This window comes from Rosa chinensis, chromosome 3, assembly GCF_002994745.2.
Source record: "Rosa chinensis cultivar Old Blush chromosome 3, RchiOBHm-V2, whole genome shotgun sequence".
Classification (NCBI taxonomy): Eukaryota; Viridiplantae; Streptophyta; class Magnoliopsida; order Rosales; family Rosaceae; genus Rosa; species Rosa chinensis.
Window position 1 is genome coordinate 34,346,687 of NC_037090.1, and position 71,843 is coordinate 34,418,529.

Below are 71,843 nucleotides of genomic sequence, written 5' to 3' on the forward strand. Positions count from 1 at the left end.
CAACTCCAACAGTTTCCCTATTTTGTAACAATCTCTAAAATCTCCATAATTTTTCTTTAAAATTTTAGAGATTGCTGTAAATTTAGAGAATTTGGTTTTCTCTTTCCTCACTTTCCCTAAAATAGATATAGTTATAAGGAATCTATTGAAGCAAAAAAGGCTCATTTTTCCCTAAAATAGAAAAAAAAAAATCAAAATATAGGAAGCTGCATGTTGGAGTTGCTCTAAGCATCCATTTGTTTATTTAACGAAGGGGAAAAAACACATGACCCGGAACAAATGCAAAAGCTTATCAGCACCCACCCGGGTGCCAAGATCAATAGTAGGCACTCAGTATTTGGCAGCAACACAATGTCAACAGAAACATTCACAGCCATCCGCTTAAGTAAAGTCTATCTATGTAACCATAACTGAAAACATTACATCCAATCTCAGGACTAGCCAATGGAAATTATGTCCCACTTCTTTGAAAGAAGCCCTGAACAGAACTAAGCTATCATACTGCAAAACGGAGGACCTTACAACTGCCCCTGGTCTCTCCTCAATTCAGTCATAACCAACATACTTACCTAGATTTGGTGCTCCCCTGTGCATACTGCCACATCACTCAGACCTCAACCCTGAAAAATTTTCGCACTGAAATTTAAGCTACTAGCTAAATAGCAATCAATAATCTGCTACACCATATTCACAATTCCAACATCTACATTCCATACCAAGCCAAAAAAAAACCCAAAGATTTACAAGTTCCACATCCCAAGAACCATCATATATGGTGTCACTTACATGAACCTGAATAAGTATGGTATATTGTGCTATGAGGCCTACCCAGGAAGGTAACTATTCTAAATCCTTTTAACTTTCTTGAAGAGTAAGACTACTCACCATATGCAATCGCTGATTAACATTTAGTATCGATTGTAACCTCTCCCATAATCCTCATGTCTCTGACGCTGGAACTCACCAAAATTGTCATGAGGTCTTGAAGGATAATTTTCCATAGTGTGTGGGTACCTGCTCCTTGAATCCATTGCTAAAGTAGGCCCGGAATAATGAGGATTAGCTGCTGGACTGTCATATTCAGCGTAATTGTGTGATTTGTAACTACCAAAACCTGCAGTGGGCATTTGCTGATGAGCCTGTTGTTGACGTCTCTGGGCATCAAGCTGAAGAAAATTCTCCCACTGTTTTGCATGCATGCCCCTCAAGGTAGCCAGTTTCTTCATGTAGTTCTCTCGCATTTCCCTAATGGCCTTTTACCGTATAACAAAAAGTCAGACATCTTAAACTTGTATAGATTTCAAGTTAAGAAATAGGCATGGTAAACAATTTGTATAGTTTACCTGGTTTAGATCGAAATCGGATGGTTAAATACATGTAACATCACTTCATACATGAATACAATTAAAAGTTTATTTTCCGAGAGTTATAAGGTAATCCATACCTCACGATGTTTGTAATTTTCTTCATCTTCTTCTTTGTCACGAATTCTTCCAAGCTCCATCGCCTCTCTTTTGTACTCCAATTCTAATTCTTCTAATGTCTGTGGGACTGTTGGGTAATCAAACTGATGACCAGATTGCACTTCAGATCCCTTTTTATCAGATTCCCATCCATCATTTCTGTAAGTGGCCATGCTCTGATTATGACCATCATATGAATTATATGAGTTGCCCATGTAAGGGGCACGTGCTGGAGAATTTGAATGACTTGGCCGACCTCGAGCTCCATCATTACCATAAGCTTCATGAAATGAAGAGGATGTTAAGCACTCGATTCAAGATGCTAACACAGATGGAAGCTTTAATTCAACATACTATCTTATATTCACAGAAAGACCATCTGTGGTAATTTTCTGGATATGCTTTCAGTAAATGATTTCATGTCCGAGACAACCCCATCAATTCAGATCAAACCATGAGAGTTACTCCAGAACTGTACACACAATGCTGAAGATAAGAACTTACCTCTTGCTGCAAACAAATGATAAGAAACAAGCTGATTCTTTCATAAATGGGAAATTTTTACAGGTAGCAGGTAGGAAATTCTATAGGAACCTAACAAGCTACCAACATGAGTCAGCAGCTTCCTATATACACCGTAAACATATCCTATGCTGGCCCTACCTTGTGGAGAACCCCTGGAAAATTTTTGCATATTTTGACGTATACGATCTTCAACAAACTTATCCTGCCTGTGAAACCTTGGTTGAAAGTTTGATCCATTACGAGGACCAGAATGAGACCTCTGGGATTCAGAGCGGTGTAACCGTGAACCTACAGGGCTTCGCTCGGGTGACCTTGATCTAGTCACTTGAGAACTACCCCGTTGTTCACCTTCCTCTCTCATCATCTTGTGTACAGCATCCACGCCTTTCCTTAATATTAACCTATCTTTGCCACTGACAATGATGAATTTCTCGTCCATCTTAATATTGCAGCCAATATCCTTTTCAATCCTGTTTGTCACTTTCTCTGTGAAAAGCGCTCTTACATGCTTTTCTCTAGCAGGTACCCTTTCAAAGAAATCTTGAGACTTGCGATTTGCTCCAAGAGTAGATGGGCACCCCTAGAGATTGCAAAAGTAATTAACATGTTATCACCAACAGAATGAAATTTTACTGTTACCATATATCATCACCAAATTTAGCAACAGAAGAAACTTCAACAATTACGAAAGTGCTATGAGGATCTTTTAGTTTTATGGCCTTGTATTTATTTCTACCAAGAGTATGGCTTTGCAATGAAGTTCATAAACGATGCCAATTTGTTTGACAGAAAAAGGTGGCATTCATTTTGGTGAAAGTATTTAACAGAGCACCAAGTTAGCATGAAGCACTACAGAGTGCAGACATAAATCAAAATGGCCAAATAACCAGAACCTAAAGAGCATCAATTAGACTAGTCAGCATCAACAAATAATGCTCATTTTTTATACCTTGAGCACAGCCAATAAAGATGCATGGTTTCTGTTCTTGATAGAATATCATGGTTTGCCAGCCTATACGGTTATCGGTTGGGTGGCTGCGTGGTTGTGTGTGGATGCAGTTGCAGGCATTACCAACCTCTTTTCCAACAATAAAGCTTTAAAGTCAGAAAATGGGATCACACTAAACAAATCGGGATCATCTTCGGTGTGTATAAAAACACTAGAAAGCTAAATGCGATATCAATGCTAACCAACTAGAAAATATAGCAGACTGCAACAGTACATTTGCAAGCCAGTGTGCACTCCAATTATCAATTTAGTTACAAGTCGTCTTAGATATAAACATATTATCAACAGCATAAATTACAAAGAACCTACTAATTTCCTAAACAGTTGTGCCTAACAGAAGTACTGGACCTCAGCCCAAGAAAAAAGTGTTTTGTAGCTAAGCAATTGAAAAAAAATGCATGTGTGAGTATGTATACACATAACCAGATATGTAAAAAAAAAAAAAACTAATCCTAAATATACCTGAGTAAAGTGCCCCGATTCTCCGCATATTTTGCAAATCAGTTCCTCTTCCTTCCTCTTCTTCCAATTCCTCTCAGTAGCTTTTGACTTTGCCTCCCAAACCTTAGCTTCCCGGCTAGTGAAATCAGTCGGGACAGCATTCGGGTCGCGAGCTTCCTCTTCCTCATCAGACCCAGCAAGGGACCTCTTATTCGGTTTTGCTCTGTCTTGTGTGTTTGTGGCATTTGAGCCAGGAGGGCCAGTGTACTCCTTGTACAGCTCGCTAAAATCATCATCAATATCCGGGTCTGGTTTAGGTTCCATCTAACTCAAATATAAACCCTAACATTGCGAAACCACAAACCAAACCTTAAATCAATATGCTACTACCATCAAATTGCATACAAGAGAATCATCCAAGAACATAGCTTAAACACAGTCCCAAACAAAGGCCTATTGTTATTGCAGCAATCCCTAATTCGATTAAGCTCACTCACTAAGCAAAACAGTTGTATAAAATTTCCAAAACCAATAACAATGTCTGTGGTAAAAAAACAAAAATTGAATCGATTAAGGCTTCGATAAATTGCACAAGGGTTTGGATTAAATCTGGTTTCAGGAATAAAAGAAGAAGCGAAGAAAGAAATTACCTGCAAGAGTGAAAGAGAATGGAGCCGCACTGGAACTAGGGCTCGGTCTTTTTCACGCTTTCTACCCTCTGCTATCTGCTCTGGAGGTTTATCTTTCTTATTTCTTTTCTTTATTTGGTCACCCCTAATTCCTTTTAATTTTAAATCCACCCCGCCCCTGAGATTTGAGCTTATTCGGATCCGACCTTTCCTATTTTAGTTTATTTAACCAGCACCCGGTTCTACTTTTACAAGTTGGAACCAATTTTTTTTTTTTTTTTAATCCCGGAGGGGAGGTTAGCATTGTTAGCAACACAAACTCATAGAGTGTATCCCAGTAGAGTTGGACTATTCCCTCCAACGAGGGGCCCACCAACAAGCAACAAGCACAAAGGCCTCGGCCACCACTGGTCACTAGGGTTGTGTTTGTTACGTGGGACTATTATCCCCCACCTTATTTCCTATAATAGTCTAGGACTCTTCTAGTCTGGGATATGCTATGTTAATACTTAACTCATATTTGGTACTGCTTAGGATTAAAGAGCAGAATAGTCAAAATAGTCATATCCCATGTTTGTTTGTGTATTTGACTAAAAGTTGGTAATTTGTAGAAACATGAACGATTTTCTGAGTTTATGAGAAGAAAAGAAAATTGGAAGGTGAAAGTTGAAGACATCTCAAGATGGCAATCAGAAAATGCTGTAAGAAACTGTTGTAGCTTGTTTTTTTGGCAAAGTTCACATACAGCAAGAAGAAATCTAATAACCAAATAGCTTGAGAAGAGCAACCACAATTTGCATAGTACTTGTAGTTAGTTTTTACAAATTCACAAGTCCACCTATTAATTCAATACATGCTAATAAAGTTCCATACTTGCAGTTAGTTTATACATATTCACAAGTCCCTAATACACAATTTTAACATTCACAAGTTCCATCTAGCAATTACAAATATGAATGTTAATCTAGCAAAAGAAGGAGCTTGTCCAACCTAAGCTACTGCAGCAACTCTTGCAGTTTTCCAAGCCAAAAAAAAGAACATATCCTCATGCAGCAGTTAGGTAGATCCTCTAGCAGTGCCCGCAAGCAAGTTATCCACATACACTTTTCTCACTTCATCATCTAAGGACATGAACACAGAGATATTTTGGGGCTTATCCAAAATGATTTTCAATGCCTTAATTTGGTCTAGAACAGAAAGTCCCATTTTCTTAAGTTCCTTAGCAATATCAGATCGATCTTCATTACCTTTCATTATAGCATCAGTCACTGCTTGCATTCTTTTTCCAGATTCTTCAAACAATTTATCCAATGCAAGCATAATTTTATCTTCATCATTTCTTTTCATCTTTTTCTGACTAAGCTGAGATTGTCCCGTGCTCATTGACATGGGGCTTGTGTCATTCTCAACTTCAATGCCATCTTCATTGTTGCTCTGCTCCTCCATCATATCAGCAGGAACCTCAGCTCCAGTTCCAGTCGCATGGTCACTCCCAAAGATGGTAGCTAGTCTATCAAATAATGGATACTTCTTGTTTCTCCATCCCTTTGCCTTTTTGTTGTGCTATGACAAAAAAAAATAAATGAATCGATCAAAGTGCAGCAATGAAATCAGTTAGATTAAAAATGAAACTCAATGAAACTTCCTCATTACCTGCAAATATGTATCCCATACTTCATTACTATCAACTTCAATGCACTTTTTGATATCATTCCATGTAAATCCACTCTTGTTCATCATGTCATAGATTATGCTATAATCTTTCTTCAGTTTCTTCAACTTTGACTCAATATGTGGACTTGCCTTCAGATTGGAATTGGGACATAAAAGATTTAAAGCATTCTATATTTTCAGTAAAGTACCATATTTGAAACTTCCTGTGTCGCAGCGTTGTCCTCCAGCAATAATTCCGTCAAGAACATTCAACAAAGATTCTTCTTCAAAGCTGGTCCATACACGCCTTGACTTTCCTTGCTCTGTATTTTCATCACCACTTTCCATTTTCTGCAAAAAAAATCAACATCTCATGGTTAAAGAAGCATAAATATGATCAACCAAATGCAATTTTCTGGTTCCAGTTTAGTTTCCACTCACTATCAACTTTTCTTCTTTCCAAAACTAATCATAATCTCAACAAAATATTTTACTTTTTTTCTTTGGCAAACTGCACATTTTCTCTCCTACTTTGCAATGTTCCCAGTTTAACAAACTGCCACCCATAATTGATCAATTTTAAATGCATGCTATGTGACTATGTCCATGTTCAGTGTGAGCTTTCAATTGCAACAATAATTTGCAATGCAATGCCAAAGCAAACAGAAGAAACAATGCAAATAAACTAATAAAGTACCCAGAAAAAGTAAAAATTTCTCAAGTGATCGAAGAGAATCGAGTAATGCCTTGCATTACTCAACCTGAACCATTTAACCATTCAACCATTCAATCATTCATTCAATTCTCAACCTGAACCCTTTCCTATATCCTACAAGAACAAGGTTAATACCAAAATCTATTTCTTATCAAGATCCAAAATCTATTTCTTGTCTTCAACATTATATTTTCAGACAAGGCCAAAATTTATATAGTAGAGTGTTCATCACTGGGAGCTAGAAGCTTTGTATCAAAACATGTTATTTGATTATGTATCAAAACATCTATACATCATAATGAATCAATGAAGCCATAATACAATAGGACTGAATATGTATGCAATGTATCACAATTCACAAATAAACAAGGACCCTTACTATTAAACTTACTTTCTGAATATACCTAATTTATCTGCAATTTGTATTATTAGAGTAATGGAGAACAAATTCACCAAGAAGCCGAGTGTTTACATGAAATGTCTGACAAATCCATTATAGGTAATTCAGTATCAGTTGATTACCAAAATGAGAGAATAAGTGATCATTAGCATATTAATTATCAATGATCGAGAAAGAAAAAGGCCAGTTTACAAACTTTCTAGGTAACTCATTTTCATTGAAAGACTAAGAGAAGACCAATCAGTTTGAAAAAATGAAACCCACCAGCCGTGGCTATATATAAGAACATTTAAAAAAACTAAGAATATTGTTTAGTGAGAGAGCACAAACACATCAAATCTAGATTTTTCCAGTGAAAAGAAACCACACCACATAAATTAGGATAAGTATCAGACTTTGTGCACAGAGAAGAGCTAAGAATCAGAAAAATGGATTGGAAGCTAAGCAAACATAGGTATCAAGTAAAGCAAAGAATTAACAGTATTTTTCAAAGAGGAACAAGTCGAATCAGCCCTTGTCCCTAACAGCATTCTGAGATGGATAATTCCATTTCCATTTAAAGGAGGTTGCCTTTTTAATGTTTTTTTTTAAATTTTTATCAAAGGGTTGCCTTTAGGTTTTAGCTTTTAAATGTAGTTCCCAAAGGTTATGGGGAACTTGGTTCAGCAAGGAAAAGCCATCTTTCATACTCAATACATAAGAACATAATATCATAACAGAAAACTGCTGCATAAAAAGTACATACTTTAAACATAATTGTTCAGCCCACCAAAATCCAACAGAAAACTTGTAAACTAATCATCCAATGCAAGCAAACTAAACTCAAAAACTCACACTTTCTCACCCTCCAACTTGATTCTCATAACAAAAGAACACAAATTCACAAATCATGAAACCATAAAATCAATAAATTATATCCTAACCTACAAGAAGAGCACTAAACCACTTCAGCCAGGAAAAACAATAAGCACTAAACCAATTCAACCTGAATCCAAACCTGCAAGAACAACAGAACAAAGCAAGTTGAAAAGGTACCACCAAACACAGTCCACAACTTTCCCTCTTTTTCTCTCAACTTGTGTTTTTCTTTCTGGGATATTAACAAAACTAATAACCCAAACTGAAAATAATAAACCAATTACATCAACACAAGTAAAACACAAAAACTAATCATGAGAATAAGGAAAAAAATTTCATATTAAGCAATAGCTCCTAACAATGCAAGTAACTGATGTACATAATCAATTACCTATTGTCTCATCTAGTGTTCACAACAAATCAAAAGCTACATAAATTATGATCTTTCATACTAAAAGGCCTATAAAGCAGAAACTACATCATTTATTCTCTTCAAACTCTTGCATCCCTTGCGGCTCTTCCGTCCCTTGCATCCCTTGCAGCAGCACCTGAAACCCCTGTATCTCCAGCATCCCGGTAAGCCCTTCTTCCCGTCCATTCATTATGCATTTGTAAAGCTAATTCATTCCTCCAAGTAGTCCATTGATTAGACGCTTCCACCATGCCAACTATATCAGCTTCTTCCCCATTTTGTGCATCTAATTCACATACTGCATACTCCATCGGATCAATGGACATCTCTCTCCTAATAAAATTATGTAAAAGACAACAAACCGTAATTATGCGGCATTGTGTCTTTATTGGATAAAATGATGGACTCCTTAGTATTCTCCACCTTCCTTTTAGCATTCCAAAACACCGTTCTATGACATTCCTTGCCTTCAAATGCTTCATGTTAAAATATTCCACATGATCCCTAGGCATATTTCTTTCATCCTATTCCGACAAATGATACCTTGTTCCTCTATATGGTGCAAGAAATCCCTCACCATTTGTGTAACCACCATCTACAAGGTAATAATAACCTAATAGCCAAGATAAAAATTCTTGTTAGTGTGTGAAACGCACATAAACTGCATTAATCTAATCTACACAACTAATCCAATAGCCTTACCAGTGGGAACTCTTAATCCATTCGGCCTAGTCACTGCATCGTGAAGAACTCTAGAGTCCGATGCCGAACCCTCCCAACCCGGTAAGACAAATATGAACTGCATATCACGAGAACAAGCAACTAACACATTTGTAGCAACTTCACCCTTTCTTGTGCAGTATCTTGGCTTGTCAATTGCAGGTACACGCACTCTAATGTAAGTTCCATCTAGTGCCCCCAAGCAATTCTATTAAAAATATATATATATATATATATATTCATGAAGTCTATAAACTGCACATATAGATGAACCTTTTAACAATCAGAAAACGCATAACTGCAGTCCCTACAAACACTAACCTTAAAGCACTTCCATCTACGATCTGTGCAGTCAGCAAGTACCGGATCAGGTACCCTTAACAAACTACCTTACTATCGTAAAACACCTTGTAGTATGGAATGGAAATACCTACTAATAGTCTCTCCGGATCGAAAAAATCTACCTCTAATAGTACGATTCTTCACATGATGTGAAAGTATATGTAAAAACATACATACTTGCTCTTCCACAGACACCAAACCATCACTCTTTATCTTTCCATCTGTGCGAAGCAGTTCACACAAAAGGCCAAAAGTCCTTCTATCCATTCTTAATTCGTGTACACATTCGGTGTCACTATTGCCTATAATACTATCTAGATAACTCAAACGAGTCTCACGTCTAACGAATGAACGATTATTTAGAGCATGTCTTTCAGCACGTCTTCATCTCAAATTAAACATCAATAGCACAAGCACACATTGTCTCTAGGTGCCACAGCTCCACCAATAAGAGCAACATAATTTGCCTTCGATTCATATCTAAGATTTCACAATAATATCCAAAATCAATGAAAACAACTAACCAAAGAAAAAGATAAAAACACAGACGTTGTTAAAAGAAAAAAAAAACTCATAATTGATCAACATCCAAAATCAATGAAAACAAACAACCAAAGAAGAAGATAAAAACACAGACATTGTTAAAAGAAAAAAAAACCCATAATTGATCAACATCCAAAATCAATGAAAACAACCAACCAAAGAAGAAGATCAAAACACAGACGTTGTTAAAAGAAAAAAAACCCAGAATTGATCAACATCCAAAATCAATGAAAACAAACAACCAAAGAAGAAGATAAAAACACAGACATTGTTAAAAGAAAAAAAAAAACCCAAAATTGATCAACACCCAAAATCAATGAAAACAACCAACCAAAGAAAAAGATAAAAACACAGACGTTGTTAAAAGAAAAAAAAACTCATAATTGATCAACATCCAAAATCAATGAAAACAAACAACCAAAGAAGAAGATAAAAACACAGACATTGTTAAAAGAAAAAAAACCCATAATTGATCAACATCCAAAATCAATGAAAACAACCAACCAAAGAAGAAGATCAAAACACAGACGTTGTTAAAAGAAAAAAAACCCAGAATTGATCAACATCCAAAATCAATGAAAACAAACAACCAAAGAAGAAGATAAAAACACAGACATTGTTAAAAGAAAAAAAAAACCCAAAATTGATCAACACCCAAAATCAATGAAAACAACCAACCAAAGAAGAAGATCAAAACACAGACGTTAAAAGAAAAAAGAAAAAAAAACCCAGTCTTGAAATTGATCAATTCTTAGCAAATCAAGCTACCCAGACACCAATTGTTACAACCCATAAACAATTGTTAATAGAAAATCAATCCATAGTCTTTAATTTAACAAATCACAGTAGATACATGAGAAGAAGAAGCTAGACGGGGTCGAAGAAGAAGCTAGACGGGGTTGAAGGGAAGAGGGAATCAGAATCAAAGCAAAAGGAGCATGACAGAGAAAAGAAATTGAACCTGGAAGTTCAAGGAGGATGAAGCGCGATTGAGAGTGGAGAGACGAGGCTGAAGCGCGAAAGAGATGGAGATATGAGGCTGAAGCGCGCGAAAGGGATGGAGAGACTAATGCGTTGTTGAAGCCCTTGCTTCCACAGTCCGGGGAGATTTGGGGGTTCTATGTAAGAAGGTCAGGAGCTGATGCGGGGACTCTCTAATCTCATTTAATTGAGTCCTCATGTGTGCCAAACGTGGGATGAGTCTTATTTCATTACATAAGTTACTCCAATCCAGCCTAGTCCCACGTAACAAACATAGCCTAGGTGTAGAAGAGGGGGCTCGAACACGGATGTTGGGGTTCCACACCTGGAGGTTCTACCACCCCACCATAACCTTGGTAGTTTAAAAAGTTAGAAACTTGGGAGCTTCGTTACTGTTTTTGTATAAATTAAATTAAATGCAAATAATACATATGTTTAAGAATTAAAACAAAAACTTATGTGCATTATATTTTCTAAAATAACTCGTTAAATTTTTCGTACTTTTGTACACTTGGTTGGGTAATATTTTCTCAAGACATATCATTAATAGATACTTTTCTCATCTTTATCTCATAAGTGATATGCTCATGATTTGCAAATCGTTTTGTCAAATGAACGAGTCGGTGTTCATTTACAAACCAGGGATCTTTCTTTCAAACTGGCAATAAGGGTTTTTAAACCAATTGTTCTTCTCTAAAACTTTTATATATACTCACATTTCAAAAATTCGTAGCAATTTTTTCTTGTGCGGAATCTATTAAATCATAAATATTTTGTTGATGCTCAAGTTCTAGGGGTAGCTAGAACCTTGTTATAGCTGATCCGGGTGCAAATCGCTACTGATGGATGCGTAGCGCTAGTGTCACATGTCAAAAAATACAAAGGGTGTCAGACGAGAGACCGAGGTTGGCGGTCCTCTCTGCTCTGATGCTTACGTCAGTCAATGTATTTAAATTGACAGAGTAACGTTAGACAAGTATTTAATGCGTAATTAATGAAGAGAGAGGAATAGATCTTTTATAGGTGAAGAGGAGACTGATCTCTTTCTGATTTCTGATGTGGGACTAATGGGCATTAGTTAGCAGCTTCTGATATCTCAGCGAGGTGATCTTCACGCGACGCGTCAGAGGTGATATCGACCTAAGCCTGAGCTCAGGTGGTCTAGTGTTTCCAGAGGTTAGACCTTTAATGGCGCTAGTGCCTTTGGCGGCGATGTGGGACTGACCCAATATAGCTAATTATACTTAAACAAATGCTCATGTAAGTACATATTTCATGACGGGTCTCACTTATGAATCAACTTTTTGTAGAACACAAAAACATGGCATAACCACCTTGATGCAATTTTTTACATGCTCCCAAAAGTACCTATCATGAAGCACATATTCCTTTGCCTAAAGACCATCCCTATTTTTTTAATTTTTTTTTTGGTTTTCATCTTCACTCTCCTACTATTTATGGGATCAAAACATAGCAACAAAACCATACTTTTACTTTTGTGAGCTTGGAAGTATAAGATAAGCATTGATATCTTAATAGAAAGAACAGATGAGTGCCTGTAAATGAACTTGGTTATGTGCTTTGCTTTTTTAATTGTTGACTCAAAAACTTTCATCTTGCAAATATCTTCTAGCATCAAGTCAAGGCAATGTGCTGCTCAAGGAATTCAATAGAATTTCTTCCTTTCATCCATAAGTATCTTGCGTTACATAATTAGAACCATTATCAGTGACAATTTGAAACACATTCTCCTCCCCCATTTCATTCATAGCTTCTTCTAATAAAGTCTGTAGTTTTTTTTTTGGTATTGAAGACTTCAAATTACTTTAATGACTACCTTTAGGGGTATCTCTAGAAAATTTAGAATAATTTTGTCCATCTAACCGTCAGCCATAATGGTGCATCCAAAAATTTCCTAATTTTTTATGTTCGTTTGTCATGTTTTTCACCTCAGCAACTTCTTCTTTTAAAATCCAAGGTCTCAACTCATAAGGAATTGGGCTTCAAAATCAGGGCCATAATTAAAAACTGCCTCCTTTTTTCCTTGATAATAAGAAATACTTACCGCCTTTTCAAAAAAAAAAAAAAACTTACCGCATTGAATGGAATTCCATTAATATACTTATATAGTTATATACTACCACCACCCAATAACCCGACAAACATTTCACCTTTTTTTTTAATACAAAATCTCATGTTACTTGCCGACATCAACAGTAACATGCTTGTCAACAATAAAGTCCAAACACCATGGCGCCTCCAACAAATCATCAAAGACATAAGGGAGATTTCAAAAAAATTTTGCTCAATCACTTTCACTCATATCCTAAGAGAAGCGAACTTTGCAGCGGACGCGTGTGCAAACATTGGCCACTCAATCCAAGAAGAGAAATTCTGGGAGTTGCATATTCCTCCAAGAATCACAAGAGCTACTCTATTTGATAATCTAGGCTCTGGTTTCCCTAGAGGCACCAGCTTGTAACCTTTTCTTGTCACTCTAAGTTTCTTATAAAAAAAAAAAAACAACAACAACAACATGCTTGTCCATTTGTCGTCTAGGCCTAGCCAGTGGAACCATAGCACATGAACTTGAACCAGCCAAAGTTCGAATACTTCCATTTGCACAATTGTTAACTGCAAGAAGCCTATTATTTCCAGACTTTAGCTTCCATTAATTCTTCTCTACCTTTTTTCTTCTGTACCTTTTTGTATAAAGCTTTGATGCATTTCTTCTTTAAATTTGATGGGACTTTAAGACACTTATAAACATTCATTATTGTGCATGTCGATTGCTCTTTGAACCTAGCAACACCTCTAATGATCCAATATATGATCACAACATGAACATGAACATAAGAATTAGAATCTTTATTCTCCAAGGATTGGTTTGAGCCATTTTCAAGAAAAATCTTTTGTCTAATGCGCTGCAAAGAATCATATAGATATCTCAGTTATTCATTTTCTAAATAAAAATTTGGTGAACCACCTACAACCCACCTTATGTGACAGTAGATATAACATAACCATGTCATTTGATTCATAAATAGTTATGCCACATCTGTTGCCACATAAGGTAGACTCTGGATGGTACACCAAAAGATGATTCACTTAGAATTATTCTATTCACAATATAAAAGTTTGCTGTCATAATCCATATTCCTCACTCACTTGTTAAATTATCCTCAATTTCTAACGTATATCGGATCACATTTTTTTGTAAAATAAAAAAGAAATTGTACTGTGTTTAAGAAAAATTGAATTGGGAGAGAATTGAATCGTGCTTTCATTGATAATATGGGCCTCTTTATATAGAGGATTACAAGCATAGAGATAGAGTTGTACATGGAAACATAATTGTACATTGATTGGATATCTCCTAAGATTCTCCGAGAATATCTTTAATATAAACCCTATTTCAACTAGAGCAAGTAACCTCGAGTTTGGGTCAGACACATATTCTGGATTTACTTGAACACTCCCCCTTGTGTCGCCCAAGCGTGGTGCTCCTCTCGTTGCCTCATTAGGGCATCTCCAACCATTTAGTCAAAAGCCAAAGTCATTTGGAAAATTTGACACCCTAGTGTCATTACTATTCATTCATATATTTCATCTCCAACCCCCTTTAGTCAAAAGTCATAGCCATTTCATAATTTTAATTATTTTAGATAATTATTTAACTACAATATGAATTTATATATCATACATAATAATCTTATATAATATATCGTTGTTTAATTTTTTTTTAGCAAATTTTATTTTATTTTTTCAAGTTTTTCTCGTTTAAAACTACATTACTCTATTATTAGCCGTTGAATTTAATTCTTCGCATTTTTCTGACTGTCAGATTAGAAATTAAGTAATTATATATTTATTTTTTAATTTTTGGTATCAATTAATCTTGGCCTTCTATTTTAAATCGAATTCATGATGAGTGAATCAGAGCCGCTCATTTTGAATAGTGGAAGTGGGGCCCAGCCTTCTTCCCCTAAGCCATTTTGGCTTTCTACCTTCATTCCTTAGTCATTTTGACTCAACGTATGACTCAAAAGCTATTTTGACACCCTTTTGATTTGGGTTGGAGATGGTGAAAAAAAAACCCCTTAGTCATTTTGGCTTTTGACTCCATTGTTGGAGATGCCCTTAAAAACCTTGCTGAGTAATAAAAACTCTGTAGGACAAAAATAACCTCTGTCGAAGGGAAAAAGAGCACAACACACCCTTCAAGTTTCGAGACCATACATGTAGACATCTCCCCCTGATGACTACGGTCATGGGAGTTCGGATAACTTCCGCAAACGATGCTACCAACATGTTCCTCGAAAGTGGAATTTAGGCAATGACTTAGTGAGCAAGCTTGCCACACTGTCCTCAGATTGAACCTAGTTCACTTTGATCTTAAGGAGAGTTTGTTGTTGCTGATTATCCTTTGTATTGTCGCTTTTGATGTAACCTTACTTCATTTGTTCAAAACAAGCAGCATTATCCTAAATGCTCGTAGGCTCATTTGTGGTAGACTTCAAACCACAATTTTTCAAACATGCGTAATTATGGATCCAATCCATATACATTCACGAACCACTTCATGAAAAGCAATGATCTCTGCATTGTTCTAAGATATAGCGATTAGGGTTTGTTCTATAGACCTCCAAGATATCATGGTCTTTACCCATGGTAAACACTTAACCAGTTTGGGAATGACCTTTGTGTGGGTCAGAGAGATACCCAACATCAGCAAAACCTTCCAAAACACATGTCGTTTTGGGATGTGGATAGTGGACGCAGGCCAGTGTTGGCGGCGTTCCTAGTGTGTGATGGGTCCAAATCCATTGTCACTCTGTAGGGATAGAACAAGCCCATATCAATCATACATCTCAAGTATCGAAAGATATCTTTTACACCAATCCAATGGCGTCGCGTTGGCGCAAAACTATATCTAGCTAACAAGTTCATGGCAAATGAGATGTCCGGTCTTGTACATTGAGCTAAGTACAATAATGCGCCTATTGTACTTAAGTAAGACACTTTTGTCCCTAGCACATCTTCGTTATCATCCTTTGGACGAAGAGGATCATTTTCAGGATCAAGACTACGGACGATCATGGGGGTGCTTAAAGGTTTGACCTTGTTAAAATGCCTAAGCATCTATCAACACGATGCTCAAGTTCTAAACTGAGATATAATCGTGTTCTCCCAAAATCCTTCATCTCAAACTCGGATTTCAAGTGTTCAGCGGTTTCCCTTAACTCTTTAAGGGCTTCCAATGAAGATCATGTCCAACATGAACCGCGATGGAATCTGAAACTTGTTATGGAAACGCGTGGTCATATCCTTCCCAATCAAGTAGTCATTTTAGCGAGTGTTTCATCCTTATTGTAAACGCACTCCGTGGTCTAGAGCTGCTTAACTTGGGTAAATGAAATTCACCATGAACCTTCATGTATATTCCATATCTAGATCCCATATAGATACGTAGTGATCACTTTTGTAAGCTGCATGTTCAGTTATTAGGAAACTACCAAACTGACAAGGTAGGGAGTGCAATGACATCCATTACGAGAGAATACGTCTCATCGTAGTCGATTCCAGGGCGTTTTGTGAGAAGTCTTGCGGCATAAGGCAAGATTGCCATCTCTTTTTCTCACCACGCTTTCTAACGAAGACCCATTAGTCAATAGATTTTATGTTAGGAGGTGTTGACATCACTGGCTCAAAAACCTTCCTCTTCGTTAGAGAATCCAACTTAACATGGATCGCATCTTTCCATTTAGGCCAAATTTCTCTACGTTGGCATTCATTCATCAACGGAGCATGATTCGATATGATTCACTCAACAAACTCATGCGCAACGAAATGTGCAAATACATCATCAATTATGATGGAGTTTCTATCCCACGTCTCATGTACACTAGCGTAATTTTCATAGAGCTTTATATTCTCAGGAATAGGTTCTGACGTTGAAGAGTCCCCCAACGATAACCATAATCCAGAAGATACTCATGAGACGGATTTTGAGTGTCGATGATCCAAGGATTGAGTTGTGCCAAAGTATCATTCGAACCCACGGGCCTTCCAAGCATCCTAGCTGGGGCCATGGCCTATAACACCAGAGTGCCACTCTCTTTGGCTTCAGTGCCATGTCTGCCTCCATGTAGGGTGGCGCTACGTCCTCTCATAGGGACGCCCATCCTTGTAGGCATGTTTGCAGCATATTTGTGTGATCTCGTCACTTTAACGGGGATCGAGATGAGACATAGTGAGGACAGACTATGACAATTCCTGTCGTTCCTGCTGAACATTCGTATTCTTATCTCCCCCTAACGACGGGAAGACTGTCTCATCAAAGTGACATCCGCAAATAGCGGTAAGAAGATAGCCTAGCAAAGGCATTAAGTGGCGGACGATAGTTGGAATCTCAAATCCAATATAGTTGCCCATTCATCTGTAAGGACCCATCATAGGGTGCTGTGGCTGCGCAATTGGCACATAAATTGCACACTCAAATATGCGTAAGTACGATACTTATACCGAGTCACTAGCTGTAACGCAGAGGTAGATTGAGTGGCGGTGGGTTGTAGACGAATTAGCATAGCTGCATGTGATATTGCATCACCCCAGGAGAATATAAGGAGATTGGTGCGCATTACCAATGTCCGGACTACCATCGTAGTCGTTTCCGCGAGACCAATTGGGTGTGTTTATGGGAATATAATGTCCAACATTAGTCCCAATACAATAACCATCGAAAGTCTTCGATGTAAACTTTCTAGCATTGTCAAGTCCAATTGACGGAAGATGATGATCCGGGGAGTGAGCCCGTTGTCATATGATATGTGCTAGAAGTGTAGCATAAGCAGCATTTACAGGTGGACAATGGCACAACACGTGACCAGCGTATTTGCGTGTCAACCAATATCATGAGATATTTAAACGTCTGCAAGTTGGTTGAATCAGTCCATAGAATCCCGATGGGTTCTATGTAAGAATAAAATGAGTATTTTCATATCATTTGCATAGGATGGTCTCAGTCCTAATTTCCCTAAGGAACGAGTTTTGTAAAATGAGCGAGAGACTTTAGAAGCAACCAATGAGAATTTTGGTTAGGCCTGATAGTCTGAAACGCTATTTGAAGCAAGTTGGTGATTGCAGCATCACTTGGGGCGCCATCACCATGATGGCCGCCATCCATGGCGTCATGGATAGGGACTTCACCAGCCCTAGGTTGGTAGTGGACTGAGGCGGTGCCTTAGGCAGCAGCGTCAGTCACACTTAGTACAGGAATCAACTTTTGATTCATGCTTCATTTCGCTCGAGAGAAAGGATGTCCATGTGAAGTCTTTAGTGGATGGATCATCGTATTATGACCAGGATGACCTATCATGTCGTGACAAAGCCAATATGTGTCTAAATCCAAGAGATCTTCTCTCATAACTTCATTGGATTAATAGCTCGAATACTGACATAGAGTCCACTAGAGAGACACATAAACTTCTCTAAGATGCGCCTTTGTTCGCAATCATTAGAGGTGTTGCAAAGGAACTCATTTCTGTTCTCTACATGCGTTTTCGCATGAAATCCGTTGGCTACTCATAGGTGCGATTTGCCCTAGGAACATAGAGAGTTTTTGCGACAGTAATCAATGTACCTTTTGTCAAGGGGAACTTGGGTTATTCCATGTCCTTGAATTAATACTGATGGCCCAGCCATCGTAGTCACAAAGTCATATGCTCAGAATCAAAATGGAGTCATAATGAAAAGAACTTGAAATTTTATTCATAAGCCAACAGAGTTACATCATTGTCTCTTTGACTAAAGAAAATCTAATCCAAAATGCTAGCTAATGCAAAACAATGGTAGTCGTCTAACTTCTTTTGGTAATTCCAAAATAAATGTGACCAGGTGAGTAGAGAGATGTCGGTGGAGCAAGCACTATGCCAAAAAGGCCTTCAGACGACAGAACTGTTCTGTCATCTGAACGAACAAAAATATGTCGTCTAGTACGGTGTCGTCTCTTGGGGGCATCAGACGACATAAAAAAATAAAAGTCTTGTGTTGTCTGATGAGTTTTGCATTTTGGGAACATTGTGATATGTATCTTTAAAAGCATTCAAACAACAGTTTTGTATTGTATGATAAACAAAACAACCACAGTCTTTTTTAAATACTATTGTGTGAAGCATATTTACAAGACTTATTTGTGTGGTCTGAATGCCCTTAAATAAGAAATATGAAGACTCGTATGTAGTGTCTTCTCTCATACAACAACAATTAAAGGTTGTGCAAATTTACTTTAAACGATAATTATATGTGGTCGTAAAGAGCATCAGAGTACAATTAAGTGTCGTTCTAGGGTAGGTTTGTATGACATTTAAGTGTTGTGTGAAAGGTTTTGAAATTATACATATGTGATGTTGGAAAATGGTTTAGACAATAGATATCATATTCTTTATGTTATGTCAGTCTCATTACGACGACAATTTACTGTCGTTTGAGATTATTTAGACGACAAATATTTGTGGTCTGAATATAAAAAAGACCACTAATAGTACGTGTTTTATATTGTCTGTGATCACGTCCAACCACACTTATTTGTTGTTGTTATACGCTTTTAATTGGTTTTTATATTGTTTTTGTGCAGCTGCAACCACACATTTTGGTGTGCTTTTGTTGTAGCTCGCAATTTGAGATAACACATATTAGTAGTCCCCTGTTACAATTGGTATGCATGCATTCTGGAATTTAAAATTGCCCATTCATAAAACCATAAAATCCACATCCAAAATCATTCATTGCAATTTCCATTAATTCACCATTGTCTCACGTACACAAACCTAATCATGAGTATCAGTACAAAACAGACCATATCTACTAATCTGGATCTGCAGACAAGTCCAAATGCTTAATGAAGGAACTAGCTAGCTGTATTGCTATACCAGTTTCACAATCTGATCATGAATGGAATCACCCAAATCATAGAAGTGGTCATAGAAAACGGAAGGTATTCTAGGGTGCGTGAGTATATATGCATAACCCTGCAAATAAACATTTGTTTGTTCTTTTAGCACATTTACTAGAAATTTTACCCGCGCTTTGCTGCCGAATTTGTTGTTGTGAACAACTTACTCCAAATTCATCTGACATTAAACCACATTGTCATCATAATGTTCAAAGCGAGCAAAACAATGCAGATAACATACTCTAAATTCATTTGACCTTAAACCCAAAAGCACTTTCATTTCATGGACAATTCCCAAACACACACTTACTACCTCTGTGGTACAAAACAATTAAATCCATCTAAACCAATCTGAACACTGAGTTTAGAGCATAACTAGACTTAAAAGAATTTTAGGACCTTCTGTGTTCCAATACACCCCAAAGGTTGAAATAAAGAGAGTGAAACACAACAGGTTTGCGAACTTGCTTCATCCCTTTAAGGCTTTAAGTTTATAAATCTGTAACTGTCTAAAAAAAAAGAGGTTCGATCACTTACCGGATGTAAGAATGTTGGGTTAATAGGTGCAATAACTATCTTAGAAGGCAACATCCTCACAGTGTAGAATAGAAGAATTGTCCCGGCAAGACTCAAAGCAACACTTACACCTTATGCTTAAACAAAAACCATGAACCATATCAATGAACAGATAGCAATTAACAAATCATATCTGCAACATATATAACTCTTCAAATGTATGCATCCATATAATCTCAACATATGGCCAACCCACACTACCTTCAACAATGAACTCGATAAACGCAAAACGGAGTACAACCTTAACCCACCCAAAATGCCAATTGTTCAAAACCAGTAATTTTGATCAGGCAATGAAAACTCTTCAAAACAAAACTAGATTACCTGCCCAGAAGTAATGAATATGATTTTTAGTGCTTCCTACTCATGAGTCACTTCATAATTCGGTTAAAAGTTATATTTGTATTGTTTTAATTGTTGTTTAGCTGATAAACAAACTACTGCTCTTACTAAACGATTTGACCATTAAATGGCGGAAACTTTTTCTGTCACGATTTAATCCAGAGACATAATAAAATGATAAGGGCATATTTGCTTATTAGTATAATCAAAATCCATAAATCCAGGGACTCAAAAACCGAAGGTTGCAAATTCTTACACATCATTCTTTATTGAGAATATTTTCTAATTTAAATTCATTGGAAGATCATTCCAAACAGTAATTAACAGTATGACAAGCAAGAAAGTTGACTCCAAAATGTTGTAACAATTTATAAACTAGAAGGGGCTAGATGATGCACACATACTTCAGCCATGTTGAAGACAGAAATCCACGGAACACAAAATAAAAGGAACATATAGAAGTGCTTACCCAACAGAACAGTAACTTGTGCTTAGATATAATCAACCACTAGTTCCAAAATTTCCCTTCAAAGAGTTATTAGGCTTACTGTCAATAATTATTCTTAAACCAATTAAAGGACACAATTTGGATATAATTATAATACAGATAGAAGAGATAACATAAACAATTCTTTTAAATTTCAAATGATAAATCAAACTAAAACAAATAAAGAGCGGTCTATAGGTTACTTGGATCTTGAAGACCACACTCCTACTAATTGATATCCGGCTGTATCCTTTGAAAGCAAGTTCAAATCTTCTATTGTGATTTTATTAATAATTCTTATTGGTTACATACTTTGTATTTTTTTTATTTCCCTGAGCAGCCATTACATATGCCGAAGTGTATAGTTAAGGACAGAGGTGCATGATTAACCTATTTTCATGAGAGGTATACGTGGATTTGCTTATGAAAGTAGAAGTATACTAATCTATTCAATAATATTGCATCCAAATTAACAGCTAGCTACCATGTGCTTTATAGCTTTTTAGGTGGACAAATCAGGTTACAAATGCGCTTTAGGGGGGGGGGGGTCTCGATAATGCAGCACCTAAACTGATTCAATCTCTCTTTTCTTTCTACCTTTAACTTTTGATTCATTCATTCATGAGTTGTACACAATAGCAAAACATCACAGATCCCACAAACCAAAACCAAAACCAGGAGCAATTACTTTATGAACCTAGGAAGCAAGCAAAATAAAGCAAAAAAAATTGAGGAATTAGAGCAGTGATTTGAAAATTGAATTGAAAAGTAGCAAGATTGAGAATTTACTTCCCATAATTGCATGATTTGTTACTCAAAGATAGCAATACAGTTCAATCTAAAGTAACTTGCAATTACTGTGAAACAGAGAAATGCACAGAAAAAACCTAATTACAGGTAGCTACCTTGGGTAATGGCTAGATCAGAGAGAGAACCAACTGTAGCCACTTGAAAGGTTGCAGCCGCCATTAGTAGAGAAACCCTCTTTTTCTGTCCAACAAATAACAACCATCACAAAACACATGACTGCAGGAAGTTAACGAAAGAAGAACCAATAACTATACCTCTTCATGGGTGGGGGTGGAGAGTAACCAGATAGTACATCCCACTGTTATGTATAACCCAATTAAATAAAATTAGCAGAAATGAAAGAACAAAAGCAAAAATAGCCAATCTGTTAACAATCCATAGAGTTGTTAAGAATGTAAGTGAATTTTGCAAGTTCATTATAGCTACAAAGATCTGTTAAAGAGCAGAAAGCTTAAGATATGAGTTGCTAATGATGTTATGCTCTCAACCGCATTTTTCTGTAAGCATTCTCACTCTTCTTAGTTTCTAACTTGCAACAACATCATTCTGCCTTGCTAATGATGTTATGAGATATGACTCATATGAGTCTACTTGAATAAAAATAAAAACATCCTCATCCTCCAGTAAAAGGAAATGAAGAATCCCAGAGTACTTGTAAATACTATGTTCTTACCAAGTGAACTGGGTTAGAGACCTTCCATTATGCAACTCCAGTGCGAATATAACTATTCCTACTCACATACATACCTGAGATGTGAAAAATAGAAAAGAATTAAAAAATTTATAGAAGGGGGTTCACATACTGAGAGAAGTATCAAGCATACCAGGTCCAGACACAGATGAAAATCAAAATAAGCAGAAAGAAAAAACTAGGCAAAAAATTAAGTTTACCATCAGTGCGAACCCTTGGTCTTAGAAGCCACATTTTTCTCATGAACTCTCATGTTTTGCTTGTAAAATCTTAATAGTTTTCAACCACTCCAGAAAGCTTAAGAAATGGGAACTTAATATTAATATCCAATGTTACATGCAACAAAATTTAACTGGAGCAAACAAAAGATGCCCTTCCCATGTCATATGGAGTCATTTGTGGCATGACAATGAATAACACCTCTCTATCATAGGCATTTATATATTCTTATATGCTAACTCTATGAAGGTGAATATATGCACTTGTTATCTTTGCTGTGAAAGACACGGTGATTATCATATTCCAATTCCCAGTGCCAATGATCCAGAATCGACATAATATTAATTCTCAAGCACTCTCCTAATGCTCCAAAATCAAGGAGAATGGGCTGGTCCCTAGTCTCCTTTCTCTTCTTCCCCGGAAGAATGGGCAAAACGACATCATCATCGTGGGGGAAAAAAAAATCCGCAGCATCGCGCGGTGGGGAGTTACTAGTTTAGACTTTAGACCATGTCTGGATTGCAATTGATTGACCCTTGTATATAATAACTTATTTAACCAAGGCCAAGTCATACATACAGATTTCAGACCTTAATAAGGACACACATGTAACTGCATAACACTTATTAATTGAAGCTAAATAATTAATCGAAAGGAGTAATTTCCAAAATATATACCTGAATCTATAGATTATTGGACCCTTTCTAGACTTCCTCTGGCCCAATACATATAATTACACACACATATCGATAGAAAGATAAGAGCTGACTAATTAAAGATGCAAAAAAGGCAACTAAAACTAACTTTTACAAGCACGTAGGAACTAATACAGTTCCTGCTTCCACTTTCTAGAAGCCTTGGCAAGAATGTGGCAACTTTCTAACTAGCCTCCACCAGAAAATTCTATATTATATGTAAAAGAAAGTTCAATATTTTATGTAAGAAAGAAAGAAGCAATAAATTTGAAAACAAATAGCAGATTGGAATCCAAGGACTTCTACAGGCCTAGGCAAGATATATGGTAACCTATTTATAAGTATGCTTAAATGAAATTAGTTGAAACAAATTTGTCTGTTATTTCTTAGATGTTTCTAGGTTGACCACAATCCGGTTGGATCTAGGGTCAAAACCCACCTAGATACTTAATAGTTGTAGTTCCAAGAATAACCGGTCTCTATTTTGTGGTAATGCATAAAAGCAAACAATAAAACAGAGAATAAAATAATCATGAGAACAAAACTGCAAGTAGAAATATGTTTACAGAGAATTGAGCTCTTTTTATATATAAAGAGAATTAAGCTCTTCCTGGTTATCACAAGAGCACTCTCCTAATGCTCCAAAATCAGGAATACATACTTGCAAAAATATAAAAAAGGAAATATGACACCCATGGCTTGGGGGGAAATCTTTTGTGAAATTTATACCTGTAAGAATGATCAAGATAAATTTAACACTTCCTTTAGTTCCTTCTAAGAGATTATTAAAATTTCCATGTCTTTTGTTCATTCCTTTTTCTAACATTTTAATAGCAACCACACATGAGATAAAAGATTAAGAATGCAAATGAGCATTGCAAGTTCACTATAGCCACAAATGTCTGTTAAAGAGCAGCTAATTAATACCTCAAAGAGAAACTCATTCGGCAAGTACTGGTGTAACAGTGCTGGATCAATAAATGCTTTTCTACTCATACTTTCAAATGATGCTGTAATATCACTACATTCACTCCATAAAGATTTGAACAACAAGAAATCATAAACATTCTACACAAAACTGTTGTACTGAAGGACGAATGTTGACATCACAATAGCAAACACAAGAACTTACCAAGCCACGGCCTTTTCGTCACATAGTGATGAACTGAGTTCAACCTCAAAGCCGCTTCAAGTTTAGATCGAACTTTGAAAGTAAAATCTGCAACAAATACCATTACTTGGTCAAATCAAACTTTCACTTCTTTTGTAGGAATCAAACTCTTCAAAGTCAAACTCCAAAAACTCGTATTCATTTCATTCCCACCATAACCAAATGAGTACCACATGAGTTCTAGCTCAAATTCGGTCCAAAACAATGATACATATCAATCTATATCTGACTATTAATCACTACCCAGAACGCAAAACCTCCAAGTTCATAAACTTTTCATTAAACTAACAAAAGGGTGTCAACAAAATTCAAAAACTCATAAGTTCAGCACAATTCCACAAAGCTCTTCCAATCCAAGAACCACGTCCAGGAGCCCAATTCAAAATCAAAGATCAAAGCTTTAAGAGATTACCAAGTTACCTGAAGCCATTGAAATGATGAGTGATTCTTCCTCGTCGAAGCTTTTTTCCTCTTCGGTTATCTAGAGAAAGCGGCATGAGAGAGAATTAGAACTCCAAAGATGCCGACTAAGAATCCCAAACTAAAACCCATTTTAGCTCCGATCTCCGGCCAGCTAGAGCTCCCCGGTATCAGACTTGCCGATGTCGTTTAGGATATGCGCCCCAATTGACTATTTTACAAATTCTTACCGAGCTTCCTTTAGCTTTTGTAGGTGAGGGATCTAGATATGAAGGATACCCCCAAAAGATATTCCCAAGCGGGTACTAAATCTACTTACGGGAACAGCAAGACGTGAGGCCTATCGAAACTATAAAATCGAAGACTGAATCCAATTGAAACCCTAAAATGGAAGACTGAATCAAATTAATTGAATCCAATGCAAAGGATTCTCGGGGTTGAAAGAGAGACTAGGTTTGAGTAAGTATTATCAAGTGTGAGAGATTGAGATGGCTGAGATTGAGATTGCTATTCTGTTGAGTCTTTGGTTGCTGAGAGAGAAGATAGAGTTCTAGATAGTTTTTTCAAGGGTTTGAGTTTTAGACCGTGATATTGGGTGTTCTGTGTTATGTCTAGACTTGAAACAATTAAAGTCAAACTCATCATATTCAGACAACACAATTGTGTCGTCTGAATATCACCCATTAACTAGTCAGCTACAGAGTTTGGGCACTTGAGAGGGAAAGACTTAAATTTCTTGGGGGGAATCTTAAAATTTTTGCTAGGGTTCAATGTAGAAAATCTTGGTATTTTACAACAACATATAACTGTTGTCTGAATCAGACCATCTTTTCAAAAAATTCAAAGTATGGTTTTTCTGTGTATTCAGACAACACATTTAAAAATTATGTCGTCTGAAAAACTCAGACGACATAAAACAATACTTATGTCTTCTGAAGTGTGTCGTCTGAAGGCCTTTTTGGCATAATGAAGGCTCGCTTAAGTACCACTAATCTCAGAACCTTCCTAGACATCACACTTACTTTGGGTGAGCCTACTTTGAAGAAAGACTTAAACCATTGGCATTTACTACAAAGTATATGGCAATTGCCTATTACATCCCTTGGAAAAATAAAGACTCAAACAGAATTGGCGATCTATTGATCCCAGCCAGATTTGTAGTCTTCAACCCTTCACTCTAGATCATCTTCTTGATATTCTTGTTCCACATCGTGAGCATCTCTTGCTTCACAATATGTTTTGTAGGCGGTGACAATTTCTTCACGAGCTCTACAAATGTGTGCCCAATGACAAGATACTCCACATAGAGAACATACATCTCTTTGCTCAGACTCCATTGGTTAAGGCGCTTTGAAAGCGTCATTTAGATGGCTCTTTCCGTGTTCACCTATTTCAGCGGTTACCTTCCCAAGTAGAGCGATTATAAAGACCAGAACGTCCAGAAGTATCCCTAAGATTAGGGTTTCGCTCTTGGCGCCCTCTCTTAGGGGCGCGGCTATAATTGGATTCCGGCTGTTCCCACGGATCTCGAATTATAGTTCTTCACAAGGATGTTGTCATGCTTTTCAGCGACATTTATAGCTCCAATGAGCTCATGAAACCTTGTGATTCGTTCTACAGTAACATCGATTCGATAGTTCTTAGCAACCATCAATGCAGAGATGAGGAAGGTAGAGAGAGAGTCTTCTCAATCAACATCGCATCTGTGATCTCTTTACCACAAAATTCCATTAAGGATTTAATGCGAAGTGCTTTCGAGTTGTAGTTAAGAACTGACTTGAAATCACAGAAGCAGAGGCTATGCCATCTCACTTCTAGGTTAGGAAGTAGGGAGTCACGGATGTTGCCAAATCTTTCTTCGAGTGAGACCCACAGCCTTCTGGGGTCTTCTTCATTCATACACTCGTACTAAAGCGAATCATCCATATGACGATTCATTAGGATGACGACTTTTGCCTTATTTGCCTCTAAGGCTGCTCTATTTGCTTCCAAAGCTTGAGCTTGCTCAACAGTTAGCACGTTCTGGCTAGGCTCGAGAATCGTATCCAGGATTCCATCGACCTTGAGATGCTGGCTGACATCACCAACCCACCTGTGATATCCAGAGCCAGTTGTTCCCAATAGAGCAAAGTCCAATTTGTTCAGGTTACTCATCTTGAAAGAGAACAAGAAATTAGGGTTAGTTTCGGAGCGTATAAAGGCTACCACGAAAACATATAAAATTTTTTAGCGTAGTTGCTCCCAAGAAATTGTGAATTTCTGAGCGTAGTCGCTTCTAATAAATTAGGAATTTCTGAGCGTAATCGCTTCCAAGAAATTCAATTCCAAGAGGTATTGGATTAGATCGAAATAATGACGTAAGTGGTCGATCATAAATTCTCTACAAACTCTAAGTTTGGAGATCTCAATAAGATCTAAGCTTGGAGTGAGCACGAACCCCCACAGTTCAGCTTAATTTGGTCTCCCCTATGATGAAGAAATGGGGAGAAATTGAATTAAAAAAGGGGAACGTTTAGTAAAAAATACCTTAAAATAGGTCGCCAGAAAATTTGGCTGGAAAAAGTCGCTTGAAAAGTCCCCGGAAGTCGTTGACCGGGCAGCTGACGTGGTAGTGCGGCGCTGACGTGGCAGAACGTGTTGACGCGGCAGTGCAGGGATGACGTGGACGTTGACGTCAGCAGGCCTCTGGGCTTACGTCAGTGGGCTGCGGCTAGGGCGGCCTCCTCCCTTTTTTTTTTTTTTTTCTTTTCTTCTCTTTTCTGCCGGTTTTCTGTAGAAGGTTCAGTCGGCCGGTTCACTCACTTTTAGGCCTGTTTTTGTGCTTTTTCTTCCTGTTGTTCCTGAATCGTCAGATTGAGAGGTATCTGTTGACAAAATTTGGTTGAAATTGGATGTCCGGAAGATGGTGAACTGGTGGAATTATTGCTGCGGGTTGTATAGAGCTTCCGGTGGCCGGTTCGGTAGGTTTCCAGCCGGTTCTGGACTCCTGGGATCGAGTGCTTCAAGGTGTGAGGTGGAGGCAGAAAAGGCTTCAAGGTTTTGTATTCGGATTCAAGGTTTTTAGCTTCTTGAATCAAAGTTTGGCTATTTGTTTCAGGGTTAGGACGTCGTGCTGATAACGTGTTTAAGAAAAACTGAATTGAGAGATAATTGAATCGTGCTTTCATTGATATTAGGGGTCTCTTTATATAGAAGATTACAAGTATAGAGATAGGGTTGTACATAGAAACATAATCATATATTGATTGGATATCTCCTGAGATTCTCCGAGAATATCTCTAATATAAACCCTATTTCAACTAGAGCAAGTAACCTCGAGTTTGGGGCAGACACATATTCTGAATTTACTTGAACATACTGTTTTCTTTGAGAAAAAAGAAAAAGAAAAAGGAAAGAAAAGAAGAAAAAAAAATCGTACTCGTCGAGCCGCAGTCCCTAGACCGACTCCTATTTGGTAACACTGGTGAATCGGCAACTCCTCTCGTGCTTCTGATTATCGCTGCTTTCTTCTTCTTCTTCCATCGCACCCAACTCTGCAAATTCTAGGGTTCAGCGTTAGAGCCTGGGAAGCTGGATTGGCACGGAGACCCACAGCAGCAGTCCCAGCACCATGGGACTTGCTCTTCCTCTTCTGCTTGGCCACCCCTCGATCCCCACCACAACCCTCATAACATTCCCCACCATCCTATTCCTCCTCACCAGCTCGACTACCATCCCCACCACCACGATCCCAACCACGCCACTGGCTTCGCCAATCCGGTGCCGTTTTCTGTACGCAAAAGGGCTTGGCAACACTCTAATCAAGGACTTCCTAGAGGTGTCTACCCTAACCGTTTCTCTCTTTTAATTTACTTTACTCTGTTTGAACTTGAACTATGAATTGGTTGTGGCTGACTGTAATACTGTAATGTACATTTCTAGCTGAATTTCATTTTTTTTTTTTTTTTTAGTCATGGAATCCGAAATGGCAGCTTATCTTTCATGTTCAATTCGAAGCTGAAAACTTGTTTTGCAATTAACTCGGTTGTTTTTGTGTTTCAGATAGCTTTGAAAACCCCAATCATGCTAAGCTTTATGTTGCACAAATTTCAAGAACAGCCACGGAGGACGTTGTGAGTCTTTGTTTCCCTGGACCTGTTAAAATGTGTTTAATGTTCATGTCCTGTGAGATGTCTCGATAGTGGCTTGTGATTTGGTATCATGCATGGCTCTTGTTACTGTTGATTCTGCGTAACAAGGTGCTGTTCTTTTTCAATGCCAGATTCGCTCCTTGTTTGGACAATTTGGGGACATAGTCGAGGTTGTAATGTTGAAGGATAAGCGGACTGGCTTCCAACAAGGTACCTCAATTGCCATTGGGAAAGGGGTAGTTGTTAATGTGCAAAGTTCCTCAACGTTATATTTTTGGGGTTCTTTTTTGAACAGATGTGGAATTATAAAAGATAAGCTGTTAATTTAGGTTTTTGTTTCTGTCTTTGCTGGTTTTCTCGTTCGTTTTGCACCAACTTGTGCAATGTTGATATGTCTGTTACTTTCTTCTCATAAAAATGTCCGGTAATTGTAGTGTGTAAGATCAAGTAAGAAAGCATAAACAGATTTACTGTTTCTCCTGCAGGAAATTGTTTCGTGAAGTATTCAACATTAGATGCAGCAGAGAGGGCTATCAGAGCTTTAAATAGTCAGCATTATTTTCCTGGGGTGAGCTAATCTTCTGCTAGATTGATTAATTGGTCCCAGATGATGTCATCATATTAATGTAATTAATGATTTCTGTTTGTTGCATTGGATTTTTCCAGGAGGCAAACCCTATCATAGTCAAATTTGCTGACGGGGAAAGGGAACGCCTTGGTAAGTTTCTAATGCTTTTGACTTTTGTTATATTGTTTTGGAGAAAAAAAAAACATTCCTTCTTTTATGCTAAAGAAAAGAAAAATTGTCTTTCTCACATATATTTGGACTTGAATAGTAATAATATTATGTGGATTAAGTTTATTGCATGGTTGATGGATATAGGGTGTATTCAGGACTAAAAGCACTTTTGCAGCACTCATAACATGCCTTTAGTATCTGATGCGTTTTGTTTTCCATGTTCGTTTGGTAGGGGTACAAGACAGATTGTATGTTTGTGGCATTAACCTGGAAGCTTCAAATAAAGACATTGAGGAAGTACGGCCTATATTTGTTCTGTTTTGAAATTTGTTATTCCCCAGCTTAGCTAAATAGTTTATATATGTATGTATCACATATATGTATCATGTGTGTGCATATTGCTCGTTTATGTTTATACAACTTTCTTATTGATACTACCTGCATGGAATGAACAATCGTAACCCAATTTTAGTTATATACTTTGTCAACTCGTTCAAGGGTTTCTGATTCATATGGTGCTGTCCATGGCAGATATTTTCACCTTATGGTCTTGTTGAAGATATCTACATTTTGAAGCACAATCGTGGTACGTCCAAATTGTTGATACCTCTATCCTTAATAGTTTGAGTTCCATGTTATACAATGAGCACAGTGAAGAAATCTACGTTTTAGGTGCTTATCATACTTGTATTAGTGTTGGATTTTCGACCTAAAGTTGTCTAGGATATTGTTTGGCCTCATAAATACTGGAATTTATTACCGTGCTTAAAAATTCATAGAATAGATGTATAGAGGTGGATGGGTATATCCAGTAGTATTATCTGTGTCAGCACATCAGTTGATGTCTCAAAATTTCAGCTGTTGCTATCCATTTACGAACAATGGCAGCTCTTGTTCTGTTTTATTGTTGCAGTGTATTTTGCAAAAACTAATGAATGATTCGTTATACCACATATTGCTAAGAGCATGTTTTTATTTTCTTAATTTGATTCATTACTTTGGTTTTTTGAAGGATGCGGGTTTGTTAAATTTTCCAGTGGAGATATGGCTGTGCAAGCAATCAAAGCTTTAAATGGAACCTTTATTATGAGAGTAATGCTTTTCAATTGTTTTCTAATCTTTACCAATTATCTCATTGTACTTGGAAGATATGTGCATTTGATTCCTTTTTCAATATTACTTCAGGGTTGTGCTCAGCCATTGATTGTTCGTTTTGCGGATCCTAAGAAACCAAGGGAAATAGATCGAAGGTTGTTGTCACTGTAACTCTGGTGGACGTGGTTTGTGTATATAAAGGGAGCTTCTAATGTGAGATCCCTATATTAGGAAAGAATCTAATGCTTGTATGGCCCATCATGAATTGTTATCCAATGACCCGAACCGTTTAGGTTATAGGCCCCATTTAAGTATAATCCTTACTAGATCATCAGCTGAACTAGGATATCTTTAGTCATCAAACTGTGATCAGATACTATAAATATTGTTGTTAAATACTGAAATTTTATGATGACAATCAAAATGGCTTAGCAATTTGTGATTTAGTTTTTTTTTTTTCCTTCCCATGTGTGTGTGTGTGTTCATATTTATTTACAAACTGGAACATACACCCAAACAAATATGAATTCATAAACAGGCTTACCTGATAGTTTAATTCAGTGGTTGGGCTGTTGTGGTGACCATATAAACCTGATTCCCTAGTAACCCCTTTACATATATGGTTTTAAAGTAATAGAAACCCTGGCTGAAAAAGGCATGCAGTATTGATTAGCTGATAAAGTTTTAGAGGGAGTATGGGTAGTTAATTCCAGAAAAGGAAAGTTTAAGTCTATAATTCTCTTCCTCTTTTCAGGGGTAATTATGTATTTAGCAGTGCACCTGGTGGTCCGTACTCTCACGAACCAGTTAGGTACATTTCTGTCTTAGAAGATGCTACCCTTCTTCTCATGATTTTCATCTCTATATTTGATTGTTCATCGCTTTACTTGCTGCAGGGTAGTATCTGATCATAGTGATTCCATTGGAGGACAAAATTTTCTAAATGCATCTTATCCTGTCCAACAAATTTCACAACCCCCTATTCCCTATTTGGCAAACCAGGAACCACAGGCTTCTACAGTGATGCAACCAACGTTTCCTCCATTAAGACCACCTTTACAGTTGTGCAGGATGCCTATACAACAAACACAGAATACACAAAGAAGTTCTCAGTCTTCTCAAGTAGCAGTCACGGAGATGCAGAAACAGCATCTGACACAATCATCTGGGCAAATTCTGGGGCAGCAACAGAGTTCTCAGGTTAGTAGCAACACTGATAAATAATTTCTTGAATTTCCAAATGGTTGATTGGAGTTGAGTACTTGCAGGGCAGTATCATGAACTTGTTTTGACAATTTGCCATGTGGCCACTGCTTGTGACACCCTTTGTTTGGATGAATTGTTTTTATAAGAATTTTGTGAAACGATAAACTATTAAGCATGTTTGAGGGAGTAATAAAGGTGGCTTTGGCAAACCTTAAAACCTTATAATAGCGAAGCTCTTAGTCATCGCTGAAACATTTGCATTGGTGGATAGAAAATTGCTATGGATGTATGCTTGACTGTTCAGTGCAGACTGTGTAACTAACAGTGATGTTGTCACTTTGTGACATGTATAATTTATTTTCTGCTGTGCTGTGATATTGGCGTCTGCGCCATTACGTTGTCATTGGATGCTTTCTGTGGTCTCCTGAAACTGTGAGCAAACACCAGACATTTTCTAGCAATTCTACTTCAGCTGCGCTGCCTTCAAGTCATGAGATAACTGCTCCTCTAGAGTGTGACTGGAGTGAACATACCTGCCCTGATGGATACAAGTATTATTATAATTGTGAAACTTGTGAGAGCAGAGTATGTTTCAGCCTTTGACCATCTTTCTCATATGTTATATTGGTTTTTTAGTACTTAGAAGATGTGATTAATGTCTCACATAAGAGGCAATCTGGCTATTTTTCTGATCTGCAGTGGGACAAACCTGAGGAGTTTGCTTCATTTGAGCAACAATTGCAGATGCAAACACAGCCGAATAATCCTTCTCATCATCTTCAATCCGTGTCATTGGTTCCTTCTACGCAAATAGTTTGTCAAAATCAGCAGGTACATAGTCAGACACATGCCTTCCATCAGATACTCCAACTTCAGAAACCATACTTGTCTGCATTGTTTGCCTCATTTCAGCATATTATGATTTTATAAGGTGTTGGTTAAGGTGTCTGGCATTGTTGATGGACTAGTTTGGTGCATTGCCTATTCTATGTGACAGTTCACTCTTTACAATATACTGTCATGTCAAATTAGGTATTAAGAAAATTTAGCTCAAGTATCTTCCCCATACGAAGTAGTAGCTGCACTACTATTGCCCAAGTAGAACTTGTATTTCACACTTAACTAGCTTTGAGTATAAAAATTCAATGGCATATCTTTGCTGTGAGCAGTTTTATTGATTGCATTTACTAATATTGTAGGAATGGAGAATGCCTGATTAGCACTTTTGGAAGAACCCTTGATAATGCAAAATGTAAATAGGGTCGATAAAGATGCTGTGATTTTGTATTACTCGCATGAAATTGTGAATTAAATGTGATTTTGTAGGAACTGAATCAAGTACAATTGCAGTCTGAAACAAGTCCTGTTGTTGGCCCAACATGTGTTTGACAGGTATGATAATATAATTTACACAGTACAAATTACTGAGGCAATCACCAAAATGCATCTGCTTGGAAGTGACATTTTTAGTACTTCACCATGTTTAGTCATTCTTGTTTTGTTTTGTTTTGTTTTGTATGCAGAGTGGTCAACATAACACACCTGTTCCTGTCCTTAGGGGAAGACTGAGCCATCAGTTGGCTGTTGTTCTAATTGCAAAATCCCGACATTATTGGTTCACTCCTGTCTTTTTACCCCTGAATTCTACTTCAATTGAAGAAAACTGAATGAGCTCGAATTCTGTACAACAAATGCTATTCTGCAGGGAGATGGTGCCTTTTCACTATATATTCTTATTGTGTCTTGTTTGGGTGTAGCTTAGAATAGTGGGTGAAGCTTTTAGAAACGCTTGCAATCTATAGAAAGGTGACCATGAATGCTTTGAGATGGCCTCCATCCAATCAACTTGTTCCTGTAAGTCAGTTATATAATAAGTAGAGATGTATTAACTGCAGTATGCTGATCGAAATAATTCAGTAGTCGGACAAAACTTTATTGACATGTTCTGATGGAGTTCATATTCTGATACTTCTGTGAAGCAATAACCGTGAATATGCAGCCATTTAACAACCAGAGTTGAATCTTCCCAAACCTTAATTTTGACTTCCATATGTCGTTGTTCATGCGTCAAACCTCTTTGTTTTTTTTCCGTTGGATTTTCTTTCGTTTGAGTGCTTCTTTCATGATGGCTCTGTCACTGGGTGAGGGTACACTAATGTAGACACCACATGAATCCAAGTATATATTCCCGCATGTCGACCAAAGGACCACATGCCCAATGTGAAGGCGGTGCAACTTTGTTGCTAGTTATGTGCGGCAGATTCTAATCTATATATTCTGAAATCCTAACCGTTGTTCAAGTTCAGTGAATCAAAGGGGATGAATTCAATTCAATGGCGTGAAAAAGAAAACAAAGCATTTACTAAAGAGGCTCTAAATGGGTCGGCAGATATTTTTCTTGTAGCATACGCAAGCATACATGTTTGAGATAGGGCATTGGATTTGCCACCCAATATCATAATAGCCTCGGAAAATCATGACTGAGCCCAGTACTTGGTAGTTGGTACTCTCTCTCATACAAACACAATGAAATGTGAAATGAATGCCATATTCTTTCTACCACAAAACAAAGATATACGACAAACGAGGGGTCAGAAGAACTAAGGAACCTATTTTTGTATATCTACCGTTCCAGTCTCTAATTCCTTACATAGCCAACCCCCACTCACTTCATTTTTCCACCTAAAATGAATGCCAGAAAGAAAAAAGGCTAGGATTTTATATAGAAATAAGAAACTAGCTATCCGGTATAGTAATAGTAATATTTGCATTGGATTAAAAAGACCATCCATATCAAGCTCAACAACAAAATTATATATACCAGTACCATCTGCATCTCTTAAACAAAGTCAGCAAGCTAAATTAGTACATTAATAAAGTAGCAATAATGTGATGCGAATATCTGATCATAATAATATACATTTCTATCTATCTACTACCCTTGCTTCAACATATTGGAGGGGACTATGTCTTGAAGAAGGCCATGGTCTGTCATCAAAGCTGAACCTCCTGCCGGGCTGCAAAACCACCTTTCGTTAAGAAAACTCCAGTTTGTACCATTTGGTGTCGAGAAACCCAAATTGCAGCCTTGATTATCCGCAAACGGCCGTAGTCCTTGTTGCTGTTGATACTGGGAGAATAGGGTTCTTGGCATGATAATGCTATTCGGTGCAGTAGTTGGAGGAGGAGGAGGAGGAGGAGGCAACATAAGAGGACTTAGAAGAGGACTGAGGTGAGTATGTTGGCCTTCATAGGTCGTCACAACGATGCCTGGATCGCTGACGCATCGCTCGACACGCTTCTTCACATTACATGAGGCACTGGTGCACCGAAAGTAGCTCCTAATTTAACAGATTCGACCAGTTCCAAATTAATTAGTAATTGATGAAATCTTGCTTGAATGTTCATTATAGCAATAAAGTTGCAGTGTGAAAGGGTTTAAAACTTTAAATATACCTTGGGAAAGGGCTGTTTTTGACGGCTTTTTGGCCGTACTTTCTCCATCTGTATCCATCTTCCAGATGATCAACCTCACTCTTTGTCATGAAAGCGAATCTCGGCTCTCTTAGTTTCTTCTCAGTTGTCTTCTTCCTCTTCTGATTCGCTTTCAACCTTTCATATCATCAATCCCCATCAATAAACTTAAACACAACAAATCACCAGGCAACCTTTTATTTCATGAGCTAGTTTCCTTTGTATACAAAATCCTAATTTTCATCAATTTTGGAATCAGTGCTCTAAAACCCATCTTTTTCTTGATCTGTAATAGTCAAATGCAAACTAAAAGCAAGAAAAGAACTAAAAACTCACCCTTTCTTGGGCTTTGGTTGGTCATGACCATTATCTTCTTCTTGTTGGTCTGCAGCAGCTTTATTATCAGTATGTGGTTCCTCGTTCACAGCTTCACTTGAGGCGGATGAAATCGATGAGGAGTTTGGTGTTGAAGGATTGAAAGAGTACTCTTTCGCCATATCAATGGAAGTAGTCGGCAGTACTTGTGGTGTAGTGATCTGTGGCAAATCAAAGAGGGAATTAGCAGGACAAAAGTCCTGGGTACCCAAAAGCTCCATAAACCCTAACGAGTCCTTCTGATCGCCTTGAGAGAAATCAAACATGCCTGGAAATGGGTAGCTATAATCAGCTGTAGTTTCTGAAAATGATGAGGATCTAGTATTGCCCTCCATCTTTATCAAATGATCCTTCTTCTCCATAGCTCACTCTCATCAAAGTCTAGAGAGAGAAAGTGGGTATATTTTTCTTAGAGAGAGTGAGTGAGAGAGAGAGAGAGAGAGAAGGATGGACTAGGGTAGGGTTGATCTGGTTTATAAGGTTTGAGAAAGACTGAGACTATGAGAGGGGAATGGGTTGGGCCTCGCTCAAAGATTGACCGGCAATTGCAGGTCAAGGGTTTTCTATGGTTGTACGGCGTGGACTGAATTGAATGCATGGTTCCGACAAAGTGGTCGACGCTTTCACACTGTGCAAATTTGACCGGTTTAATACTTCAAAAGGATATCTATGTATGAAATTTAGGTATTTCTACATTTTGGTGTACCAACTTTCATAACTATCAGAATGGTGTATCAAGTTTGCTCAAATCTTTCATTTTGGTGTACGCCGTTAAATTTTCTGTTATCTTTGCAAAAAAAAAAAAATTTATGTTATCTTTCCTTTAGTTTTGTCAGTTTTTTTTTTTTTTGTAAAGATAACGGAAATTTTAACGGCGTACACCAAAATGAAAGATTGGAGCATACTTGATACACTATTCTGATAGTTATGAAAGTTGGTACACTAAAATGTAGAAATGCCTACAGTTCATACACTATTTGTGATGTTTTATCTACTTCAAACGATTTAAAATGTGAACGGAGCTGCATGAGTGACGTCCTTCTTACGCCTTCAAAATAAACCCTACTGATGATAAAACTTGTAGTGAAGTTGAATTCTCCACGAGATATTCCTCTTCTTCTTCCATCTTCAATCCTCTTTTTTTTTTTTTAAACAAATAGAAGGTTAGAGGGAAATGACGATTACAAATTGTGTGTGACTGAAGGTAGCACGTACTCAAATCATCAAGAAGAAACAATCTGTGCAGTTTTTCGATTCAAACTACTGAATTTTACAAGGCAATCAGCAAATATATTTATATTCTCTACTACATGTGCAAAATCATCAAAGACCAAGATGATGGAAATCACAGTTGAAACTCTAGATCATCTTCATCATTTTCCATATTAATATAATTGGTACGCTTAGCATATTTTTTTTATAGGTCAAAGAGACCCATATTAATATAATTGGTACGCTTAGCATGATCAAGGGTCTTGTATCCTTGATCATGGAGTTATAATTAACTAATTTAGAACGATGGTGATGGTGTTAATTATGTATTACTTTTCTTAAAGATAAGATAGGCTAAGATAGTTTCTTTCACACTTCACTCCAAGGATATCGATTTGGTTTAAACTTGAGAGATATTCCCACTAAACATATATATATTAGACGCTCTAGGGTCTCTAATATGATAGGGAAGTGTACTTTACCATAGCATGATGCAAACCCATTTTCCTACTTTTTTTTAATCTCTGGAAATTCCATCGCATAGTCTCCATGATTTTTAATTTCTTACTGTAGTCCAAAATTCAGACATGGAAACTGTTATGTTGTAAATTGTTTGCTATCTGTCTCATATAATGAGCTAATTCAATAGTTTTAAACTCCAGAATTTTAATGCTTCGAATAAAGTTACATTCATTAAAAAAAAAATTAATACTTCAGAGTACTATAAACAACTTCTTTCATCTTTACACATCAGTGCGCAATCCAATGATTTTTTTTTTTTTGGTATCTCCCATAATATACCTCAATGGACAAGACAAGAAACTTTAGGTAGAGATCTATGATGAGGGTTCTTCTTTTAGTTTGGTTCAATGAATTGGAACGTAACCATTATATGCATGATAAGACGATCAAACACTTTCAACGTGTGAAATCATAAAAAATGTGGACCGCCATATATAATGGCCGGGTTTGCTTTTTTTATCTTGCACGCACCGAATGAATCAAAATCAAAATCTCTATAGAAAAGGGATCAAAAGCCTCAAGCCACAATCGTCTTTAAACTTGTCTTTTATCTTTTGCTGAAATTGTGTGCATGGCAAAGTAGGGCAAAGGTGACACACGTGTGGGTGTCCAACACACGTGCATGACACAATTTCCGTGTAACCCTAACTCACTTTTGCATGCGCCCGATCGATTTGTAATCATGTTGTTTCCCGGCCAACTTCCTTTCTGCTTGTTTGGCAAACGCAATCGAGCACTTGTTCTTTGACGAATATATTTTGGGTAAAAAGTTCATGGTCGATCATATTTTCTGGTTATTATTGTAGTGAATGCTATTCATCCCGATGAAAAAAGGAAACAAAATCATTGAAGCTACTCGATCTTTTTTATTTATCATTTCATTCTGATACAGTCAACCATTTTATAGGTATGGAGATCGAGCTGAGGTGCTTTATGTGAGCATGGTTTTTGCAAGAAACCATGATTGCAGTGCCCAATAAGCTATACTACACCATGTCCTAGCTCACACCTAGCTAACTTCTTACCATTTTCGATCCTTTTTCACATTTTTGTTTGTTTTTAGGTTAAACTCATGCAAATATCTTATGTGTTGTGTACTTGTGATACCATAGTAGCACAAGCACCCGAGTACAACTAGCTTGTTGCATAATTCAATCATGGGTGGTCGATCAATCGATCTTCCTTCAAAAGAAAGTTGCACTTGAATTTTTGCACAAGAATCTCGAAATTTAGACACTGCACTATCAACGTAGTAGCTAGACATCTTCCATTATAATCCTTTTCTACTTTTCTCACTTGAGTTTACTAATTTAGAATTAATGCTATCAACTTCCAATTTGGTAATGTGATTTTTGCCTCAATATATGAAAAAAACTATGTCCGCTTTTAGTGTAAATTCAGTGATCAAAGGAGCAAAAGAAGCCTGAACTTGAGCCAATATCAAACTCCATTAGTCCGCAGATATATTCCTCCGCTTTTTATCATCTCCACTATTACTAGCTTTATCGTTTCCCCTTTCAAAATCCTACGTCTCAAGTGTTTTTGTGGGTGATTTTCACTCTTCTTTCCTCTAAAATTACTATTCACACTTCCTTTTTGTTTAAATTAGAATAAACAAAAATGTGAATAGTAATTTAAAATAGAAAAGAGAGTGCGAATATCACATCACTTTTCATTTAGTCAAGTTTCGGTGATGCAACAAGAGATTGTTCCTCCTTTAGGTGGTTGTCTGTTCAATCCATGTGTGGATCCCCTATGTTTTCGTCTTCCTCTTCTTTGTTTGGTACTCTTGAAGGTAGAGGATGCTCTATGTGACAGAGATGATTTGAGGTTTGTTCTTCTTCGTTGTGTTTCTGGTTTCAAGATGTTTGGGTATTCTGAAATCGCCTTCGGAGCCACCCAAGCTGTGTTGTTCTTATCGGTTATTGCGGCTCAGTGCATCTTCCTCTGCGGCGGTGCGGACGAAGGTGCTGCGTCTTCATCCTCGTTGTTTCCCTGTTTGAGTGGTTACGAGTTTGAGCTCACCTGGTTTGGACCTTTGGAGTCTGTTTTGGTTTGGGTTTGTTTGTTCTTTTAGTCTATAATATGTGGCCCTTTGTTTGGGTCTAGTCTTGTATTAGATTTGTTCTTTTAATGAATTTATGTTGGGTGGTTCTAGTTAGACCTCCCCATTTTACTATTTCGACCTCCTCTTCAATATTTCTCCCTTAATCTTCCAGTTTTATCCCTTTTTTTTAATTTTATTCTTGTCGACCTCCACATCACTTCTTTGGGTTCTGGCTAGATCCTGCGATTACATCTGCTGCCTTATCTACATCCTTGTAGCCTATCGTTTAATTGTTTGGAGGAAGGGCATATATTCCAAGAAACCAAGTTTACATATTTATTTCATGCTTTGGGTATGAACTAGTTCAATGGGAGTATGATTTTTTTTTTTCGAAACTCAATTGCAATGGATTAATGACTAATTGTCTAAATGAAGGGAATTCCTCGAATTTGAATGGTGGCAGAGATAAAGAGAAAAATTTGGACTAGATCACAGACCTCAATAACAAGCTTGGTTCTTAGGGCTGAAACTTTCAAGAACAGTGCAAACGCAGGGGAAGAGTTATCAGTCATATATATCAAATTACTAATCAATAATTAAATTCTAACGATTGGGTCTTGATTATGAATATATAACAATAGACATGCGCCGAAGGGGTTTATCTTGGGCCTAGGAAGCCTTTGGGTTCCCTTTGATAAAGTCAAAAAAAGACATACCAATAATTTGATAGCTAATAAGAAACCCAGGTGAGAGAAAGAGTGAGGGAGAAGAAGATGGAGACAGAATTGACTGTGGTTTTTCTATATTTTTTTTTGTTATTTAGTTTTCAACAGGGGTAAATTAGAAATTAAATTTTTATAAAAATTAGTGGAGGTCCATATAGCAAATGTGGAGGTCTGAATAGAACTACCCATTTCTGTTTCCTGCCAAGAAAAAAAAAAGTTTTTGTGTCATTATTGAATTTTGCATTTCAAACTTGCATATTTTTTTGTTTGCATATAGCACAATCTTCAGAATTTAACTAGATAAGAATTACGCATTCAAAGCATTTTGATTGACTGACTTGTACAAAAGATATTATCTTCTCAACACAAGCGAGTCGAGTTTTTTGAAATGATTAAAGAAGGTTACTTATATGTCACCAGAAATTTGAGCAAAGTAAAAGGTAAAATATTAAGAAAGTGACAAGTAAATGCTTCTAGGTAAAACGTTAACGCGGTTTTGGAATATTTTGGATGTCTTATAGTACACGCTTTCGAGATCCTGCATTGCCATTCATCAGTGGAAGATATAATAAAATAAAACAATAGGGTACCAGTCTTCCAGATGATTTAAAAATAATAATGAATAAAATAAAACATTGGTATGTGGCTGGTCTGACTAGTGTTGCTTCTTTCATACGTTTGGGAGCTCCAAATTAAAGCATTAAACAAACAATTCTTTTAAATATAAAATGGTCTTTGTTTTCTTTTGCAAAGTCTCCTCCTTCCGTTACAAAGCTCAAGATTTCGGATACACATCCCAACATTTGACCATGGTCACCGGTCCATGCCCACTAAATTTCATTTTATGTTATCAATCTCTCATACCTATAATGTGAACAGTTCACTTATGTGGGTAGCGTATGCTTTTTTTGCAAACGTAGATCACCACGTCAAATTTATCTGTGTTGCGTAATTTATTCCCGTTCGTAATTGAGGGAGAAAACCTGCAATAAAAGAAAGAAACTCTTTAGAGGTTTAAGACACTGGTTTGGTGTCTGTTAAGGAACCTCTGACAATTAAGTCAGTAATCATATTTTAAAAGTAAATAAGCTTTGAATAAAATTAGCCGCACCCAATTGTTGAGTGACATTTTTCTTTATTCATCATATTTGTTCATTACGCCCTACATTTTAATTTCAATTATTTTATTTACTTATCTAATCTATTTTTCTTTCCAGAAATAGGGACAATGATAAAAGAGGTCATTTTAAAGTACTTTATGATAATCCAGACACCACAAATGTCCTCCTGACAATTAAGGTCAGCTATTAACAACCTACCACTACAGTTAAACTTAATTACAAAAACTGCCACCGCTGGCTCTCTCTCCCTCCCTTCCGTTAGTATGTTATCCGTTCAGATTCAACCCTCTCTCTCTCTCTCTCTCTCTCTCTCCACAAACCCTTACCATCCCAACCTCTTTGACTGCGACTCCTTGAGACCTTCCTCGACTTCTCCGACTCGCCGCCCTTCACCATCGATCTCTCCTTCGAGTGGATCCTCGACTACCGTGACTCCGACACTGATCAGATCAAGCTCATTGATCGCGCCCTGCAGTTGAGATCGGTGCTCCTCGAGGCCGGTAAGATCTCGGCGAGACGACGAGCCTCCAAGCACAACTCCATCTCCTGGGCTCTCCCTCTCGACCTCACCATCAAGGTAAGCCCAGGTTTTATTGTTGAAGTAAAATTTGAACTGTAATTGTTGCTGGAAACTGGTTTGATTGTGTTAGTTTTTGGGCATTCTGATTCTTTCGTTGCGAAGCTGTACTTTGCCGTTTTCAGTAGCAAAGCAAACTTACACAACTAATTTTCATGCTAATAGAGATGCAAAAACCAAGACAAAGGCAACGAACACCACAAGTGTTAAGGTAGTCTTCATGATCTTAGTTCATAAACCTGTAATTTGAACCACATACAATTAACCAGAATATTAAGTACAAAATGATCATTTTTGGTTTACATTTGATCTTTTAGCTTCCTCATTTCACCTGTATTTACATTTTCAATTTTGGAGGTGCAGTGCATTATTTCTCATTTGTAGTAATGCTACTTTGAGGATATGATACTCTCATTTTGATTGTATCTTTGATTTTCTATATCTGGTTTAATTTTGATTACAAGTTGTGGCTCAAAAACTGAAGGAGGCAGAAATTACCGAGCAAGACTCGCTTCTGGTTCCACTTTCCTCTTCTAGTTGACCTCTCCTCCTCCTCCGGCAACGATGACCTCAAGAACTGGGATGCCGACTTCTTCAAGGTCGACCAGGCCACCCTTTTTGATCTCATCCGGTCCGTATTACTACTTTAATCCTATTACTGCTGGTTTCTTGTTTATCGCTGCCGTTGATACTCGTTAATTCGCTTAGGGTCTCATGTAATTTTATAAGAATTTTGTTGTTTGATCATGAAAAATTGATTTTATTATATTTTAGGACATTCGGTTCTCAATGAATTGTTGAATAAATTTATTGATAATAGTTCATATGCGTAGCATGATTAGTGATTTCAACTGAACCATTTCTAGGGACTTGAGGCAGTTGCCTCATATACAGCCATTCTAACATGTTCGGAAGATTTATTTGTTTTGCATGTTTCATTTCCCTTTCTAAACATAACCAGCAGCCCTAGAAATCTGACATCACGAAAACAAAGGAAATATGGGCTGATATGTACTTGGCTTAAGTATGTAGAACATTTGATTATATATATATATATATATATATATATATATGTGAGTATCGGAAAAAAGATAACATGGCTTCTATGTTCAAATGAGTGTTTTTTTTCTTATTGTGCTTTAGGTGACTTCCTTTCTAATAATGTGGGATGATTTGATTGCAGTTTAAGCAGTAGAGGAGTTTATGAGTGCAATGGACAAGCAAGGAGGGCAAAAGAGTTAGTAGCAAATAAGAACAACATGAGATACAGACCCCAATCATATAATCAAGGATCATTGAAATGGAAATTGGGGACTTCTTATCATTCATTGTTTCATTGAAATTTATTATAAAAAATATTAAGATTCAAACACGTGTAATTATAGAGTATCTCCTCCTTTTCAATTCATAATCCAAACACTAGATTGGTGCCTTAGTTCGTCTTTATAGTGAGTGTGAAGTATTTTGCTGTTGTATTAATTCTTGATTAGTTGTGTTGTAATACTACCACAAGTCATTGTTATACACATGTCAGTGGCCAAGTCACATTGTATGTCACTGGTCATGTCACCGGCCAGTGTAGTTATTAGTCAGGCCAGGTCCCTAATTTGTGAGGTTATTGGTCAGGTCATTGTTAACCTCAAGGCACTGGTTATGTCATTGGCCAAGTTACTGGTCAGGTTACAGTTTGTAAGGTTATACACATGTCACTGACCAAGTAACTGTCAAGTCACTGTTATACACGTCATTGGCTAGGCCAGGTCCTTAGTTTGTAAGGTTATTGGCCAGGTCACTGTTAACCTCAAGGCACTGATTATGTCATTGGCCAAGTTACTGGTCAGGTTACAGTTTGTAAGGTTATACAAATGTCACTGACTAAGTAACTGTCAAGTCACTGACCAAGTAACTGTCAAGTCACTGTTATACACGTCATTGGCTAGGCCAGGTCGTTAGTTTGTAAGGTTATTGGCCAGGTCACTGTTAACCTTAAGACACTGATTATGTCATTGGCCAAGTTACTGGTCAGGTTACAGTTTGTAAGGTTATACACATGTCACTGACCAAGTAACTGTCAAGTCACTGACCAAGTCAGTGTCATATTGCATGTCATTGCCTAAGTCATTGGCTAAGTCAGTGGCCATGTCCAATGTTGATCAAGTCACTGACCATGTCACTGAAATTGGCAAGTAACTTGCAAAATAACATGTCACTAACTAAGTAACTGACCATGTCACTAACCAAGTAACTGTCAGAAGCCAAGTCACATGTTAATAGCCAAGTCACTGTTAATCACATGTCACTAATTAAGTAACTGACCATGTCACTAATTAAGTAACTGACCATGTCACTAACCAAGTAACTGTCAGTAGCCAAGTCACAAGTTAATAGCCAAGTCACTGTTAATCACATGTCACTAACTAAGTAATTGACCATGTCACTAACCAAATAAGTAACTGACAATGTCACTAACCAAATAACTGTCAGAAGCCAAGTCACACGTTAATAGCCAAGTCAATGTTAATCACATGTCACTAACCAAGTAAGTAACTGATCATGTCACTAACCAAGTAACTGTCAGTAACCAAGTCACAGTTATTAGCCAAGTCACAAGTTAATAGCCAAGTCACAAGTTAATAGCCAAGTAACTGTCAGTAGCCAAGTCACAAGTTAATAGCCAAGTCACATGAATAAAAAACATTAATTAATTGCATATAGGAGTATTATGAGGGTCCTGACTCTATAAGTAGCAGAGCTACATCTGTTATTGAACAAAGGGAATACAACAAAAGGCAGAAGGACTGCAAATGATATAAATATTGCACATATGCATAAGGTAAGAGACCATAACTAAAAGCAGGCTCAGCCAAATGGATTCCTGGAACGATATAACGACTAATGAATCACTGGCTACAAGAGAACTAAGTTGCAGAACATAAACTCCAGCATCCAAGGAGCATTAGCATATACATATCTAATTTCACGCAATATGACGGCCTTAAGGTATACCATCATTTAACAAAAGCTCCAAACGATAAGTTACCACATGACCTCAAGGCGGCTTGTAGCAAAGTAATCAAGAAAAAATGATGGCTTGGCTCTAGAAGTGACAACATCATCGACACTCATAGCAACCTGAGAATTGAAGTTGATCAGTACAGAAATCAAAACACCTACACAACCACATGACTCATCTTGGGTATTAGTATTACCAAATAAATACCAATGGTCTCATGAATTATGCAAAACGCTAACTTCATGGTGACATAAATCCTTTGATTGAATTCCAAAAAGGAAAAGGTTTGTTTCATTTGAAACCTGGGGATGTCTAGTTTTGAAATGTTGGTTCCTCCAAGCATGATTGAATAGGAATCTAGTAAAAGAAATACCAAGAACATGACAGTGCTGCTGTCTAAAACAAAAATCATGCAACAGACCTGTAACTTTGAAAAATCATAACTAATTTCAGAAAAATCTTTTTCCAGAGATTTGAATTTTGAAATGATCTTTAAGATGTCTACTGTAACTTTTATGAAGACACCAACTTCAAATACCCAACCAAAATGTATAGTTTTCAGTAAAAAGGCAACTGCATCAAAAGCCCAGAAACACAATTTCAGATTTGCAGATCTTTGTTCTACCTTGAATTTAGCCAATGAATTGTAAATATAAGAGCTGGAACATAATGAAACAAATCAAAGAACATAGAATCAATTAAAAGACATAACATAATCAATGAACATAGCATGGATTATGGAAAAAAAAAGAAGAAATTTATAATACAACAAACACAATTATATGGATTACAGTACAAACTTTCTTGATAGTTCATTATTCCCACATGACTCATCTTAGTTCCCACACCATCAGTACCAACCAAAGATATGAGTCACTTATTCACCATATAACTTGATCATCCCAAGAACAAGCTCCAGCTTACAGAGAACCACAACTGTTACTAATTGCATACACGCATAATCAATACCAATGGTCTCATGAATTCCAATATCAAATGCAAGCTACAATTAATGGGAATTTAATTTATATCATGCATGTTAAAGCTTGATCTGTTTAATTTGAGATGTTTCCGTTTGATTTGCAGGATCAGAACACACTTACATGAAAGTTAATTCTTCTCTCATATCACTATGAAAGCTCTAGCGATGTTAATTTTTCAACTTCGATTGTAAGCAAGTCTCTGATTCCGCTTAAATCCCAACCAGTACAAATTGAAGCAAGCAAGCAAGCTAGTGCAGAAATTAGTGGTACTTATTCATCATCACATATCAAGTCTGAATGATGCATACATATAAAAATTGGAACAGAATGAGAAGTGTTGGATTCAATTAAGCGATTCGATTACTCCGGTCATAGGGATTCCTTTGTTGATTGCCATGTACGGCTACCAAATCCCCGAGTCCGGCAGCCTTATGGTCCAGGTCATCGTGCTCCAGTGCATCATTTGGTATACTGCTCTGTTGCTCTTCCTTTTCGAGTACCACGACGGCAAGCTGCTAATAATGGAGCAGTTCCTGGAGACCGCAACCTTCATCGTCTCCTTCAAGGTCGACGCCGGATCGACCTGAACGATTTGGAGCAATCTGATTACCGGCGAGTCGGTCCCGATACTGTAGAAGCAGATATCGACTTTGCTGCGGTGATGAAAACGAAGAGATAGGAGTAAGCTCCGGTACAGGCGAGGTATGTGTCTGTGTGGAAAAGGAAGAAGAGAGAGAGAGAGAGAGAGAGAGAGAGAGAGAGAGAGAGAGAGAGAGAGAGAGAGAGAGAGAGAGAGAGAGAGAGAGAGAGAGAGAGAGAGCGAATCAAGCTTTTAGGTTTTGGAATTTCTGATCAAAATGGGAGGTCAAATTTGAATGCATGGTTATAAACGTGTATTAAGCTTAAGGGTAGAATGGGAATCAAAAAATTAAAAACTGACCTTTTTTAACGTCACTTTATTCTTAATAAGGACTAAATTAATATTACTAACAATTTATAATGGACCTTTTTATCAAGGGGGAAACTAGGTGACATATCCAATTTCACAATATAATGTGACCTTTTTATCATTTCACAATATAATGTGACCTTTTCCATCATTTCCCTCCAGAAATATCCTTATATGACATATCCAATTAAAGAATATATATTTTTTTTAACTAAACGAGATGTGATGGCGTTGCGGTGCGAATTGTGGCAACGTGGATCGAGCGATGTGGGTTGGACTGATCTCGGCCGGACGATGCTGTACGACTGAAGGTGATGGGACAAGACGATTGGACTGGCCTGAACCAGGAAGATGGGCCTGGAGCATTTCCTTGGTGACTACCTTATTGGGCCGCGAATTGTTGGGCTGGGGTTTTGCCCTAGTCCATTGTTAATTTGGGCTAGGGTTTAGGCCCTTGGTCCAACCCTATGTTTTTAGCTTTTGTCTAATTACAATAATTTTTCTTGTATTAAGAACCTAGATCTCTAACACCTTCGGTGTACCAATGGAGGATCCCCGCTACATCTACGTCTTTGATTGTATAATGAGTATGTCGATTTCTATATACGACTGTGGATACTACCACTAGATTCTTGTCTGCCTATGTCCTTAAATGGCAGCGGAATGGTATGTAACGGCCTATTATGGCTTGTGATGAATATATTATTTCGCCACTGGGGCTTCACTAAAAAAATAAAAAAAACTAAAATATATTAAAATTTCCTAATAAAATCATAATCTGGTTTACTTCTATTTTTTTTTTTTAATTTCTTTCAGATTCAATATTCATCTATATAATCTATGTTAAAAGATTAGTAAGTTAACAATTATGAGTAATGAGGAAGAGATTGGCGCGGACCGTGGGACTTGGTTCAGGTGATGTCTGTGGATCGTTGGCATCTCTGACGAGCACCCTGAGCGTACAGTTTGCATTGGCGCCCAACTCTCCCCTGATATAGCAGCGGAGCATTCACACAGTTCTTGCAAGAGAACGCCATTGTGTTTGCATGGTCTTATGCGGATGTGTCTGGCATCTCCCTCGATATCATTGCACATAAGATAAGTATCAAACCATCCTTCTACCCAGTCAAACAAAAAAAGGAGAGCCTTTGATGAGGAGAGGTGTCGTGCAATCAGGGAAGAGGTAACCAAGTTGCAGGGCATTGGGTTCATCCGCTAAGTCAACTATCCCTAGTGGATCTCTAACCTGGTAATGGTAAAAAAGCCCAGCGGAAAATGGTGAATGTGCGTAGACTTCAAGGGTCTGAACAAGGCATGCTCCAAGGACAGTTTCCCGCTATCGCATATTGACCAATTGGTCGACGCCACAGCGGGACACCAATTGCCTAGCATGATGGACACTTTCTCTGGCTACAACCAAATCAAAATACACCCCAGTGATCAAGAATGCACCATCTTCACAACTGACAAAGGCCTATATTGTTATAATGTCATGCCCTTCGGCCTCAAGAATGCAGGCACTACATATCAGCGGTTGATGAATGCCATGTTTGCGGAGCACCTTGGCAAAATCATAGAGGTATACGTGGATGACATGCTCGTCAAAAGCATTAGGCCGACCGGCACATAGCTAACCTTTGCATTATTTTCGCTGGCTTACGATATGCGCCTCAACCTAGAGAAATGCTTCTTTGGCGTTACTGCCAACAAATTTCTGGGCTACATCCTTAGCGAACGCAGCATAGAGGCAAACCCAACAAGGTACAGGCGATCCTCAACATGAAATCCCCTAAGGAGAAGGTTCATGTTCAAAGCCTCCAAGGCAAGCTAACAACACTATCCCCCTTCATCTCAAAGCTCACTGATAGCTGGCTTCCATTCTTCAAAGCCATGAAGAGGTCCCACCACAGGGAAGTGTATTGGACTCCAGACTGTGAGGTGGAGTTTCAGAGTTTGAAATAATATTTAGCGGTAATCCCACTTCACTCCATACCAGTACAAGGTGAAGTATTGTACATATACCTAGCGGTATCAATACCAGCGGTTAGCTATGCTATTGTACGAAGAGAAGGGCAGAATGTGCTCCCTGTCTTTTATACCGGCACGGGTATGATTGGAGCAGAAACAAGGTACACTCCCCTCAAGCAATTGGCCCAGCGCTCATTGTGGCCGCAGGCGCCTCCGTCAATATTTTCAGGCTCACACCATTCATGTTTTGACAAACCAACCGCTGAGGCAAGTCATGCTAAGCCCTGAACACTCCGCTTAAGCAAGTGGGCGATCGAGCTCAGCGAGTTCGACATTGAATACAAACCACGAACTGCCATGAAGGGCCAAGCGGTAGAGAATTTCATCACTGAGCTCATTGAACGACAACCAGAACCCACTTCCGAGACGCCGGTAGAGAATACCACCATAACCACAATTGACATGGTCCCCATCGGTCAAAAGTCAGGATAGAACCTCCATGTCGACGGCTCAGCTTGAGCCAAGGCTTGTGGCGTCGGAATACTCCTAATGGTACCAAGGGGACTGAGCGTGGAATACGCCCTAAAATTCAACTTCAAAGCTTCAAACAACATGGCGGAGACGAACCCCTCATCGCTAGGCTACTCCCTGCCATAGATTCAGGCGGTCATAGCGTAAACATTTTCAGTGATTCCCAACTTGTCATCAACCAGGTCAACGACAGTTTTCAGGCAAAGGACAGACAATTAATGGCATACTTGGGGTATGCAAAAATCCTCCTTGGAAAATTCAAGTTCCACTCCATCACACAAATCCCTAGAGAAAGGAATGCCAAGGCAGATTCTCTTGCAAGGCTAGCAACCGCTCAACCACATCAAAGCCCAACGGACATAAGGGTGGAGTGCCTTAACAAACCAAGCATCACCAAAACTCTAGCGGAAATATTCAATATTGAGGTCACTCTAAGTTGGATGGATGAAATAATAGAGTACAAGTGCAATGGAATGCTGCAAACCGACAAAGTCGAAGCACGACAGGCCAAGCGAAGAGCCACCCGCTACAACATCTAAAATGGTAAACTTTACCGCTAGGGTTTTACTCACCCAAATCTAAGATGTCTAACACCAGAGGAAGGGAAGGCGGTACTATTGAAGATTCACGCAGGGGAGTGTGGAAATCATTCAAGCACACGATCTTTAGTAAATTGAACCATGCGTCAAGGGTACTTTTGGCCCAAGCTTGGCGACGACGCTAAAGAAGTTTCCAAGTCATGCTACAAATGTCAATAATATGCTGACCTCCCACATGCACTAGCGGAACCTCTCTCAATCATTATCAGTCCTTGGATCCACTCAACTTAGGGCCTTAACCTCATTGGCAAGCTACCAACCACCAAAGGTCAATTTAAGTATATCATCGTCTCCATCGACTACAACAGCAAGTGGATTGAGGCGGAACCGCTAACGAGAATCACAACCGCCAAGGTAACCCATTTCCTCTGGAAGAACATTTACTGCCACTATGGCATACCCCACACCAGCAATTCAACAACGAAGAGGTCATCAATTTCACCGCTAAGTTGGGCACCAAGATGCGCTATGCATCTGTGGTGCACCCCCAAACCAACGGACAAGTCGAAGTGCCAAACAAGATCATTAAGAAGTTGCTCAAGAAGAAGAAGCTTGATGACGCTAAGGGCTTATGGGCTAAAAAACTCCCAGAGGTCTTGTGGGCCATCAGGACAACCCCAACATCCGCCAACAGGGAAACACTATTTTGCACGATGTTTGGCACAGAGGCGGTCCTCCTAATTGAAGTCACACGGCCAACTGCTAGGGTTAAGGGCTATGATGCCAAAACCAGTGATGATGGCATCTACCTCAACAAGGACTTGCTCGAGGAAAAACGCCGCAAGGCACACTTGCACAACTTGCAAAACAAGTAACGAGTGTCGCGTTTTTACAATACCAGAGTCAAGGCCAGAAACCTCCAACAGGGGGACTGGGTCATCAAGGAGGTCATTCCACCGCCAACCGCCTTCAGCCCCACATGGAAAGGCCCATACCAAATTATAGAAGTCGTTGGCTCTGGCACCTTCTACTTGAAGGACAAGGGTGGCGCCACATCCGCTCACCATTGGAATACCGAACACCTTCGGTATTACTACAAGTAATTTCACCACCAACCCATGAGCATCTTAACTTAGCTAAATTTTTGTTCAATGTTTAGCTAAGAGAAGCTACCCACGGGTACTCTCATTCTTTTGTAAATGCTGACGGGGTTTTAAATATCTGCGATATTTCCGATATATCCCCCGATATCTCTTTTTTTCGACGGACCGATATATCTTGGGGGGTAAATATCTTATCTTCTACCGTTTCTGCGAAATTTCTCAGACATCGTCAAATATCCCCGATATATTAGATATTTGCGATATATCCCCGATAAAATGAAGAAATATATGTAAAATTTGAGGTAAAAATAAAAAAAAACTCAGCAATTATCTCAATGAAAATCTGTGTGAAGAGAGATCTCCTAAAGGCAAATCTGAGTGAGGAGAAATCCCCTCAAGGTGAATCTAGGTGAGTAGAAAATCCCCTCAAGGCGAATCTAGGTGAGGAAAAAAAAAATCCTTGTAGTTCACTTACAGCTGATTGGTGGGCACAATGTGGGTATTCTGCACCAAACATGCAGAAAATTGCAATACGTATTTTGGCACAAATAGCTTCTTCTTCTGCGTGTGAGAGAAATTGGAGTACATTTGCTATTATTCATACCAAGCAAAGGAACCGTTTGTCATATCAGAAGTTGGAAAAGCTTGTATATTGCTGCTACAACATGAAGCTGCGGTTGCGAGATAAACAGGCAAAGAATAATGTGGTCAATGAAAACAACTATATAGATATACTTCATGTTGTAAGCGAGCCGCTTGATAATGGCATTGATCCACTTCATGATTGAATTATGCCTACACACCTCGATGATGAAGCTAGAAGACCTCTTCCACAAGTTGTAGAAACTGCAACTAATGCTGGAATCAACGTAAAGAGAGTCTTATCTGAAGAAGTTGTTAAAAACCCAGAAGATAATTCAGATAGTGATGATGCTTGGGGTGGTACAGCAACTCCAGATAGTTTTGATGATGGTGGAGAGGGTGGAAGCGGAATAGGTGGTGGAGGTGAAAGATATGAATATGGACAATCTTCTGTGGATGGAGGATTCCAATTTACCTTTGAATGTAATTTTGATCAAACCACCCAAGATGAAGACCACGGAGTGAGAACAGCTGGTCATGGTGCTCAAGAGAAGACCCGATATGGGAGGAGGACTAGAGGTGCAACTGAAGATCAAAGTACCCCATCTGATGTTTCTTCAATTGCCTTAAGTTTTGACTCTATCAATTTAGGCACAGAGCGCAGTGAGATCTCAAATGAATCTCATGAAGGCAACAATCAATTTGGTTATGATGTTTATGGATATAATCAATATGGAGAAATATTTGATCAGTCATCTAGTTGGGTTCATCCTTATTATCCCATTATAAGGGAAATAGTCGGTAGCTCTAAAGAGATCTATAAGTATCATGTTCATCACTACAATTCGCACTATATGGGTCATATGTCTTGGTTTGATTATTGCATTTTTGTAGACCAGCGAGCGCCTTTTCAACCGCCTAGAGTCTCTTTTTGGATGTAGATGAAGTTGACATTCATATGTATTTATATGTAATTCTAAATTTCTAATAAATTGACTTTTTTCAAAAACAATATTTTGTTATCCTGTATCCCCGATATATCCTCGATATTTCCGATATCTCCCTTTTTCAAAGTACCGATAGATATGAAGATACCGATATTTAAAACCTTGTGCTAACTAGTCAGCTATTAATGAAATGAGGAATTATTCAAACCATTATTCTTAAACGTACAAACAGCCAACTGGCAGCGCCAGCAAGGTCTATCAGACCATGTCTGCTCCGTCGTGCATTTAGAACAATCTTAATTCCTTTAATATTTCATTGAGAGACAAAAAATTCAAGCAAGAACTCTAGCGGTCTAACGGCAAATAAAGGTAAAAAAACGTTTGCCAGCAACAACCCAACACTTAGAAAAAAAATTCACAAATGCTAAACAAAGACATAATTTTGTATTAAAAAAAGGGTAATTATCATAAATAGTACCTGAACTTATCCTCTATCTTATCGATGGTACCTGAGCTTCAATTTTGATCACAACCAGTACCTGAACTTTTCGATTTTATTTTAAATGGTATCTATCACTAACTTCCGTTAATGTTCAGTTAAAAACTGACATGTGCCAAACATGTGACTCATTTTTCAAGGATAAATTTGTAAAATTAACTTTTATTTTTTTTGTAATATCACTTATTTTCACTTATATTGTAGCTATAGAAAATGAGATTATCAAAAGGAAAAACTTTCAACTTCAATTAAAAATATGAATGAAAGGAAAAAAAATATTATGAAAGTTTTGGTAAGCTTTTGGTTTTAAATGTTTTATAGTTTGTCCAAAAAAAAAATGTTTTATAGTTTTATTTGAAATATTTTGTTTGTATCTATAAAACAAATTAATTTTTGTTGTGATCTTGTTTTTAAATTTTATTTTCATAAGAGGGTAGAGATACATTTTTAATTCTATTTTTAATTGAACTTCTATTTTTATTAACATATTAATTGATCAAATATCTAGTAAACAAAATTATTTAAATGGGTATTTTTGTCAAGCTACTCTTGAGTATAGGTCATGTGTTTTGCACATGTTATTTTTTAACGGAAGTTAGTGATAGGTATCATTTGAAATGAAATCGAAAAGTTCAGGTACTGGTTGTGATCAAAATTGAAGTTCAGGTACCATCGATAAGATAGAGAATAAGTTCAAGTACCATTTGTGATAATAACCAAAAGTTGCTCCAACAAAGGTAAAAATACCTCAATAATTTTTTTTTTTAGAACAAGCAAGGCATTCTTCCAGAGCTCCCTTTCATTCCTTGGCACCGCTATCCCTGTCCACCTGAGCGGTCTGCACCACTGAGCGACTTGTCTCATCGAATTGTTGGCCATGGGCATTAGGATTCGGTGTAATTATTGTCCCATCTTCCTGGGTGTGAGCAGCAAAGAATTGGGCGCGAGAAGTGTCAGAAGTAGTCATTATCAGAGTCTGTTACAAGTCACTACCCCCGCATTGGGTTGATTCATCGCTGACGGACTGCACACCTTCAGGATGGGCGCCAGGCTCTGCCCCGCCTTGGGAACCTTGTGGCCCACCGGAAGGCGCCAGTAGCTGGCTTATCCCAATTAATAACACCCTTGGAGTCTAGCAAGCGGAAGTTCGCAACGCCACCTTCCTTGGAAATCACTGTTAACGAATCCTTGTACTCTTGGGATGCTTAAATGCCTCAACGACAGTGACGCCAATCTTTTGTTTTTTCGCCTCCTCCAGCTGGGCGGCCTTGCTCTGTAACCGCTTGATTTCCTCACCCTTCGTGGCGGCATCGTACTGCATTATGTTAATGCGCTTGCCCTTTGCCTCCAGCAGCTCTTGCAGCCGAGAAATCTCCTGGTTCAGCTCTGACACCCTGGAGTTCTGCTCCACATCTTGGGAGAGGGCGACATCCAGCTTATTCTGGACATCTATCAGGTCCACCTCCGCTTTCGACAGCGTGCGGTCGGCATCCTCTAGTTGTTTCTTTTTCTTTGGCAATTCCCATTGGAGATCCTTAACTTTGCCCGCAGCTGAAGCTCAGCGGGCGATGGTTTCGATGGCGCTAGGAACATCTCATTAAGGCCAACCGCCAGATGGCCAAAAGTAAAACTAAACGGCGATTGCTAAAGGACAGTGGCGCGAGCAGTTCTATCCATACCATCCAACCCGAGCCGCTCGCATATGTGAAATAGTAGCTCCCATTCATCATTAGTAAGGAACTTGGAGTATGCCGTGAAAGAGTCAAGGTCGCCTGATGGTGTTTCCCCAGATGCAGCAATAGTCACCGTTTGGGCATCTTTCCTCGCCTTCTTTTGCTGGTAGAGTGAAAGCGGCATATCCTCCAGAGCATCCCCAACCTCCTCCGGGTCATTCTGCCGCTGCTTCTTCTGTAATGTGGCACCCTTATTGGCATCGACAACAACCATCTTTGGCAGACCTTCTGGCTCCAATCCTGCTATAGTGACAAGCTCCTCAGCACCAGCCTTTTGTAGCAGCCCTTCTCCTTCTACCCCCTGCAGCCAGCGGGAACCTTCTCAGTGGCCTTATCCTACTGAGCACCAAATCGATTACCGGCACACCCCCCCCCCCCCCCCCCCCCCGGCGGAGATCAGAGCGGTTAGCAGAATCACGGGAGCCCCTGTGAGCGCCATATGCGAATGATGTGGCATCTCAAGGATAACCTCATCCTTTGAGGGGGTGACTTCCTTGGTCTGCGGATTAGCCACAGTCTTCTACACCTTCAGACCCGCAACAAACATACCTTGAAGATAGTTTTGCAGTTCCGTGTTATCCATCGCTTTTTGAAAAGCTGCGCGACTCAACTTATTACCAGGAATGAGATCTACAAAAAAAAGGGGCAAAGGGAAAGTAAACCAACAAGGCACAAACTATATCTCCCCAAGTCCATTCCACTACTACAAAAAACAACTTGCACAACGTACTTGGCAGTCGAGTCAACTTCAACTTAACCAACAAGTCCCAACCGGTCAACAGACAAAGGTCAAGAAAGTTTCGATTCTTCCAGCAACCGAGAACTCGCGCTACAATAGAAGGGACAAAAGACACGTCAGCAACAAAAAAAATAGCAAAAATATGTGTGCTTTGGAAGCAGAACAAGAAAAACAACAACGACAAGCAGGTCAGTGGTAACCTCATATAAGTTGAAACTCTGACTTAGTCCTAAAGGTTGGCTCCTTCTTGTTCACTGTAGCGTCATATTCCCAACCCTCGGTGGTGACACAAAAGGTTGCCTACCAGGGGGACCTGGAATCCAGTTGATTCTCAAATAACCTTGGCGCCCCAGCGCGACGAGTAAGGTTTACTTGCCCACTGCAACCCCTTTCTCTTTACGTAAACGAGCTCGTAGAAGTAAAGCACTTCGACCATAGTGGGACCCTCACATCCGGACAATCGCTAAAGCTAGTTCAGCACCATAAGCATCTTCCACATGTTTGGGCAAACTTGCCCAAAAGCAACACTGAATTCAAATAAGAGAATTTGGAGATTCAGCAACAGCGGGAACCTTACTCCTTGGAGGAACACAGCCTCGTGAACAACGCCATATCCCGCTAGCAAGAATGATGCTTTCTCGTCTTTCTCTGGCGGCCTTAACTTTGACACGCCAGGAAGCTTGTATGCACGTTTGAGCCTATTAATTGCCGTTTGCGTCATCGGACCTTCCTTCTCATCCACAGGAGTACTATCAGACAACACCCATGACAACTTGACACTACCTTCTCCGGTGGGGCCATCGTCATCTTCATGGGAACCACTAGAGGCACTGTAACTTGCCAACCTTTCCTCCCGCTGACGACTAGCGGCAGTATCCTCCCCAGCCACCATGGTCTCCGCGCGACTACCACTGCGTTGCATGCCCATGTTTGGATATACCGTTTGTAGAGGTTCAGTGTCTAGCGGCTCGGACAGTGAGGTTCTTGCAGGTGCAGACTAACGCAACGAGTCTATAAAAATCCTGTCATAAGCATCAAGCGACACGTCAGCTCCGAAATCCTCATTGCTTGAGAGTTCTACGACGTTAGCCATCACAAACACCTTAAAACCCACAATGTTAGTTCCAAACAGATCTAAACTAACCCTGTTATAGTTTATCCAAGAACACAGCACAACAAAAAACTCAGAAAACCAAACAAAATCGGAAACCCAGATTGGACCATCTAGTGTCTACGCACCACAAATCCAAAAATCCTCTTCCCAGCCACAAAAATACCCAAAATCAATTCCTATATCATCTCAATATCCCTAAACTCATATCAAGCATCATTGAAAACTACAAAGCACAAAGTCCACATAGAACCAGAAACACAAACCACAAGAAAAAAAAGGAAAGAATCGAAAGAGAGAAATCACTAACCTTTAATGCGTAAAGAACATGAATTCCTTGTACTTGCAGGGCGCTTGTCTGGTTTTCCTCGATCTCTGTCTTCCGCCCAACTCAACGCCCTGGCTCTGAACTCAAGCATCTCTGCTGCAGTCTGTTGAAGATTAAAGAAGGTTGAAGATAATGAAAATTCAAAGTATAGGTTAAAGTGGAAACTGATTGGTGTTTCCCCCTCTTTTATGTCGGTATCTGCCAAATCTGAGCCATCCGTCACGAATAAGCTTCTCAACAGATGACAACACGTGCCCTACTACCTTACTAATTACCCAGGTTAACCGCATTTATGGTGAAACAACGGATGTGCAAAGGATTTGTGCTCCTATACGCCAAACCAACCAGTGGCTGACATGCGGCACGATGTTGTCAGACATAACACTTATCCACTCCAACCATCAATTCAAAATTGTCCACATAGAAGGCCTCTACTAAGCGAAACACCGCTAGCAGAGCTTCTCACTTTCAAAATTTCCCAAGGAGAAGGCCTCTGCTAAGCGAAACACTGCTAGCAGAACTTCTCACTTTCTAAATTTTCTAAGGAGAAGGCCTCCACTAAGAGAAACATAACTAGCAGAACTTCTCACTTTCAAAATTTCCCAAGGAGAAGGCCTCCGCTAAGGTAAACACAGCTAGCGGAACTTCTCACTTTCAAAATTTACCAAGGAGAAGGCCTCGGCTAAGCGAAACACTGCTAGCGAAACTTCTTACTTTCAAAATTTCCCAAGGAAAAAGCCTCCGCTAACCGAAACACTGCTAACGGAACTTCGCACTTTCAAAATTTTCCAAGGAGAAAGTCGCTGCTGTGCTAGTCGAACTTCTCACTCTCAGAACTTTAGCACAAAAAGGTCTCCGCTAGCGGAACCTCTTAAAAAGCAACACCTCATAATGTCAATGACCGTTACGTGGCATTGCAGTAAAGTTTTCCTCCTCCGAGAAAGAGTAAAAGGACATGTCAAACAATGTCTACGACAGCCTATCTTCGCCCAGGAGTAGGGGATTCCCTAGGGGGCCTATCTTCAAACTGCTAGGCAACTCCCTAACCAAGATAGCCCTCCTTGACTGGGGACTTGGGGGACTTGTACTTACATGAGCATTTGCCTAAGCATAATTAGCGACAATGAACCTTGGTCATAGTGCTGCCAGTGACACCAATAACTATCAAGGGTATGACCTACGAAAACACTGCCAAATAGGTTGTCACCTAGGCTCCGGCTCAGCCCGAGATCATCGTTGACGCGCCATCACGCGCCGCGCCAAGATCATCTCCCTGAAGCATCAGAAGATGGAAACTGAAGCGCATTAGTCCCACATCAAAAACAAGGAAGAGATCAATCTCTCCCTTACCTATAAAAGGTCTACTCATCTCTTCTCATTAACTACGCATTTATTACTTACCTAACGTTGTTCTACCAACATAAATACATTGATTGACTTAGGCATCGGAATAGAGAAGACAGCCAACCACGGTCTCCATCTGACACCTTTTGTATTTTGCTTGACAGATAGCGGTAGCACTACAACCTCCTCAGTAGCGGTTCAGGCTTGGACTAGCATTAACAAGAATTGGCTACAGCTGAATCTCATATATTAACACCTATGTTTTTAGCTTTTATCTAATTACAATAATTTTTCTTGTATTAGGAATCTAGATCTCTAGCTCCTCCGACGTATTACCAATAGAGAATCCCTGCTACCTCTACGTATTTGATTGTATAATGAGCATGTCTATTTCTATGTATGATTGTGGGTACTACCACTAGCTTCTTGTCTGCCTATGTCCTTAAATGGCAGCTGGAGGGTATGTAACGGCCTATTCTGGCTTGTGATGAATATATTATTTCGCCTCGAGGGCTTGACAAAAAAAATAAAAAACTAAAATATATTAAAATTTCCTAATAAAATCATAATTTGATTTACTTCCGTTTTTTTAATTTTTTTTTTCAGATTCAATATTCATCTATATAATCTATGTTAAAAGATTAGTAAGTTAACAACTATGAGCAAAGAGTAAGAAATTAAATTTTTATTATTTTTTGTTTTTTTGTTTTATAAGGGCGGTATTGCAAAGATGATGAAGTTAACACTAACAATTTTGTTAATTGAATCACGAATTATGATGACGGGGCAAAAAAAAGATGGGATAATGACCACTTACCCTACTTTATACCAAAATACACCCCACCAACTTATTTTATCCCCACTCACATAAAACTTTTTCTTTTTCCTCTCAACTTTTCAAATTCACTTAATAATATACCATTACTACTCCTTTTACCTGTCACCATCTTTTACTATTATTACTATGAATAGTATTGTTTAGTTTCAATTTTAATGACGGAGCGTGGTGGGTCCATATCTTGAAGTTATTTGTTTAGATAGAAATTACAATTAAAATTCATCCTTTGTATTCGAAGGTAAACAGTTATTTTCACTATTCATAATTTCAATTATTTCCAGATTAGATTTACTTGCTATCTACAACGGAACTAGCAAAGAATTAGTAGAAGAGATAGAAAAATTGAGGAAATTAAAAGATTTTAGATCAAGGCTTAAAAGAGAGACTACTGGGATATTATCTTTATAGTCCAGAAAATAATTTACAAAGTTGAGAAAAATATTCAAGATATCAAAGATACTCTTAAAGACAAACAAAAATCTCTTGATTACTTGAGCATCGGTTAGATCCGCAAATCACTGGTATCAAAGCTTGCAAAAAGCTCAAAAGGGAATCCCCAATGGGGACAATGTCTGAATTAATATTAGAGAAGTTGAATTGTCTATTAAAATCTTCTGATGAGAAACATCAGATCTGATAAAAGAATTGTCTAGATGTCAAGATCATCTAGAAAAAGTACCAGATATAATCTCCCAGTTGGAAAATTGGAATACAAAATAGATTATGTCAAAGAACTTCCTAAAACGGAAGAAGAGCAGCTAATAAGTGTTGGCAGAAAAATCAGTGAACAGCAAGAAATGTTGGATTCTATGAAAAATTTACTGAAGGATAAGAAAAAACCTCCAGTAAAATCCAAGAAATCTAATGGATTTAAACCATTAGAAAAACCTAAGAAGAATCCTACTCCAAACATGATTTTTCTAGAACCTTCTACTAGTCTGACTAGTATTAAATATGAAAACCAAAGCACTTAGTAGCAAGAGATGTCAAAATGATGAGCATCTTTGGAAAAAAAGAAAGGAGTACAACTCTTGAATGCCAAAGAATTCGAATACAATGAAATAGAACAAGAGGTAAAAAAACTATGCAATTTCAAAATTAGATTTCAAACAAATCTATAAAAGAGGAAAATTTGAACTGATGGATAGCCACGATTGCAAATTATTAGAGTTCATAACTCCATCTATAACAAGAGAAACAGATCTTTTAATGATCACTCTTCAAGAAGTTTCCAGAGCAAAGGCAAAAAACTATCAATTTATGTACATTGGAGCAGACTAAGTTGGCATAAAACTTTTTGCCCGAGAAGGTATAAACTGTTCAATTCTATGTGTCTTACAAGACAATAGACTAACAGATTTTCAAGCTAGTCTATTGGGAATACTTGAAGCATCTTTATGCAATCAAGTAGCGTATTTCAACTGTTTCTCAAACTTCTCAACAAGCTTGAAAGATGCTGCTCACTGTCTGAGACTGAGAGTTAAGATAGATGGTATAACAATGAAAGAAAATATGCAAGAACTTGCAATAGTATACATAATATACTATAAAATGATGAGTACCACAATAGAACCCAAGATAAGGATATCAAATATTCCTGGGCTTACTACTGGATTTCTCACCAGTCAGAAGAACCATTCACAATAAATTCACAAGGTTAATTGGAATGAAGTAACTTTTCCTATCGAATGGAAATTATCTGGTCCAAAGAAACCACCAAAAAGTGCTAAAGCAGCAATCTATGAAAGCATAAAGACTAGAGATATCAGTCTAAAATTTGATGATCACAGAAAAAGTGATATTTGTCCTGAAAATATCAGGATAAATAGAAATTTCAGAAGATGCAACAATACTAGAGAAGAAAGTACTAGTGGCACTAAATTTATTGTAGAAGAACAAGCAGATCCTCTTATTAAAGAAGAACTAGTAGCTGATCTAAATAGACCAATAAATATGCTTAGAGCAAGAAAGCTCTATGAACTCTATGATGAAGCAGAATCTAGCCAAGATACAGCTTGATTAGAACAACTAATTGAAGAAATTAAAATTTTCAAAATAGGAAAGGTAAGCAAAGTCTTTCCTTATCAAGATATAGAAATGGAAGATGGAGAAAGCTCCAATTCCAAAACTTTTATCACTAGAGAAAAGGGAAAACTAAAACTCCTTATACAGAAAGTTCCTAAAAACAAAAAGGAAGAATGAAATTCTCAAAGATTCGTCCTAGAGAATAATATGCCTAGGGTGCCAATCACAAATTATAATATACGGATAAATCTAGACAAAGCTCTGAATAAAAGAAAAGCTATTGACCAATGGGTAGATAGCCTCATGATGGCTGCTGCTTTCACCCTTGGAAAATTTGAAGCACTAGATCTTCAAGTATATTTTGAAACTACCCTCACAGGAGTAGCCAAGATATATTACTTGTCTTTCAAAGAAACTGCTAGAGGAAGAGAATAGTTAGAAGAAATAAAAAATTCCAAGTCTCCATATGATTTTGTAGTACCCTTGTATGATCAGTTCTCTGGAGATCTCTCAAACATAAGTGAAAAGGCCAAAGAAGCGGCCAAATCAAACATTTATCCTCTCAAAATCTGTGACATGAGATATTTTGAAGAGTACCTAAATGAATTCCAAGAATACTATTGTATAATGGAAGCTGAAGAAGTCGCGGTTCCAAACCTTGATCGTTAGCGAGAACGAGAGGTTCAGGGTGAGCTTTTCCGACGAGTTGGACTCCGACGTGGTTGAGTTAGATCCGGTTGGGTCGGAGGGGAATAGGATGAATACGGCGGTGGAGAAGGGAGAGGAAAGCGACGCTGGTGGATATACAGTGGAGGAGTCTTCGGGTCTCCGGAGAGAGAGAGAGAGAGAGAGATCAATGGCACTGATATAGTTTTTCAATTAGGTTGAGGTCAAAATTATTATTTCACTTTAAATTGTGTTAGTGGGAATAAAAATCTGTTGCTGGGGTAAGTGAGATAATTTTGTCAATTTTAGTGTTTTGGGTCGAGGACCCTAATATAAATCATGATATGAAGCATATATATGCCAAAGTACATTTCTTTTTCAAGAGATTAAAAGGTTCGAGCCCCCCCCCCCCCCCCCCCCCCTTTTTTTTTTGCTCAGCCCCCAACTCTTAAGCCTTGTTTGGATGGTAGAAAATCATGGTATATATGGAATGAGAATTAATTTTATTTTCAATTTAAATGTGTCGTTTGGTTGTAATAAGAGATTGGAAAGGAAATAAAAAATGAGATTTGACTGGAAATTGACTCCCTCATAAAGCCTAAATAGAATTACCTAGTCAGGGGTGGTATTTTATTTCCATTTCCCACTTTCAAAGGCAAAATTACATAAATTATCCCTCTAAAAAAATATATTCCTCCGCTAATATTAATTACAAGTTGAAATCATATTTGTACTTTAATTTGTAAAAGGGTGTTATTGAAAATTGGGTCCGGTTCTTGGGACACTTTATTTTACACATATTTTTACCCCTTTTATTAGCCATTAGATTTAAGTATTTTTAATGGCCTTGATGGATCTCATGTATGTTGTGGCAAATGACAAGGAAACAATTTTATTATCTAAAAAAAAAAAAAACTTAAATGAAAATGATTTTATATAAAAAAAAAAAATTAAAATTAGAAGATGAATGTCATCATCTTCTTCTTCTTCACGCAAAAAAAGAAAACTGCAGGGATAGCCTCTCTCTTCCTTCAACTGTATGATCTCCAAGTTGATTGCAATAACAATAATTATTGTAACTGTAAACATATTACAGCGGAACCCAGTAAGATTGCTCAGATTGAGAAACAAAAAAACACCAAATCTTCTTCATCTAGACCTAGATCGAATGATAGGCTGTGAAAACCATTGAAGACTTGAGAAGACGAGAGATATAAGAACTTGTACAATTACTAATATTGACTTGATGGAATAAGAGAAGGGGACTAGGAGAGGATGGATTTTAATTGTTCAACTCAAGGAAAAAGGAGAATATAGTGCTCAAAGGAGAGCCAAAGCTTCTCATATTTCCTAGAAGATGAAGACGTTCATCAGAAGATGAAGATTTTTGATTTTTCTTATAAAATTATTTTATTAAAGTTTATCTATTTTTTTGAATTTCCATGTCATTTGCCACATCATGCTTATAATGAATCAAGACTATTAAAAACGCTTAAATCTAATGGCTAATAAAAGGTGTAAAAATATGTGTAAAATAAAGTGTCTCTTGATCCACACCCTTGAAAATTATAGTTTTATATTTCATTTTTATGACTTACCAAACTCTACAATAGGAATGGAAAATTAATTCTAGAATTTAAGTTCCAGTAATGTTCCAAACACTCTTATGGAAATACTAGAACCTATTCCATTTTATATTGGTATGGAAAGGAAAATAAATCATTTTCCTATTTTGATATTCCTGTCAACCAAACGAGGTCTTAGAGTTGTTTCAGGAGGGAGCTAACTTTGAAGGTTTTTATCTCAACCAACTAAATCGTCCGTCCTAAACATATTTTGACTTTTTGCTGACACACATTTACGAGCAATTTTAAAGATGTGTAACTTAACATTAACGTACATTCTTGCAAATCTAGTCATATCTTCTATGAGAGCTAGAACAAGCCCGTTCACATGTTTATAGCTATGGAAAATTCTCCCTATCTGCTCATGGTTCGAAGATTGGTCCCTTGCCCTCATGGCTCAACGCCCATTGATAAACAGTGCCGTTTTTGTGAGATGCTCGAGTATACCTATGTGTAAGGCCACATCTCTACAAGAAGTTCCAATCAAGTTGACCACATGTAATGGTTGTTCCCCAATAAATCTTTATTTGTAAGAATCCAGAGCGTTATGCCTGAAGTGTAAAATAAATCTAGCCTACTGCATTCCATGTTCAGAAAATGCATCTAAGCTAAAAGCAAATTTCTATGTCAAACTAAGATTAGATATTGAGTTTAAGTAATCCACCAGTTTGATTGGTGTTGTCCATTCCTTCTTCAAGATCCATACGATACAATCTCCTTGTATTGATGGGAATATATATATATAGATAAGTTTATGTTCTCGCAGGGGAATCAACAATTCATAAAACAGTTTTTGCGTTTTGCAAAAACTGTTTTACAGTTATTGCAGTTCCTTCCATCAAGGAAACTGTTTATAACTCCTTATCTATTCAGACAAGGTTTTATCCTAATCCGTGCATAATTTGAATATTTAAATTCGAATTAGATGACTTTAATCAAGTGTTTATTAATGGTTTCATAACTCAATGAAATCACCAATGTTTCATTTAAATCCTAATAGCTTAGTTTCTTTTACTGTCTGTTGCTACAACTCGTGTGCATACATGAAGACCTATCTTGCTCCATAACTTATGTCTAAGAGATTAGACTAGGCATCATATATGTAGATAGAGCTACTTCTCAGGCGTGTTTATGCCTTATATAGCTCTGTGAACTTGTAGTGTTAATTCCATGTAGATTAGTTTAAATTTTTGTATTCGTGATGAACATTGTATTTGAAGATCTTCTTTGGAGCATATTTCTTTATGTCGCTATTTCACATGTGTCATTGTTGCCATTTTAAGCTTCATTGGAAACATTGTCCATGTCAGACCTTAGTTAATACTTGCTTTGCTTCAAAGCACTACTGATGCCTTTTTAGCACTGATTTTCATGTGGAGACCTGACTTCGTTGTACTCTATATCCCTCGATCTTGAGGATTCGTTCTCCTCATTGGATTGTTTGAGAACCAATTTGCCCGTAACAAAATCTTTCACTAGAAATCAAATTACCCCTTGCTCACACATTTAATCAACAAGCCATTTGAAGTCTTGGGACGTCATATGGAAATTGAAGGCAAAACATGCTTCGTCACATGGACTTATTGTAGTGACGGTGCAATTTTGACATGCTTTTGAACTTTGACCATATCTCCCCGTACACACCTTTGTTAGAGGCAATTCTTAATGGGTTCAAAAATAGACAAAGAAGCCTTTCTAATCATAACTTGATACCTGTTTATGTAATCTTGAATACTGTAATTGGTCCAAAATAGATTGCAGCCATAGTTGTCTCCACTTCTGACATGATTTGTAACTTTGAGTGTTCCTCTTTGCTCATAACTCATTTTCTATGATTCGTAATGCGTTTGAAACTAGACAGACAAATGTTTCCAATCATGTATGACTCTGGTTTTAGGTTTTGGATATTGGACCTCAAAATAGGCTCCAAATTGACGTAGGCCCTCAAGAATTAGGGCACTGATGTAGTGCGGGCCAAGAACCCTCCGACGAAAAAGTCAGTAATGATATTAAAAAAGTAATAGGATAGAGATACATTCTTATGGTGTAGAGAAAGGTTTGTATATAGTAGTTTATAGTCCTAAATTGGAAGGTAAGAGTTCTTAAGTTGTATTGGCTAGAGATCCTTGAAGGTTGTACATGGGTTATGTTGCTTGTTTACCGTATTTCTTGTCCAAAAATGCTTCTACAAGCTTTCTCACGTTGGGCAATGCCATATCGAGCACCATAGATTCTTTTTTTATATTTGGCTCAAGTCAGTCAACCTATTGGGTTCGGAATAAAGACCTTAGGGATTTTCGGAGACTTAATTTCATTGAATAGATCTTCAGTGCTTCCTTAATGCTAGGAGCAATGCTGACATGGCTAGGCGGTGTTAAACTATGCCTATATATTCATATAGTGTGCTCTTAAAACTTGGCCTTCAGAAGTTAATCCACAGATGTTTACCACATTATTATTGTGTTGATGATATATATATATATATATATATATATCCTTAGTTGTTTCTGAATATTCTGGTTTCTGTGACAGCTGTTCATTCTGAAAATCTTTTCATACAAAGCTGTCTCAACTTAAGGAAAACGATTTAAATTTAAGTTACCAATTCAACAACACCCCCCCCCCTAAATAAATAAATATAGGCCAAACTAGTAGTTTAACTTATAATTCAACCCCATCATCCATAAGAGGAATAGAGTCATACCCTGAAAATGTTACTAAGCACTCCAAACCTCAAATATTCTTCTAATTAAGCAAGGACATAGGTTTTCATTCTTTTACTTGAATATATAATGTAGACAAACATACCAAAAGTAACAGACCTAATAAGTTGGAGTGATGTAGGACAAGATTTTAGCCAATTTCAACAAAGAATCTCGAAAAGAAAGAAGAGTCTTCACATTAAAAAGAATAATTTGAATATTAGAAATTGGTATTCAAATAGGCTTCTTGATGGAATTAATCAAAAATTACTATTTTGGATATATTGGGATTCTCGAGCAAAATCTTGGTTGGGATTCCAATTACATATTTGCGTAACATTCTTTAGTATCTAGGATTCTATTTTCTGATTTTTATTTAAGGAGGTTTAATTAGGTTTCCTAGTTTTAGTCTATAATAAATTGTTCTTTTTGTTTTCTAGTTGTATTAGGTTTATGCTATGAGCCCTATATAAGGCACCCCTTAGATTGTAATTTTCATTCAAGTTATCAATAAATAAAAAATCAAATATTAGAGAAGTTTCTCTATGTTTCTTTCGGTTGTGCCCGTAACTGCTAGTGGATTCTAGCTCATCTCATATGGCTTTTGACGCTTGACGAAGCCTCTTGCTATCATGTTCACGCTTCTCGCATCATTTGGTATCAAAGCGGGTATCGTCCGCTCCTTAGCAAACGACAATCCAAGGGAGAAGTTCACTATCACCAACCTCAATGACACTGGTCATAAAGTATCTATCAAAGAAAGTTTAGTTGAAGAGAAACATGCCAAGGGATTCGCCCTAGGACAACCTCATCAATCCAAAAAAGAAAAGAAAAAAGAAACATGGAACGTTGGATATTCACAACGCCAGATTACGATGACTTCCGAACTACATGCATGTATCATCAAAGACAAGGTATGCTCGGTAATAATTGACAGTGGTTTACGAGAGAACTTTGTAGCAAACAAAGTTGTGGATTATTTTCAATTACCGATAGTGAAGCTGAGTGATCCATACTAAATTCCATTTGGGAAGGATGAATATGCACAAGTAATAGATGACAGGACCCGCCCCGAATTTCACCCTGAAACCCGAGGTGGCCCTGTGGGGCCCACCTTAGGGATAACTCTACCAAAAATTCGGCAGAGTCACCTCTAAAATGGACTACCCAAAACCTGTAAAACACACTAAACACTTCAAGCAAACCAACCTTATACTCCTGGAGCCACCCTGCTCCCAATTACCAACAACTCCACTTTCACAAAACACAAAACTCAAAAATACTAATCCCAAGGTTATGCAGAGCAATACTACAATACACAGGGATATAACAGAAGAGTAAAGGATCAAGTGATCCTACACTGCGGAAGTAGTGACAACTATGCCTCAAATATCATGTACGCCCGACCTCCACTAATTCGCCTGCAAACTGGGCATTAGAAACCGAAAGGCCCAGGGGAAAGTAGACGAAAAACGTTAGCGTGAGTGGACAAAAATAAACAATTTAAAGGAAAAAATGATTTCCTACTTTCCCACAACTATTCTCTTTAATAACTGATGCACGCAACAATTAGAAAAAATACATTTAACTTTAAATCCAAGAATTCCAAAACGATAAATTGACTAGCCTCGCTAGTCGCCACATTCGAAAATTATATCGTAAAACCGAAATCTCATTTCTCAAGAAAATAAGACCAGCCCCGCTGGATACAGTGAAAATCGGACTAGCCCCGCTAGTCAAGCAACAATAAAATATGGGGAAGAAGTTTCACCATACAAAAGAAGGGAGCCTTATTGGCTCGGGTCGGAGTGTCCCACACTCTAGAGCATCCCATGCTCTCCTCTACTCACCTACAAACACATAGTAAGTAGGGAGGAGTACTAATAGGCTAGCCAGTAATATAATATATATATGACGACCCTGGGTATGGTGGTTAAAAACCGATAAATCAATAAAGCTTCCCCATGTCCCACGTATAAAGACAACACGGGTACGATTCCCAACCGTACCCGGAAATACTCAAAGAGTCGTATAAATTAACAGCGTGTCCCACACGCTAAAGAAATAAGTAGATTGTCAATGAGGCATTCCCAATGCCAAAAATCGAATAAATAAACAAGAATTTATTCCATCGAAATCCCATTTCGAAAATCTTTCAGAAATCTCAAATCGACGATTATAAAGATAATATAAACAGTATAAATCTCGAAAATTACCTCGAAAATCAATTCGTCGAAAATCAACATCATTTATAAATTCGAATCCGAGCATAACAACTTCATAACCAAAACTCACAACCGGTATAGAACTTAAATACTTCATGAGAATCATTATTTAAAAGTAAATCCATGAGATAATTCGCAATTAACTTTATATGCTCGGAAAATACGTTAATAAAATAAATCAAGCTTTAATAAATAAATGCATGCATCACTTATTTAAAACAAACGTCCACTCACAGTACTATTGGCAACCACGCAAACGAGTTCCTTCATCTAACCGTAGCTCGCGACATTGCCCTGTACACAATTATATTTCCGTAAACGGCAATCCGATAAAATAATTACGAACTTAAACGAAATCCGAAAATCCCTATCTCCAATACTTCTCAAATTCAACCCAAATCTCTTCCACAATTCTAATTCCTCAATTTACATATTCCATAATGAAAACGAGGGAAATCCGACGGCCGGATTTCCCATAATTCCACCACAAAACTCCAAACTTCGAAAATTCACAAACAATTCCAAACTCCTCCAAAATTCACCAAACTTCATATATAAGCTCTATGATAATTATAGAATTTAACTAGCTAAAAATTGAAATTTATAAACTACCCTAGCCGCCGCTACCGCCGCCCACAGTGGCGGCACCGCCGCCACCATCTCCGATGGCCACCAAAATTTGACAGTAGCACCTTCTCAACACACTGATTCAACTTCTCAACTACAACATTCCCAAATAACAATTAAAAACGGCCGAAATCGATCAATGAACAAAAACCCAGAAATCCTCAAGAACCCTAGAATTTCAATTCGTCGATTCGGCATCTACACAACAAATCGTGATACAAGGCCATAGGGGAAATGATCAGTGATGAAAACCGAACCTTCGACGGCGAGATGGGGACCGGAGGTGGCCGGAATCGCCGGGAATCGGCAAAAGTCCCAAACTGCAGCCGGAGTGGTTTAGGCTTCGATCCGTGGTTTTCCGGCCAAATCGTGGAAAACCAAGGCTGCTGGGGTGCTCGGAGGGAGGAGGCGCTCCTCTGGTGACCGGTGGCATGCCCTGTGGTGGCCGGAATCGCCGGAAATCGGAGGGGGGGGGGAGGAGGCCGAACCGGAGAAGAGAGAGCTCGGGGGAAGAGGAGAGAGAAAGAGCTGGGGTGGTTTCCGGAAATGGAAACCTACCCGGGTAAATTTCTATTTTAATCAAAATTTTACCATGAACAGTAACTTCCTTATTTCGCTCATAACATTCCCATACGAGCTCCGATTTTTACGTACCACATATGCACGCGCTCGGTTTAACGTCCTCTACAACTTCCATGAAAAATATTTTCTCAAATTTTGACCCGAACAAAAAGTCAACTTTTAGGGCCACTAAAAGTACTAAACCGAAAGTAAACGTGAAAGTAAAGGTCGTTTACCGTCCAAATGACTAGTAAACACGTGGATTTAGGTTCGGGACGTTACAATAGAGGTTTGTAAAGTTTCTGTCTCTGTAGGAAAATTTTATAAAGAAGAGATTACTTGTCATGTGATTGCCATGGACGACACTAATGTGCTTTTTGGAAGACTATGGCATGAAAGCGTCAAAGGTCGTTATTGCAAAGACAACACGTATTTATTTAGGTGGGAGTCGCACAAAATTAAAATCAAGCCTGGAAGAAAGAACATCAAGAATGATCATCCTGAGGTGTGTGAAAAGAAACATGAAGAAGCCACTTTGAAGATTGAAGAGAAACTCATCAAAGACAAGGAAGCTGATTCATTCATCACATCGATATCCATGTCATACATGCACAATTGTGTTCAAGATTAACCCAAGGAGAAGTCGATGCCCATTCCTTTTCAAGTGGAGGAGTTCAAGTTTCAAGATGCTTATTCTAAACTTGTCTACGGTATTGGATTCATGGTGATATCTTTTAATTTTGAGAATATTAAAGTTGATGGCTTATCATGTTTTATTCCTACTAATGATCAAGCTGCATTCAAGAGGAACTCGAGGTCGAGTTCTTTTCAAGTGGAGGAGACTGATGTAGGACAAAGTTTTAGCCAATTTCAACAAAGAATCTAGAAAAGAAAGAAGTGTCTTCACATTAAGAAGAATAATTTGAATATGGGAAATTGGTATTCAAATAGGCTTCTTAATGATGGAATTAATCATAAATTACTATTTTGGATATATCGGGATTCTTAAGCAAAATCTTGGTTGGGATTCCAATTACATATTTGCGTAATATTCTTTAGTATCTAGGATTCTATTTCTGATTTTTATTTAAGGAGGTTTAATTAGGTTTCCTAGTTTTAGTCTATAATAAATTGTTCTTTTTGTTTTCTTGTTGTATTAGGTTTATGCTATGTGCCCTATATAAGGCACCCCTTAGATTATAATTTTCATTCAAGTTATCAATAAAAAAACCAAATATTAGAGAAGTTTCTCTGTATTTCTTACGGTTGTGCCCGTAACTCCTAGTGGATTCTAGCTCATCTCATATGGCTTTCGATGCTTGACGGAGTCTCTTGCTATCGTGTTCACGCTTCCTGCATCATGGAGGTAGACGCCCAACTATTGATACGAGAGAAGATAAAGCAGTAAATCCGATGACAATCACATTTTCTCCATGACATTGTGAAATCTAGTAAATTAAAGCACTCAAAGTTGTCAAAATACAATTCGAAATGATGCGAGTATGAATATAAGTTGTTGGTGAAGATAAATGACTACATTAGGCTTGGAAAGATAAACGAAGGGCAAAGTTCTTCGGAATATATCTTCAAAATAAAGTTGGTGAGCATTAGGATGGTATTAATCTGATCAACCTTTGGAAGTACAATGACTCCCCAGTTGCACATGAGAAATGAACATTAATATTGAAGTTGTTCGACCCAAGGCATGCACTATCAAGATCCATAATTTATCGGCTGTCCATTCTTAATTCGGCAAAGGAACACTAATAAGAGCCATATTTTCCTCGTCCGTAACCATAGAGTCTCTATTTTTTAAAAAAATTAAATAAAGAATTAAGCGATATTAGTTCCTCTGCGATAGCTAATTTGGGGTGACTGGCACCCACTCACAATCTCGAAAGAAAGGGGGCCATCGCAACCGGGAATC

The 71,843-nt window shown here is 37.9% G+C and overlaps 5 protein-coding genes across 11 annotated transcripts; 3 read left to right on the forward strand and 2 right to left on the reverse strand.

The window, feature by feature from the left end:
- Nucleotides 1-219: 219 nt before the first annotated feature.
- On the reverse strand, nt 220-4,232 carry LOC112193343. 2 transcript variants are annotated; one of them, XM_024333443.2, is made up of 7 exons: nt 4,089-4,232; nt 3,460-3,780; nt 2,127-2,568; nt 1,968-1,973; nt 1,445-1,743; nt 886-1,253; nt 220-620 (listed from the first exon to the last, which is right to left on the reverse strand). In XM_024333443.2, exons 2-6 carry the CDS (start codon nt 3,760-3,762, stop codon nt 909-911), a joined length of 1,395 nt encoding a protein of 464 aa, XP_024189211.1. In that variant the 5' UTR covers nt 3,763-3,780; nt 4,089-4,232; the 3' UTR covers nt 220-620; nt 886-908. The 2 variants fall into 2 exon arrangements, with proteins under 2 accessions (XP_024189211.1, XP_024189212.1); XM_024333444.2 differs by lacking the exon at nt 1,968-1,973.
- Nucleotides 4,233-28,459: 24,227 nt separating this feature from the next.
- On the forward strand, nt 28,460-34,166 carry LOC112193139 (flowering time control protein FCA). Of its 3 annotated transcripts, none has more exons than XM_024333178.2 (15): nt 28,460-28,872; nt 29,097-29,167; nt 29,317-29,395; nt 29,671-29,753; nt 29,852-29,903; nt 30,157-30,221; nt 30,456-30,510; nt 30,937-31,016; nt 31,110-31,174; nt 31,774-31,830; nt 32,021-32,219; nt 32,673-32,810; nt 32,925-33,056; nt 33,552-33,617; nt 33,749-34,166. In XM_024333178.2, exons 3-14 carry the CDS (start codon nt 29,362-29,364, stop codon nt 33,612-33,614), a joined length of 1,023 nt encoding a protein of 340 aa, XP_024188946.1. In that variant the 5' UTR covers nt 28,460-28,872; nt 29,097-29,167; nt 29,317-29,361; the 3' UTR covers nt 33,615-33,617; nt 33,749-34,166. The 3 variants fall into 3 exon arrangements, with proteins under 3 accessions (XP_024188946.1, XP_024188945.1, XP_024188944.1); XM_024333176.2 differs by having other exon boundaries at nt 28,461-28,872; nt 31,916-32,219; XM_024333177.2 differs by lacking the exon at nt 33,749-34,166 and having other exon boundaries at nt 31,916-32,219; nt 33,425-33,565.
- Nucleotides 34,167-35,018: 852 nt separating this feature from the next.
- Nucleotides 35,019-36,536, reverse strand: LOC112192257 (WRKY transcription factor 23). The gene is made up of 3 exons (XM_024331912.2): nt 36,036-36,536; nt 35,682-35,837; nt 35,019-35,566 (listed from the first exon to the last, which is right to left on the reverse strand). The coding sequence occupies exons 1-3, from the start codon at nt 36,434-36,436 to the stop codon at nt 35,161-35,163; spliced, it is 963 nt and encodes a 320-aa protein (XP_024187680.1). The 5' UTR covers nt 36,437-36,536; the 3' UTR covers nt 35,019-35,160.
- A 5,416-nt stretch (nt 36,537-41,952) lies between these two features.
- Nucleotides 41,953-43,726, forward strand: LOC112192259. 4 transcript variants are annotated; one of them, XR_005807800.1, is made up of 4 exons: nt 41,953-42,278; nt 42,384-42,489; nt 42,743-42,909; nt 43,462-43,726. XR_005807800.1 is itself a non-coding variant. In XM_024331914.2 (4 exons), exons 2-4 carry the CDS (start codon nt 42,446-42,448, stop codon nt 43,616-43,618), a joined length of 348 nt encoding a protein of 115 aa, XP_024187682.1. In that variant the 5' UTR covers nt 41,955-42,278; nt 42,444-42,445; the 3' UTR covers nt 43,619-43,726. The 4 variants fall into 4 exon arrangements, 1 of the variants encoding a protein (XP_024187682.1); XM_024331914.2 differs by having other exon boundaries at nt 41,955-42,278; nt 42,444-42,489; nt 42,763-42,909; XR_002933466.2 differs by having other exon boundaries at nt 41,957-42,278; nt 42,444-42,489.
- A 7,056-nt stretch (nt 43,727-50,782) lies between these two features.
- Nucleotides 50,783-51,136, forward strand: LOC112194480. Its single transcript, XM_024334713.1, has one exon. The coding sequence runs from the start codon at nt 50,783-50,785 to the stop codon at nt 51,134-51,136; it is 354 nt and encodes a 117-aa protein (XP_024190481.1).
- Nucleotides 51,137-71,843: the final 20,707 nt, after the last annotated feature.

Bases quoted from the DNA above. Each gene is read 5' to 3' on its own strand.
- LOC112193343 (XM_024333443.2), bottom strand. From the start codon at position 3,762: ATGGAACCTAAACCAGACCCGGATATTGATGATGATTTTAGCGAGCTG. The intron at 2,569-3,459 runs GTATATTTAGGA...TGCAATCTCTAG, and splicing joins AATCGGGGCACTTTACTCAG to GGGTGCCCATCTACTCTTGG. The intron at 1,254-1,444 runs GTATGGATTACC...ATACGGTAAAAG, and splicing joins AAAATTACAAACATCGTGAG to GCCATTAGGGAAATGCGAGA.
- LOC112193139 (XM_024333176.2), top strand. From the start codon at position 29,362: ATGTTGAAGGATAAGCGGACTGGCTTCCAACAAG. The intron at 30,511-30,936 runs GTACGTCCAAAT...GGTTTTTTGAAG, and splicing joins CATTTTGAAGCACAATCGTG to GATGCGGGTTTGTTAAATTT. The intron at 31,175-31,773 runs GTTGTTGTCACT...TCCTCTTTTCAG, and splicing joins CCAAGGGAAATAGATCGAAG to GGGTAATTATGTATTTAGCA.
- LOC112192257 (XM_024331912.2), bottom strand. From the start codon at position 36,436: ATGGAGAAGAAGGATCATTTGATAAAGATGGAGGGCAATACTAGATCC. The intron at 35,838-36,035 runs GTGAGTTTTTAG...ATGATATGAAAG, and splicing joins CAACCAAAGCCCAAGAAAGG to GTTGAAAGCGAATCAGAAGA. The intron at 35,567-35,681 runs GTATATTTAAAG...CTGTTAAATTAG, and splicing joins AAAAACAGCCCTTTCCCAAG to GAGCTACTTTCGGTGCACCA.
- LOC112192259 (XM_024331914.2), top strand. From the start codon at position 42,446: ATGCAAAAACCAAGACAAAGGCAACGAACACCACAAGTGTTAAG. The intron at 42,490-42,762 runs GTAGTCTTCATG...CAAAAACTGAAG, and splicing joins CGAACACCACAAGTGTTAAG to GAGGCAGAAATTACCGAGCA. The intron at 42,910-43,461 runs GTCCGTATTACT...ATTTGATTGCAG, and splicing joins ACCCTTTTTGATCTCATCCG to TTTAAGCAGTAGAGGAGTTT.
- LOC112194480 (XM_024334713.1), top strand. From the start codon at position 50,783: ATGCGCTATGCATCTGTGGTGCACCCCCAAACCAACGGACAAGTCGAA.